The sequence below is a fragment of the Zea mays genome, chromosome 3, assembly GCF_902167145.1.
Source record: "Zea mays cultivar B73 chromosome 3, Zm-B73-REFERENCE-NAM-5.0, whole genome shotgun sequence".
Classification (NCBI taxonomy): domain Eukaryota; kingdom Viridiplantae; phylum Streptophyta; class Magnoliopsida; order Poales; family Poaceae; genus Zea; species Zea mays.
In genome coordinates, this window is record NC_050098.1 from 72389282 (window position 1) to 72461370 (window position 72089).

The following is a 72089-nucleotide window of genomic DNA, read 5'->3' on the forward strand; positions in this document are numbered from 1 at the left end:
ACAACGGTGTGCGGGTCGCCGTCGGAGATGGTCGGAGTTGGTCGATCCACGTGCGCAGGCGGGGATGCTCGTCGGCGGCGAGGAGTTCGGCCTGCTCACGGCGAGATAGTTCAATTGGACGGGTCAGAGAGGTTCATGGGATGCCAGAGAAGATATGAGCGCAAGGGATTGGACGGAGACTCACTGGATAGCTCGGTCCACGCGCGGCGGCGGAAGACCGAAGTCCGGTGAGGTCGATCTCGGGCCTCCGGTGAAGTCTGGCCGGGTCCGAGGGCTTGGCAAGCTTCACGGGCTACTGGCGGAGCTAGCCGAAGCACTGGCTCGACCAGAGGGTGGCTGGAGTGGGCTAGCCACGATGGCCGAAGCTCTAGCGGCAATGGCGGGCGGAATTGAGCTCGCCGGAGCTAAGGAGAGGGGGCTGGCCGGTGAGGGTGAGTGCGGGGCGAAGTGAGGTGCGCCCGGGGAGGCTTTATAGGCGCGGGCGGGCACGGCCGAGGGCGTGGGCGCGCGGCGGACTTGACCGGACGCCGGGGTGAGCGCGCGCGCGGGTTGGGCGAGCTCTGGCGTGCCGACCAGGGTCGAACACGTGTGCCCGTGCGTTCTGCCCAAGTTCTGGCGCGTGTGGTCGCTCATCCGAGCCTGCTCTCGCCTTGGTCAGTGCACGAAACCTCTTCTCCTCCCTACAAGCTACCAATCTTGTGTGGGGGTCATAGGATTTTGCCTACTGGTTGCAGAGATATGGAGCCAGGAAATCCGGTCTGTCTCCCTGCCCAAACCCGTGGCAAATACAAGGTTTTGTCGTGTCTAGGGCTCGCATCCTAATGCCATCTTCTGGCACACGACAGAGGGGTTAGTTAGACACAATTTTGTCAACGGGACCATTAGGATTCAAGTTAGGGATCAAGGTGAACATCCCTGATCTTTGGCTCAAGGTCTGAATTTCTGAATTCTGAAATTCAGAATTCCCATTAAGTCCCCACATGAGAAGCTTGATTTGGGGTTTTATTTGAGTTATTTTGGCTAATCTTTCTCAACATTTCTTGTTGCTCATTAAATATACTTCAATTTTTATAATTGGCTCAAGTCATAACTTTAAACTTTTCATCCCCTTTTTCTTATTTTCTTGAATTTTGCTCATGGGGCTCACTTAGGGTTTTTAATTAGGGTTGCACATTCTACCCTTTTCAAGGACTCAATTGTTTTGATCATGATACTTTTAAGTATATACTTGGTGAATTCTTTATTACTTAAGTTATTTTGATGCTCATGCTTACTTTGGTTCACATAAAATAATGGTTCTTGGTTTGGCATTTGAGATAAACCCCAGGTGACACTGGGGTGTCACATCGGCGTTCCGACTCCGGGGACTGACGGTGCTAGCCCACTCGGGGGCTGGCTCGACGACTCCTGGCCTAGCCTCAAACCTGGGCTGAAGCCTAGGCGGGCAGCCATGTCGTCATCTTCATCATCATCTTCATCACCGTCATCGTCGTTAGGCGTTTCCGGCGACGGCTCCCTCGGGAGCCCCTCCCTATCCTGGCGACGATGGAGCTTTTCCAAGGCGTCTCGAGCCCGCATCCGCTCGCGGGCCCGGGCCTTCTCCGCGTCCTTCTTCTTCTTCTTCTCCTCCGCGGCAACCCGCCGCGCTGCTCGGTCCACCGCATCCTCCGGGACCCGTGGCAGGGAAGGCTTGTGCCACCCTACCTCCTGGAGACAGATGGAAATCCCGACCGTAAGAATCAAGGGCAACCCGGCGCAAGGAGAAGGAGGGAGAGGACACTCACCAGGGTCATGCACCCTTGGTCGGGGCGCATTAAGGGCTGGGAGAAGGCGCTGGTGTCTGGTTTTCCCAACGCGACGGCCACCCGCCCGTGGAGAACGTCGAAGGGAAGAGGATCCGAGGACATCCGCGAGCCCTCCAAGTCAGCCTCCGGCGTCATCTCCCAAAGTGGGAACCATCGCTCCGCCAAGGGAAGCACCCTCCGGCAGTGGATGGCAGTAATCACTCCCGCGGCGGTGAGTCCCCCTTTCCGCAACGCCTCCAAGGCCTTGAGAAGGGGCTCGAGGTTCTTCTGTCTTTCGTGCGGGGTCCCGTGACGCCAAGCATCGGCGGCGACGGTGACCACTCGCTGGGAAAACGACGGAAGCAGCTCGCTGTCATTCCGGAGGTAGAACCACCGGCGCTGCCACCCTTTATTCAAGGACACGAGGATGGCTGGAATGTACAGCAACGCTCGCGACTGCCTCAGCTGGAGGATGCAGCCGCCGGCCCGCACTGCCGCGCGAACCTTTCTCTCCCCCGTCGGCGAAGCAAAAAGCTCCGCGGAAAAGAGATGAGTCCACAAGTCCCAGTGGGGGGCTATCCCCAAATACCCTTCGCACACCGCTACGAAGATGGCGGCTTGCGAGATGGAGTTGGGGCTGAGGTTGTGCAACTCCACCCCATAGTGGTGCAGGATCGCCCGCATAAAGCGGCTCGCCGGCACACCGAATCCCCGCTCATGAAAGGAGTCAAAGCTCACGACGTACCCCGGCGACGGGGACGGAGCGGCTCCGCTCGCAGGGGGAATCCACTCCGGCCGCCTCTCATCAGAGAGAGGGCGAAGTAAACCCTCAGCAACAAGATCCTCCAGATCACCCGCCGTGACCGTGGAGAAAGGCCATGGATCGCGTGGCGGGATGATGGTCACCCGGTTGGCCATCACCGAGCAAAAGGGATGGCGATGGAAAGGAATTGGGAAGCGGTTTCCTTTTCTCTGGCTAAACCTCTTGGGTTGCAAAAACTTAAGGGGGAGGCAAGAAGCGGAGCAAAGAACCATCGCCAGACCCTCCTCCGAGTATATAAAGGCCAAGACGAGACCGGTTCAACGTTTCATCCGGACCCGCCGCGGGATTCAAAAAACCCAAAGCAAAACGGCCGTTCCTCGAACGGCTCGCACACGCACAACGGCCGCCCCGCGAACCGCACGCCCCGTCGCATTAACTCCACGGCGGGAAAGGCGGCGCCTCTAGCAGGGGAAGCGAGAAACGTTTCGCCTTCGCCATAATGACCACGTCAAACAAAAAAAGGTACGCCACGTCATTCGATTTCGTATCCTTTTCCTTTTTCCTCTTTCTCTCTCTTACAACAGGGACCGGGAAAGGGGGGATACCCCGAGAAGGATCCTTCTCCGTGAAGGAACCAGGCTCCGAGCCTCCCTACTGATCAGAGGTTCGAAGGCTGGCCCCTCGGAGGGGTTCAACAGCCGCCTCAGAGCACGTGGGCTCCACACTCACTACTGGTCAGAGGTTCGAAGGCCGGCCCCTCGGAAGGGTTCAATGACCGCCTCAGGCTACTCGGGCTCCGCGCCCACTACTGATCAGGGGTTCGAAGGCTAGCCCTCGAAAGGTTCACAGCCGCCTCAAACACAGAGCGAGGGATGACCATGGGTACGTTCGATACATAACCAAGGCTCGGGCTGCGCTCCCGAGGTACCCTAGGACATTTCCGAGACCAGCGGGAATGATCTTGTAACGGAATCCCATCAGAGGCAGGCATCGAGCCCTCGGACCCCGTCGACAGGGGACCGGGTCCGGCAGATCACCCACAGGTACTTTTGGGCGCGCCTCTGGGCCTCTAGCCGACCCCTAGCGAATGGGGCACGGACGTCCGCTCGGATTACCCACCAGCAGCTCACCGGAGACACCATGTTCGGCGCCCTCCGAGGGCAACATGGCGCTTCCCCCCCCCCCCTCCTCCTTGCGGAAAGGCGACGCAGGGGCGTATGTAAAAAAGTCGAGTCTGTCCCTGACCGTCCTCTCGCCCTGTGCAGAGGCTCGGGGGCTGCTCTCGCAAACCCGGCTCCGGCCAAACCGTTGACAGCGTCAACATACCAGCCCGAGAACTTGGGACCCGACCGTGCACCCGGGCTACAGCCAGTTCGCATGAGGGAACGACCAGACCAGCCAAAGCATTGCGTGAGGCATTAAGACCTCAGAGGAGTCAAACCACTCCTTCGAGGCCTCGGGGGCTACACCCAGCGGGTGCGCTCGCGCGCACCCACCGGAACAAAACGCAACCGAGAAAGGCTGGTCCCCTTGCAAAAAAGTGCGACAAAAGCCTCCAAGCGAGTGTTAACACTCCCTTCGAGGCTCGGGGGCTACTGTCGGGACCATAATTAGGGGTACCCTCAAGACTCCTAATTCTCAGCTGGTAACCCCCATCAGCACAAAGCTGCAAAGGCCTGATGGGTGCGATTAAGCCAGGGATCGGTCCATTCGAGGGACTCGAACACGCCTCGCCCGAGCCTAGCCTCGGACAAGGGCGGCCGACCCCGGAGGATCTCCGTCTCGCCCGAGGCCCCCCTCCAGCGACGAACATATTTCCGGCTCACCCGAGGCCCTGTCTTCGCTAAGAAGCAACCCTGACTAAATCGCCGCGCCAACCGACCAAATCGCAGGAGCATTTAATGCAAAGGTGGCCTGTCACCTTTATCCTGACGCGCGCCCTTCAGTCGACAGAGCCGAAGTGACCGCCGTCACTTCGCCGCTCCACTAACTGACCTGACAGAAAGACAGCACCGCCTGCGCCGCCCCGACTGCAGCGCCACTTGACAGAGTGAGGCTGACAGGCAGTCAGGCCCGGCCTCAGGCACCATAGGAAGCTCCGCTCCGCCCAACCCAGGGCTCGGACTCGGGCTAAGCCCCAGAAGACGGCGAACTCTGCTCCGCCCGACCCAGGGCTCGGACTCGGGCTATGCCCCGGAAGACGGCAAACTTCGCTCCGCCCGACCCAGGGCTCGGACTAGGGCTCAGCCCCGGAAGACGGCGAACTCCGCTCCGCCCGACCCAGGGCTCGGACTAGGGCTCAGCCCCAGAAGACGGCGAACTCCGCTCCGCCCGACCCAGGGCTTGGACTCGGGCTAAGCCCCGGAAGACGGCGAACTCCGCTCCGCCCGACCCAGGGCTCGGACTAGGGCTCAGCCCCGGAAGACGACGAACTCCGCTTCGCCCGACCCCAGGGCTCGGACTCAGTCCTGGCCTCAGCCGACGATCTCTGCCTCGCCCGACCCAGGGGCTCGGACTCGACCACGGCCACGGAAGACAGACTCGACCTCGACTTCGGAGGAGCCTCCACATCGCCCAACCTAGGGCGCGGACCGACCACGTCGACAGGAGGCGCCATCATCACCCTACCCCAAGCTGACTCAGGCTACGGGGAACAAGACCGACGTCCCATCTGGCTCGCTCCACCAGATAGGCAATGATGGCGCCCCGCACGCTCCCTGACGACGGTGGCTCTCGGCCCCTTACGGAAGCAAGAGGACGTCAGCAAGGACTCGACAGCCCCGACAGCTGTCCCTCCACCAGGCTCCGGCGCTCCTCCGACGGCCACGACACCACACGATGGCATGTACTTAGGGCGCTAGCTCTCCTCCGCTAGACACGTTAGCACTCTGCTACACCCCCAGTGTACACCTGGATCCTCTCCTTACGCCTATAAAAGGAAGGACCAGGGCCCTCTTATAGAGGGTTGGCCGCGCGGGGACGAGGACGAGACAGGCGCTCGCGTGAGGCCGCTCGCTCCCTCTCCCGCGTGGACGCTTGTAACCCCCTACTGCAAGCGCACCCGACCTGGGCGCGGGACGAACACGAAGGCCGCGGGATTTCCACCTCTCTCACGACCGTCTCCGGCCACCTTTCTCCCCCCTTCGCGCTCGGCCTCGCGCCGACCCATCTGGGCTGGGGCACGCAGCGACATTTCACTCGTCGGCCCAGGGACCCCCCGGTCTCGAAACACCGACAATATCCAAAAAGAAACCCTAGAGAAACACTAAACTTAATACTGTTTTATTATGCATAACCCTTACACATGTTCATGTCATACTTATGCATATATCTCATGCATTGCATTCGATAGATTGTAATCTCGCTGACGGGGAGTACATCCTCGTGCCGGAGCAAGGAGTTGCTCATGAGGTAGCCTAGGATCGAGCACCAGAGCCTGGCATCGAGGATCTGCCTCCCCAGCCTTGGAAGGCAAGCCCCGGTTTTATGCACAACCGTTTATTATGCTATTTTACTACACTTAATGTTTGTAGGTTTGTAATGTGCACTTAAGTGTAGGAGTTGATTGAAACCCTAGTTGCATGAACTCAGGAATCCTTTTGAGATGGATACTAGTATGCTAGGTCGAGTAGCTGCTTTACTAATTAGGGATCTCGGTAGAAGTCGAGTGATTTTTCTAGCACTCGTGTGAGGTCAAGAATTGGTTGTATCCACTTTTGATAATAGAATGATGATAGTCTGTGGACACGGATCCATGGGGGTGCGTTGTCTATGAGACGAAATTGGAATAAGGATTAACATGCGGATACCTGTGTAAGCGTTTGAATGTACTAAACACATGCCAAGAAATATGGTAAATCGGTAAGCCTAGTACCTGAGTGAACCTGCCCGTAGACTTTACCCTTCACGCGACCTGAGATGTGGTCTCCCATTCCGGTAATGGTGGGTACAAGTGCGGTCACTGCACAAAGGCAGTCGGGGTCAGTGAGGCATTGTACGCCAAGGCGGTGAGCCCTGATCTGTTGCCAGGGAATCGATGGGGACGATTGATGTGTGTGGGGACGGAGTGCCTCGCCACGTCGTGTGTTTAGGTTTACCTTGCCAGGATAAAAAACTCGATTCGAATCGTCTGCTTCTCGCAGCTACTGAGACTGCTTGATCCATTGTACTGCATTGAGTAACAAGTGGAAATGTGATGACTTGGCAAAAGTTGTTGATTGCTAAATGTTTGATACCATGTATGATTAGATAGGTATACATTTAGTCTTAAGAGAGTCACACTAAAACTTGAAAAAGCTAAAACTGGATTTTTAGACTCAGCTAGTGCTTTTGGCAAGCAAACCCCTCAGCCAAACAGCTGCATGTCTAGAGGTAGAGGAGTAGACTCCTCACAACGGGTAAGTCTAGTTGAGTATTAGTATACTCAGCCTTGCTTGTGGCATAATTTTTATAGGTTCTCTGGAAGACATGGTTGCTGGAGTGACTTGGTCGTCCATCTTGCCATCGGGTTGGACAGTCGAGTGGGACCCTACCTCGGTTGAGGAGGAGCATGAGGAGTGATGGGACAGGCTTCCCCATCCTTCCATTTACTTATCGTTAGTTTTATTCTGCTGCATTCCGAACAATGATCACTACTTTTGCTAGAACTCCGATGATGTTGTAATAAATTTAATACTCCTTAATGTTGGTTTTATGTTTTATTGTATTTGCTCTGTGCCTCACCATCGAGTGAGTACGTGGTACTTGATCCTGTTAGTGGCCTCGTCGGACTAGATCCGAGGGACTGACGTGTTATTCCTATTTAAGTGTGGTCTAGCCTCTAAGGTGGGACTTAGGCACTTAAGTTGGAATAATTCGGGCGGTTCCGCCACAGAAAATTACTAAGGAGATCACGAAGGGTTTGTCCGAAGATTCTGATGACAGTGATAGTTATGATGTGGAGAGTGGAGATGAAGATTATGAGGATCGGCCCTGGCGGCCAAGCCATACCATCTTCAGGAAATCGAGCATCAAACAAAGTCATATTGACGCCATGAGGGGGAGATATGTCCGCGATATGTTTATTGTGAGGGTTGGAGGAGACAGCACTGCCCCTACTCCTTAGGAAAACGAAGCTGTTATTTACCGAAGCTTCTTGAAAGCATGTCTCCGGTTCCCACTGAGCAAATTTGTGGTTGAGGTGTTAAAGATTTTTCAGATTTTTCTTCATCAGATTACCCCCGAAGCTATAATTAGGATGGAGATGTTTGTCTGGGCTGTAAGAAGCCAGGGGCTGGAGCCGAGCGCGAAGTGCTTCTGCAGTATGCACGAGCTATTATACGAGACAAAGGCTATTGGCAAAGAACAATACCCCAACAACTTCGACTGCTATGGGTTCATTTCCTGCTCTAATGGAAGTTACTCGGTGGCAACATACCGGAAAAGATGGCCCAGGGCCTGGATAGAGGAGTGGTTTTATGTTAAAAATGATCTGATTAAAAGGGAAGACATCAAGGAAATTATCCAGCGCCCCATCTGGTCTCGCTTCGGCCTCCGAAGGCCGAAGGTGGATATTGATAGCGATGTTGAAGCATGCCAGAAGGCCTTTAGTACTGTTTGCACCTTCATTGGCACGAGGGATTTAATTCAAGAGCACATATCCTTCAGGGTGTGGCCACTTGTGGAGAGCTGGGATATGCCGAAGGAAACTACTGCCGAATCCCATGAAGGTGGCATGGATCAATTGAAATATACCTTCAGGTCTAGAGAGAAGTTTGACGAACCAAATGATGACTGGTTGAAATGTATTGAAGATACCAGTGACGAGCTGCTTGGGACATATTCCAAGGCCGAAAATGATGCCTTGTCCGCAGCCTTCGGGGGCCGGGGGAAGAAAAGATTGAACAAGGTATTTGATGCAATCGGCTTCGTGTACCCTAACTATCACTACCCGCTGCGAAGGCAAGGGAAGAAGAGAAAAAATGTCGCTTCGGCCACCACTACTATGCTGAAATGCAAGAAAATGAAGGTTCTGACCCACCAGCCGCGATATATTGAACCGACCATAGTGCCTGAATTTGGCGAAGGGACCTCTTCAACTGCCGAAGCAAAACAAACTCCTTCCATCGTGCAGAGCGCTGAAGAGTATATTGTAATGCCAAAGGTGCCTACAGTCGGGCCAACCGAAGCTAAGGATGATACGGTCGAAGAGCCAAAGATGGAAAAAACAGTAAAAATGCTAGAAATCCTGAGCCCACCGGGAGAGGCAAATTTGTTGAAGATGCAAAAAGCTCATGCCGCAATCCCAAGAGGAGGAGGATGGCCAGCGTGCTAGACGCTGTTATGGAGACTACAAAGGCCTTGACCCCTGCTCCTATTAAGAAAGTTGCCAAAGTTGCCAAGGGCCTGGCCGAAGCTGAAGTCGAGCCTACATTGCCCATTGAAACGAAGGCTGTCGCGGCTGAGGTCAAGGCTGATCAGCAAACTTCAGATACCGGCATGACAGCATGGCAAGGTATGGCAGAAAAAGCAAAATCTCCTACCCCTAAAGCTCCAGTCAAAGATGTTGATTACATTTATCGACATGCTTCGGGGAAAAAATTATCCGAAGAACAAATCCTGGAAGCCAGACACTATGCCCAAAAATTAAAATATCTGAAGGGAGCCTTACTGTTTAACGGCACTAACGAAGATGATTTCTTGTACTATCTCCTAGACAACAAAGAAATATTCGTTTGCCAGGAGATAGCTAAAAGCATGGGATTTCCGAAGCTTGAAGAAGGCCTTTCGTCCATGTCGAAGGATGATCTTGTTGATAGCCTTGCGTATAACAGTATAAAGGTATAAAAGTTAACTTTTAAAGTTGGAAATGAAGAATTTCATCGCTATACTTAATTATTTCTTTTTCTTGCAGGGCTTAATTCTTAGTAATGCCTTGAGGGCACAAAAGAGCGCCGAAGACGAAGGTTGCACAACAGCTCTCAGCAACCTTCGCTCAGAGGTAGTTGAGCTAAGAAATGAAGGTTTGGAAAAAGACAAGATTTTGATTTCATTGGTGAATACAATAAAAGAAGACGAAGCTAAGTGTAATGCTCAGGCCGAAGCTCATAAAGCTGAGGTTGAAGATCTTCGTAAAAAAACTTGCTGAAGCTAATGAGAACTGCGCGCTCGCATAGGCTAACCAAGAGATTAGTGAATATTAAAAAATAAGCTAGAGAAAAATGTTGAAGAACTTTGCGAATCCAATGAAAGGTGTTTTGAGAAATCCTTGGATTGCGTGAAGAAATTAAAAACTAGCTTCTCCAAAGTGGGCGCCTACTCTTCTGAAGAAAATTTTATGCGAGGCGACCCTGAGGGCGTTATTGAATGGATAAGTGGGGAAGCCGAAGCTTTCGAGGAAATCTTGAATGATCGCGGGGTATTTGTGCTTTCTCCGGTGCTCTGGGAATCACAGCTATCTTGGAGAAGGCCGGATGTGATCACATTAAGGCTATAGCTCAGGCCAAAGCTGCCTTCTCCATAGACGACACAAAGGATCCTTCAGCCGAAGCAACTTTAATGGGCGGGAAATTTTATTCCGATGTCTGGGTTAACGATGGTCGAGAGCTGGCCAACGAAATTATAAAAAAGAATGAAAAAGACACCCACGACGCCCTGGAAGAAGCAAAGTGAGCTGAAGAGGCTGTTGAGCGCGAAAGGCGCATATGTATTGTTTTTTATTTTTTTGGCTTCAGTACTTGTTTTGTGGCTTCGAACTAATAGCTTACCTACTACAGCTGAACTATCCCCGCCACCGGAGCCGTACAATCCCCTAGCTGACCCAGAGATGAAGGAAGCACTGGATATTATAAGCATGGCGAACTCCATTATCTACGAAGTCATCGATAAACTATTGAATGAAGTCGCAGAAAAAGTCCTTAGAGAAGAATAGATTTTATTGTATTAATATTTTGAAATGCTTGATGTATGGAACAATTTGAAGGAAGATTAGGCTTCTATTGAAACAAAACTATGTAACATTAGATGTATGTAATATTGAATCGAATATGTAAGCTGTTGTAATTTATTTCTTTGCGATGCATGAAACATACACACATACCGATGTTTGAGCCTTCGGCAAAAAACACCTTCCCTTCTTTTCATGCTTTGTAAAGAAGGAAGCCCCTTCTAGGGCAGATCTGATAGAATTGTCACCGGAAGCTTGCTTCGTGCCTTAGCACATTTTCGTTCAACAAAGTATTTCCAAAGATTTGCTTCGTATTCGTTCTTTATGTTGATGCGATATGATGTATGATGTGATGCTATGCTAAATGATGTGATGATATGATGCAATATGATGATGCTTTAACACCCACACATACGCCCCCACTAGTACATGGAAGACTCTGCATCCCCTTAGGAACGTCTTTTGAGTCTAAGCTCTACATCCCCTTAGGAACGACTTTTGAGCTTCTTCACCTTCTATTTTGGTGGTATAAGTTCTGCATCCCCTTAGGAATGACTTTTGAACTTCTTTGCCTTATATTTTGGTGGTATTTGGCTCTACATTCCCTTTGGAACGACGTTTGAGCTGAAAACTTACACTGCGCTCCCTTAGGAATGACTTTTTGTAGCTTCGTCAATTTTGGCTCTGCATTCCCTTAGGAATGACTTTTGAGCTTCGAAATTTACTTCGTTCCCTTAAGAGTCATCTTTCGAGCTTCGTAAATCTATGAAGAAGATATATTTCATTGTGGTATAAGCAGAATTATTACAAGAAATTGAAATTACGTTCTTCATTACTTATTTTTCGCACAGAAAATAAAATGGCATAAAATATAAAGGTACATCAAAAGTAGCATATTTCTCAATATATATGCTTCGACTCTGGTACAGTGATGTTGACTGTACGAGCTTCGGACTCCTCCCTGAAGTCGCGGTGCTGTTGGGCGTGCTAGTGCCCTTCTTGGCTGCTGGCTTCGGGTATGAGTAGGTGGCATTGGTGGTGGTAGTGGGAGCTGAGGCCAAGAAGCTTGTGAATGACTTGCCGAAGCAACAGAAGCTGCAGGTTGATTCTGGTATATAGGGAGAATAGCACGAAGATGTGTGTAAAACCTGCTTCAGCTGATTCTACCGCGCTTCTGCTTCGGTAATCTCTTTTTGCTTCTCGATGGTGACCTGGCATGTTCTTGTAGTGTGACCCTTTTCCTCACCACAGAATAAGCAGCAGAGTTTCTTGGGTTGATCCCCATATCTTCCTCCGAAGCCCCTGCCAACTCTGCCCCTTGGAGCTGGTGGCCTGAAAGAGCTCTGCTGCTGCCCTGAAGGCTGTGAGCTTTGTTGTGGCCTTTGAAACTGGCTTCCTCTGTCATCACCCTGACTGGAGTTGTGAATTGATCTGACATGCCTAGGGTGGATTCGTCCTCTGAAGCCCCTAGTCATCTCAGAAAACTTATAAGCTTCTTCCCTCCTTTGGCAGAAATCATTGTCGGCCCAGATGTACTCATTCATTTTCTGAAGCAGCTTCTCTAGAGTCTAAGGGGGTTTTCTAGTGAAGTATTGAGCCGTAGGTCCTGGCCGAAGACCCTTGATCATGGCCTCAATGACGATTTCATTAGGCACTATGGGCGCTTGTGCTCTCAGACGCAAGAACCTTCGGACATACGCCTGGAGGTATTCTTCGTGGTCTTGCGTGCACTGGAATAAAGCTTGAGCAGTAACCGGCTTCGTCTAAAACCCTTAGAAACTGGTGATCAGCATGTCCTTCAGCTTTTGCCATGATGTGATTGTTCCTGGCCGAAGAGAGGAGTACCAGGTTTGCACAACATTCTTGACTGCCATGACGAAGGATTTCGCCATGACTGTTGTATTACCCCCATAGGAAGATATGGTTGCTTCATAGCTCATCAGAAACTACTTCGGATCTGAGTGCCCATCATACATGGGGAGCTGGGGTGGCTTGTATGATGGGGGCCATGGGGTAGCCTGCAGTTCTGCTGATAGAGGAGAAGCATCATGAAAAGCAAAATTCCCATGATGAAAATCATCATACCATTCATCGTCTTCGTAGAAATTGTCCTGATGAAGCTCTCTACGTTGAGGTCTTCGGTCCTGGTCATCTTGAGCGAGATGACGCATTTCCTCAGCAGCCTCATCAATCTTCTTCTGTAATTCGGAGAGACGAAGCATCTTCTCCTTCTTCCTCTAGACCTGCTGATGGATGGCTTTGAGGTCCCTTATTCCTTGGTCTAGCTCCTCCTTCTAAGGTGTTGGACTTGTAGCCTTCCTTTTTTGAGTTCGAGCTTCGCGCAGTGTTTCCTGGTTGACGTCCAGTGGCTGCAGTGCAGCCCCTTGCCCTGAAGCTTTCTTCGGTGGCATGACGAAGGTCACAGCTTGCCAAAGGTGGTCGAATGAGTTCACCAAAGGTGGGCACCAATGTTGGAGACTTGTTCTCAAATGCTATGAGTTAAGAACAAGGCAACACAAAATGTTAATGGTTAAAGACCTTCGTCCTTCGAAGCATTATCTCCCTTAGGATATAATGGTCCTTAGACGAAGGTTATGAAGAACGTACCTTCATCATCTCAGTATATAATAATGAAAGTAGAAGCATATGAAACATGAGAAATAACATGAATAGTCATATGATATTATTAATATATCTTTATTATATCATCACGGATAAACATGAACAATATCGAATTACATTTATACCTTCGACTTGACAGAAGGCGAAAATTCAGATGTGACGTGCGAGTGAATACAAGTCAGCGTATCCAATACGGTGTCACTGTTCATCTATTTATAGGCACAGGACGCAGCCTGTGTAGAATTACATTCATGCCCTTGACATTTACTATTGACTTAGGGATAATCTATCGAGGACTAGACAACCTTTTCCCCTTTAAGTCGGTTTCATTTTCCACCGCTAAACCGAAGCTTTTTCACGGGTAGCATCGGCACTGGTTCATCCTTCTCCCGAACCGCGCTCTTCATATCATGTACAACTTCATCCCATGTCCGAAGGTTCCTATACATATATTATACTTGGGAAACATGTTAGTCGTGTTTTTGAGGACCTTCGGAAGACGAAGGCCCCCAACAGACAAGATAAACCAAAGCTAGTCAATCCTTAGGTATAAACTGTGTAAATGCGGGGAGTGAATTATAAAATGAGTAGGACATAGATGGGTCAAGGGACACTTACCTTCACCAACCGACTGCTGCTCAGGGTCTTCACCTGCAACTCCTTCGGACTCCACCAACTGACCGTTATCTATATGAGTTCAAACATACATTGCACAAATTTAATACAAAATAACAGTACACCATGCAATAAAATATGATAAATAAACAGACGCTCAGTGTAGGGCTCACACCTACGACCAAGCGAGAAAGAGAGAGTAACGGTCGAGGCTACGGTCGAGGAGCGATCACGTTACGCGATTATAAATCAAAGTACTCGTCTAAACAGAATAGTATTAATTTGGCCATCGCGCTATACATAGGATAAATTCATGCTATATGTTTAATTATTATCAACCATTTAAGGTAAATTTAAAAGGGTTGTCGCGCGGCGAACGCACGACATCACATATGAACCTAAACAGAGAATAGAACAAATCGTCGTGTGACGGGGCACGCAACGAGACACTTGAATTAATTATGAAAATAACGTCAAGCGTCGTGCGACGAAGCGAACGACTGCGCACGTCACATAAACTGAATTTAAAACAAAACGTTGCGCGACTAGATGTGTGACGCCACACATTAAATAATCTGAACTTAAGATGAATCATCGCGCGACGCAACACACTAATAAATGAGAATTTAAAATAAATTGTCGCGCGACGAAGCGCACAACGCAACACGTCAACTAAACTAAATTTAAAATTAATTAAACCGAAATTTGATCACCACGCGCGTTGGGGCTGCGCGCGCGGGAACGTGCCGGGCGAGTCGCGAGGGCAGCGCTGCCGAGGGCCAGGGGCCGCGCGTAGGGGGCCGGGACGGCCGCGTCGGGGGGCTAGGAACGGTCGTGCGCAGGGGCGCCGGGGGGGGCCACGCGCCCGGGTGCCGGAGGCCGGGGCTGCCGCGCCGTGGGGCGGAGGGAGCCGCGCCGCCGAGGGCCGAGGGCGCCGCGCCAAGGGGCCGGGGGAGGCCACGCCGCTGGGGCGCTGAGGGTAGGGGGGCGTGCCACGGGACAAGGAGGCCACACCGCCAGGACGCGTGTGCGCGGTGGGGAAAGCGGGGACGCGTGTAGGGAAGGGAAGGGGAGGAATAGGAAGAGAGAGGGAGTGGGGAGGGGAGGGGATCTCACCTCTGGGATCCAAATCCGGCGATAACCATCACCAAATCACCTATGGCACAACGGGGAAGAGAGAGAGGTGGAGGAGAGGGAGAGGAGGTTACTGCGCGAGAAAAATCAAATGAGAGAGATAGAGAGGAGGGGGCGCGCATGGGGGAGGAGGTGGGGCGCCAGGGGTGCGCGGGCCAAGGCTGGGCCGAGCTGGGCTGGGCCAGACCGGGCTGGGTCGCGTCGTGGGTCGAAATCCCACGACATGCACAACCACTGATCGGAATTCCAATCGCGGATCGAAATCCGAAACGAGACGAGGCGAACACGCGATTAAACACAACATCGGACAAAAGAAATATGCTTCGGCATGATACAACAACCATGACAACTTAGGTTTTTGTTTACACACGATACGGACACCAGTCGCTATACTGCTTTGAAACTGGGAAGAAGGAGCGAAACATGAAGAGAAAAGAGAGTAACGCCTGAATTTGGTGAGTATTAAAGAAGAAAAAATTTTACCCCCAAATTCATGGCGTTACAGTCAATGCCAGGAAGGGAGGATTATCAGGCAACATCAAACAGAAATGAATCCTTCAGATCGTCCACCGACTGGAACCGATCTAGTGGTTGCCACCCAAATGCTGGTACTACAACAAATGACAAACATAGTGAACGAAATGCAAAATCAGATAAGGCAAGAACGCCAGGAAATGTGTCAGGACCGGTTGGAGATGCGACAAGCAATGAGGCAAGCACGATTGGAAAAACAATAACAACAACACCCACTACCTCCACCACCCCTGCCAGCTCCACCAAGCTATATATATATATTACTATTTGTAAGACCTAAATGTTACTTTAGTCAGTAGTTGATATGATACTATTTTAGGAGGAATAATAAGGTCTAATTGACCCTATGTGTCGCTAATAAATTATGCATCATGCCGAGATTTTGTTTGTGCATATGTTCTGAGATAACATGTTTATACACCCTTTTCTTACAAATCTCGAGGACGAGATTTCTGTTAAGGGGGTAGGATTTGTAAGGCCCAAAATTTGTATACGATAATAATAATAATAATAATAATAATAATAATAATAATAATAATAATAATAATAATAAAATAAATATATGAAGAAATAAAATAGTAAATTCAGATATCTCAAATTATACTTGAGTGTTGAAAATTGAGGATTGAATTTTGAAAACCAAGAATTATTTTAGAAAAGAAGTAGTAGAAAAGTTTTCTATTCAACTAAATGATTATGCATATCATTAAATGATGCACCATAAGCATTTATTTACATGAATATTTAATTTTGAAGTAACTTTTGACTCTTGTCCCACAATCAAATACTATTCTCGTAAAAAAAGGAACAATATGAGTGTGTTTCATATTTCAAACATTTATCAAACAAATAAATTAATAGAATAAATAGATATCTACTGTATCATGATTGATTTTTAGTGGGTATTAAATTTGAATTCTTAAACTTTACCTTAGAATGGAATCGAAGTTTTGTAAATTCAAAAAAAAAGAATAATATGGGAATAAAATAATGAGATGAGAATTGGGATTTAACCTAAAGGTACAATTTTGGAATTAAGAAAAGAGAAGAAAATACTATACAAATAAGATAAAATAAATATAGAAATTAAATAAATTCAGTTCATATTGGTAACTGAATTTAGGCATTTTAACCTAAAGTATGGGTTTAAATTTGAAACCTAAATTTGAAAAAGGAGAAAAGAAATAGAAAAGAAAGAGAATAAATAGAAAAGAAGGAGAAACACTATACAAGATAAAACAAAATGTATGGATAAATAAAATACTACCATACTAGTAGGTTTATTTTGTACATTTAATTTGATTACAAGTTCAAAACACTATTTGAATTCAAATTTGGGATTTAAAAATAAAGAGAAAAGAAATCAGAAAAAGGAAATGAAAAAGAAAAAAAAGGAAGAAAGCCTACCTGGGCCTCAGTCGCCAATTTGGCTCAAAACTTCACTCACCGTGCGCGGCCCACTCCGCCAGCGTTCTTGCGCGCGTCGCTGGCACTAACAACCATGGCCCAGTGGCCGGTCACACACAGATGCACACGCATACCGTGTTTCCATGGCATGTGGGCCCTACCCGTCGGACACCCACCACGCGCGCTACCGCCTTCTGCTACGCGGGGCCCTTTCATTAGTTGCCTATGTGTCCACGCGTGGCCGATTCCTCGCGCTCGCAGTCACTGTGAGGCGGGTCCCGCACGTCAGCTCTATCCTTTCCCCTTTCTTCGTCGCGCTACTCGGACGAGCTCGGTCCTGGCGCACATCGTGGGATCCGTTGGGGCACCCACAACCGACCTCGGGCGGCTATATGAAGGGTGGAGCCGGGTCCTTAACTCCCCTTTTCCCTCGTCAACGCGCCTAACCACCGTCGTCCACACCTTCGGGAGAAAGAGAGGGCCGAGCGCCGCCGCGGGTGAACTTCACCGTGCTTGCGACCGGAGCCGGGCAGTTGCGCACTGGGGCTTCTCGGGACTTGTTGGGTGGTGATTATAGTCATGCCGCTCGAAATTGCTCGTCTGCGCCCCGGGAATTGCTCACCGTCGCGATCGCTCCGTCGCGGATCCGCCTCGCGTTGCGAGCAGAGTGTTCGCCGCCTCTAATCCCGGTAAGAAACCCATCCAAACTGTTCGCCTTCTCCTCCTCGTTGTGTAGCACCAATCAATTCTAGATTTGGGACGCTTGGAAGTTGAATCATGCTCGCGCCGGCGAGCCTCCGCCGTGACACCGTACAACGCCGCCGTGTTCGGGTCGTGTGGGTAGCTGATGCTCTTGCCGTCGATCTGTAGTTGGACGACACAGATTAAGCTGGGATATCGGTTCGGCCAGGGTGAATTCGGTGCGTCCGAGCGCGATCATAGGAACCCAGGGAAATCGCGGGTATGTTTCATCGTGGGCCGTCCATCGTCGATCTGACGGTCATAGATTGCATACCGGTTCGCGAAGTCTTAGATCTAATCTGGTGCATCGGCCGTTGATCCAACGGCTGTAATCGTACGATATCCCTTCGGCCGTGCACATTTGTATAAGAGACCCTAGAAAACCTAGGAATCAACCCGCCGTCCCTCGCGACTGTACTCTGAGTCTTGAAATTGTTAAGCAGAGGCCCCTGCGTTTCTATCTAATATACGCGCAGTCCAGTGACCATTTAAATTGGATAAATGAATTAGAAAATGAATTTTTAATATAAAAACAATTCATAGAACTTGTTTAATTTATATAAAATGCATACTTAGTCCAAATTAATCCATTCTAGTTTCTATAATTTTGTAATATTATTGTTTACCACCTAGTGTCTCTGTTTTGACATGAAAACAGTAATAAAATTTATTTCTTAGTTAATCTTGTATCAAATACATAAAACCTTGGGAAAGCCATAACCTAAAATCCATAACTCCAAAATTAATTATTCCTGTTCCTCGGATCATATTTTAATGTGTAGATTATTATTATGTATTTTGTTTACATGCTTGGTGTGATGTTAATTTTCTTTATATACTATGCTTGTTTGTATTGTGGCGAGTATAAGAGCCAGTGGCTGAGGATCCCAGTGTTCAGCAGGTAGAAGTTGCTGAGCAGGAGCTCATTGAAGGCAAGTTGTGCCCTTGACCACTTTTTACCCAATAATGTTCTTTAATATCACTTATTCATGCATAGGTTTCATTTTGATGGGGCCCAATAGGTCACTCTAGTCTGATTATCTTTTACCTTGTTTACCCCTGAATGGTTTGGGTAGTTTGCTATTGCTTTATTGGTTTTGGGTTAATATTTCATTATATCCATGTTCCAATTATTTTGTTATGTTATTTATGTTCATGTCAAGATTATTAATTTTAATTGGAACATGGAGCTTAACTTGAGAAACATGTGCCACCACAAGGGTGGAATGGGACGCCCTTGGCTGATTAATTAGGAAAGCTAGTGGAAGACTACCCTACCCGAAAGGGGCAAGGGCAGTAGGGGAGTAGGCATGTAGGGAGGTTCTCATGATGATTTTGCTACGATGGCGGTCAGACGAGGGATTCCTATAATTGATCTTCCCAGAAACTGTACCGGGTTTTTGAAAGCTAGTGGAACTTTGTAAAGGCCTCATAGTGTTACACTGCCTCGCTTCCTTGGTAGAGGTGTATGGGGTCCGTACAACCCCGTGGAAGATGGGTAACATGACTTGTGGGTATAGGGTACAACCTCTGCAGAGTGTAAAACTGGTATACTAGCCGAGCTCACGGTCATGAGCAGCTCAGGACTCTCGTATGATTGAACTATGGAACTAAATTCAATTTGTCATTTGCATTGCATGGGATTATTATTAATTTTGTTCTATTATTCTTATTATGGTTTGGTATTGACTTACATTTAGTAACTGCTAATAAAATTTGACCAACTTAATAAAAGCAATGCTCAGCTTTAACCTCTATCATTGATCAGCCTTACACTTCACATGAACTCCCACCTTTGGTGAGTTCATGCACATTATTCCTCATAACTTGTTGAGTGATGAACATGTGTGAGCTCACCCTTGCTGTTTCACACCCCCACAGGAGAAGAACATGTGGTGTCTCCTAGTTGACTTTATGGCGCCAAGGATGGACTTTAGTTCCTGTTATATTTATCTTTTATTTTGTAAGACTTCCGCTATGTAGTAAGTACTCTGATTATATTGTGACATTTATCTCTATACACTCTGTTATTATATGTGTTGTCTTCTTTGGCGCATAATTGAGATGCACCCGGCTTTGTCCATTAAATCCGGGTGTGAGTGTGACACGGCGCCACACCCCAGCTGCCTGCTGCATCCCTAGCGCATCCAGCTGGTCTCGGTGTCCGTGCAAAGCACGGGGTCGTTACGCGAGGGAGATGTTTGCTGACACGATGGACTCGTAGGTCAGTGCGATGGGTCTGTGGGGCGAGGGTCTGTCTGCACGGAACCACTGGTCATCGGACCAAGCAGGCGCGGTTGGAGGCTGGCATCCGTGCCTACATGCCATACACCGCACATGGACCATCACACGTTCTATCCGCGCTGGGAACCGCACAAATGGGCCGGCCAGGGATAATTCAGCCCACCGCGAGTTTGTATTTTTGTTTTCTTTTCTTTTATTATTTATGTCTTACCTTTCTTTCTAAATTTCAACTATTCAAGCCAAACTCAAATTTTTGTTTTGAATTTTAGATTCTCAATGTCAAACAAAATTCCAATGTAAATAATATTTCTACTGCTTGCAATAACATTACTTGTTTATTATTTTTATCATTATTTCCCATTCTTTTACTCCTGTCCTTTTTCAGAGCTTAAAATTTGAATTTTGAGTTAGATTTGTATCAACCATAAGTTTGAGTTTGATGCACAGACAATGAAATTCCAGCATGATGCATGGTTTATTTTAGGTGTCACTAGTTAATTGTTCATTTTACATATGGTTATTCCCATGTTCTAATGAGTAGAGAGCAAGGCATGCATTGAGATCACTATTTTCTTATTATTTACAAATTGGGTATTACAAATCCTACCCCCCTTAAAACAAATCTCGTCCTCGAGATTAGGATGGACTAGGAAAGAGGTGGGGAAAATCTACTCATAGCTCTTCTTCTCTTTCCCATGTAGCCTCATTTTCACCATGGTGACTCCATTGCACTGTGCACATTTTAATCACTTTGCTCCTTGTGACACGAGTCAAGGTATCAAGAATCTGGATAGGATATTCTGTATAAGTCAGATCATCTTGAACACTAAGGTCCTCCATAGGTAGCTTCTTGGGTACCCTGAGACACTTCTTCAGTTGAGACACATGGAATACATCGTGTACATCCGCAAGATGATCGGGTAGTTCCAGTTGATAGGCAACTTCTCCCACTCGCTTTAGGATCAAGAAGGGTCCAATAAAGCGAGGAGACAACTTCCCTTTAACTTTGAATCTTCTCATACCCCGGATCGATGACACCTTCAGATACACGTGATCACCCTCCTTAAACTCTAGTAGCCTTCTCGGGTATCCGCATACCTCTTCTGCCTTGATTGTGCAGTTCTCAAATTCTCCCTTATTTGTCGGACTTGTTCCTCTACCTCTTGTATAATTTCAGGCCCAAAGAACTGTCTTTCACCAGTTTGATCCCAATATAATGGAGTCCTGCACTTTCTGCCATACAAAGCCTCAAACGGGGACATCTTCAAACTGGCATGGTAACTATTATTGTAAGATAACTCCGCATAGGGCAAACTCTTATCCCAACTGCCACCATGTTTAAGAGCGCACACTCTTAACATATCTTCTAGTACTTGGTTGGTCCTTTTGGTCTGCCCATCAGTTTGAGGATGGTAGGCCGAACTAAAATTCAATCTTGTATCCAAGCACTCGTGCAACTTCTGCCGAAACCGAGAAGTAAACTGTGACCCCCGGTCTGACACGATCTTCTTAGGTACACCATGTATACATACTATCCATGCCATGTACAATTCTGCTAGCCTAGCTCCTGATTATGTGGTCTTCACTAGAATAAAGTGGGCTACTTTAGTTAGCCTATCCACAATCACCCATATAGAGTCATACTCAGTAGATGTGCGGGGTAGACCCTCAATGAAGTCCATGTCAATCTCTTCTCATTTCCACTCAGGTATCTTAAGCGGGTGCAGTAAACCAGCAGGTCTTTGATGTTCCGCTTTCACCCTCTAGCAAACATCACATAGTGCTACATGTGAAGCAACATCCTTCTTTAGTCCATACCACCAATACTTCTACTTCAAGTCCTGGTACATCTTAGTACTACTAGGGTGGATGGAGTAAACTGAGTCATGTTCCTCCTTCAATATGGTTTCACGAAGACTAATGATCTCAGGAACACAAATCTGGTTCTTGAACCATATTGTGCCATGTTCATCCTCTGTGAAGTCTGGGCCTCTACCTTCTGTTATCAGATCTTTGATCTCCTAAATTTTAGCATCACCGATCTGACCCTTTCGTATCTCTTGCTCTAAGGTAGGTTCCACTTCTATGATAATTCCTTCAGTATGAGCAACTATCCCCAGATTGAGTCTCTCAAAATCTTCTGCTAACTCATCGGGTAACTGGGTGATAATAGCTGCATGGACATGTTCTTTCTGACTCAAGGCATCCGCAACCAGATTCTCCTTGCCCGGATGATAGTGAGTTTCCAAGTCATAGTCCTTAATGAGCTCCAACCAATGGCATTGCATAAGGTTGAGATCCTTCTGAGTGAAGATATAGTTTAAGCTCTTGTGATCGATGTAGATTCGGCACTTGGTTCCCATAATATAGTGTCTCCAAATCTTGAGTGCATGCACTACAGCTGCCAGTTCTAAGTCATGAGTGGGGTAGTTCAACTCATGTTTCCGCAACTGGCGAGACGCGTAGGCGATGACGTGTCCTTCTTGCATAAGCACACATCCCAAGCCCTGGCGAGTTGCATCACAATATACATCAAAATTCTTTTGTAGACCTGGCATAACCAACACTAGAGCAGCCATCAATTTAAACCTCAGTTGATTGAAACTCTCTTAGCATTCCCAAGTCCACTTAAACTCCTTTCCCTTCTCTAACAATGAGGTCATAGGCTTAGCAATCTTGGCGAACCTTTCAATGAATCGCCGGTAATAACCTGCAAGTCCCAAGAAACTCCAGACCTCTGAGACTATACTTGGTATCTTCCAACCAACTATCGCTGTCACTTTAGCCGAATCCACAGAAATTCCTCCTTTGGAGATGATATGCCCGAGGAAATGTACTTCATCAAGCCAAAACTCACACTTGGTAAATTTGGCATAAAGTTGATTATCCCTTAACTTCTGTAGCACCATCCGCAGATGTTCATCATGATCACTATCATTCTTGGAATAAATAAGAATGTCGTCGATGAATACCACGACGAATTTATCAAGATACTCCATGAACACCTTGTTCATCAAATTCATGAAGTAGGCTGGTGCATTAGTTAAGCCAAACGACATGACTATGAATTCATATAGACCATATCAGGTAGAGAAAGTCGTCTTGGGAATATCAGATGGCCTAATCTTCATTTGATGGTAGCCCGACCTGAGGTCAATCTTGGAGAACATCCTAGCACCTCTCATCTGATCAAATAAGTCATCAATATGAGGTAACGAGTACTTGTTCTTAATGGTGACATCATTAAGTGATCTATAGTCCACACACATCCGTTGTGAACCATCCTTCTTCTGTACAAACAGTACTAGTGCTCCCTAAGGTGAGGAACTCAGACGAATGTACCCTACCTCTTGCAACCCGGTTAACTGCTTTTTTAAGTTCTTTTAACTCTTCCACTAACATCATATATGGCCTTTCTGAAATGGGAGGAGTACCAGGTAAGAGATCAATGATGAATTCGACTTCCCTATCTGGTGGCATTCTGGGTAACTCTTCAGGAAAGACATCAGGAAAGTCTCTAACAACTCAAATGTTTCTACCCACGAATTTTCCATGTACAAGAAATATGACAGGTCTGGTAGAGGCGGTTACGGTAATTTCTACTTCAAATCTTTCTCCCTTGGAATTGGTGAGTTCTACAATTCCCTTTTCACAGTGTATAACTGCCTTTGCTTTCCTCAACCAGGACATCCCGAGAATCAGATCTATACTGCTTTCTTCTAATACTATGGGTGTAGACCAGAATTCCCTTCCCATGATTGTCAGTGTTAATTTTTGGGTCATATAGTTTGCTTCAACAGGTCCTTTAGGTGTAATTACTACCATAGGTGTTTTCATATTTTGTAGTGGTAATTCATTTGTGGTTGCAAATCGAGCAGACATAAACGAATGCGTAGCTCCAGAATCAAATAATAATACTGCTGGAATTGCATTAATGTAAAACAAACCGATAGCGATGTCCACACCGTCAGCAGTGGCCTCAGCACTGACTTGATTAACCCTAGCAATGTTGAATCCCTTGCCAGGAGTCTGTTGCTTGTTCTGAGCTGGTGCACTGGAATTCCCCACCGGACAAGCTTTAGCATAATGCCCAATCTGACTGCACTTGAAGCATGTAGGGCCTGTCTTTTGTCCTGTAGGCCTCGCCGGGGTGCCAGTGGGGGCAGCCTGACGAGTGTGGGGTGTCTGCAGAGTCCCCTATGGAGCGTACTAAGTTGGACGTGGTCCTCCACCTGGATGAGCTGGTGTACCCTGTGGCGGCACATAGCAAGGACGAATATTGCTGCTACCCTGCCCCTGGGCAATGGCCTTCCTCTTCAAATCTCCCAATTGAACACGCTTGTGTTCAATAGTTAGAGCTTTATCAAGGAGCCTCTGAAATGATGGAAATGTATGAGCAACCAGTGCATACTGTAGTGGCCCATTGAGTCCTTCTTTGAAGTGCTCTTGCTTCCTTTCATCATCAGCCACCTCATCAGGAGCATATCTGAATGAATTTGTCACGATACTCGCTGACAGACATGTTGCCTTGCTTCAATGACAGAAATTCCTTCTTTTTAATCTTCATCAGTCCAGCAGGAATGTGGTAATTTCTGAACTGAGTTGTGAATTCCACCCAAGCAATAGCGTTGGCAACATAATAATCCCACCAGTCAGTAGCAGGACCAGTCAAATGACTAGAAGCATAGAGAACCTTCTCCCGGTTGGAGCATTGGGCAATGTTTAGCATCTTCCCTACTGACTTTAGCCAATCATCAGCATGTAGTGGATCTGGTGAGCTGGCGAAGGTAGGAAGCTTGTGTCTCATAAATTCCTGGTGCTTGTCCCGGGGTGGAAGTGGTGGTGGCGGTGGTGGCAATGGGACTTGCTGCTGTTGTCCCCTCCTCTCCTGACACATCTCCTCTCTCTCTCTCTCTCTCTTGGCGTTCTTGTTGCATCTGCACGTGCATATCCGCCATAGTATCATCCATTTGTTGCATTATCCGCATCTAGGCTACAACTGCTGGATTAGCATCGGCTGGGGGAGGATTTAGTGGATTCATCTCGGCTTTCTGCTATTGTTGTCTAAGTACCCTCTGATTGTGTCGATTCGGGGGTAGATCAATTCCTCCTCCCTTCCTGGTAGTTACCATCTGAGTTAGAAACACATGGTAAGGAAGAAAGAATTGTAGGCAAGGCAAGTAATTACGAGACATGTTACTTTGTGGGTTTTATTAGCTAAGTGTGTCACCTACTAAAGCTAATACATTACCTTATGGTGGTACATGCTAAAATGCCCTGCTATAATGATTCAATCAATCAAAGAAGCAAATCAAACATTTACCATAAGAACAAACATCCAATAATTTGAAGTAGAGAAAATAATTTTAATTTTGTCTTGGGTCTCCTATCTCTTTAGAGGGTCATGGATGTAGGAGTGCGAAATCCTCCTTGTCTTAGAATAGAAAAGGTAAGAATAATCATAGTAGAATAGTAGAAGGTGAGACAGGATCAAGAAAAGTATAGAAAGAATCAGAGTAAGGTAAGTAGGTAAGGGTTTTGTCCATTTCTATCTAGGTTTCGTCCTACAGTAAACATTTGCCTCTGATACCACTTCTGTCACACCCGGATTTAAGGGATAAAGCCGGGTGCGTCTCATATGTGCGCCAAGGAAGAACAACACATATAATAACAGAGTGCATTGATATAAATGTCATAAATATCATAAATGTACTTATTACATAGCGGAAGTCTTACAAAATAAATGTTAAATATAAATTGAACTAAATATTATTTCCCTTGCGCCACAAAGCTGACTAGGAGACACCACCTAGATCGAAGTCGAACTCCTCATTGTGCGGCTCCTCTTTGACCACCTGCTCTTCACCTGTGGGGGGGTTTATAATCACAAGTGTGAGCTCACAAAAGATCATAGCTCAACAAGTTGTGGGGAATAATGTGCATGAACTCACCAAAGGTGGGAGTTCATGTGAAGTGTAAGGCTGATCAACAAAATAAAGGTTGAAGCTGAGCATTGCTTTTATAAGTTGGTCAAAATTTTATTAGCAGTTACTAAGTGTAAGTAAATACCAAACCATAGTAATAGTAAATAAAAGTAATAATAAATAATCCCAATGCGATGCAAATGACAAATTGAATTTAATTCCATAAATTAATCATGTGAGGGTCCGATGTGGCGGAACCGCCCGAATTATTCCAGCTTAAGTGCCCAAGTCGCACCCTTAAGGGCAGCAACACACTTAAACAGGAATAACCCGTCAGTCCCTCGGATCTAGTCCGATAAAGCCACTTACCAGGATTGAATACCACTAGCTCACACGAAGGTGAGGCACAGAGAAATACAATAAAACATAATACCACAAATTTAATAAGTATCATTAGTGATTACATTATCGGAGTTTCAGAAAGTAATAACCATAAATTTTAATGCAGCGGAAATAACTAACGGAGAAAACCGAGTAACATGGCGAAGCCTGGCCACGCTACTCCTCCTGGTCCTCTCCTGCGGAAGCAGTATCCCACTCGACCATCTATCCCGGTGGCAGGGATGGAGGCCAAGTCACACCAGCAACCAATCATCCTATGGAGTACCTGCAAAAATTATGCCACAAGCAAGGCTGAGTATACTAATACTCAGCTAGACTTACCCGGTGTGAGGAGTCTACTCCTCTACCTCTAGACATGCAGTTGTTTGGCTGAGGGGTTTGGTTTGCCAAAAGCACTAGCTGAGTCTAAAATCCAGTTTTAGCTTTTCATGTTTTAGTATGATCTTTTTAAACTAGATGAGTACCTAGCTATTCATACATGGTATCAAACATTATATCAACCAACATCTTTTGTCAGTCACCTCATTTCCACTTATTACTCAATGTAGCAGCATGGATCAAGCAGTCTCATTAGATGCGAGAAGCAGACGATTCGAATCGAGTTTTTAAACCTTGCAAGGTAAACCTGAACACATGACGTGGCGAGGCACTCCGTCCCCACACACATCAACCATCCCCATCGATTCCCCGTCAGCAGATCAGGGCTCACCGCCTTGGCGTACAATGCCTCACTGACCCCGACTGTCGTCGTGCAGTGACCGCACTTGTACCCACCATAACCGGAATGGGAGACTACGTCTCCGGTCGCGTGAGGGGATATGTCGGCTGCCAGGTTCACTTAGGTACTAGGCTTACCGATTTACCATATTTCTCGGCATATGTTTAGTACGTTCAAACGCTTGACACACGGTACCACACCTTAATCCTTATTCCAATTTTCATCTCGTAGACAACGCATCCCCATGGATTGTTGTCAACAGACCACCATCATTATGATATAAAAATGGATACAATCAATTCCTGACCTCGCGCGAGTGCTAGAAAAATCACTCGACTTCTACCGAGATCCCTAATTAGTAAAGCAGCTACTCGACCTAGCATACTAGTATCCATCTCAAAAAGGAATCCTGAGTTCATGCAACTAGGGTTTCAGTCAACTCCTACACTTAAGTGCACAGTACAAGCCTACAAACATTAAGTGTAGTAAAATAGCATATATAAACGGTTATGCATAAAACCGGGGCTTGCCTTTAATTTGACACTTAGATAGTGTTTGCTGGGGGAGGTACTCGCTTGGCGAGCATCCACTGGTTAAGTCCATTCTTTATGTCGTCCACCAACTGCATCTTGTGGTTGGCACCACATCACGTGCACGATCGTCATCTCTCGGTCCTAAATGAGATGCAAGATGCATATGTATGAATATAATGAAAGTAGCACAAAAGTATCACAAGATATACAAGGACACAGTGGCGAACTAAACAATAGAATGGAAGACACCGTAACAACCACACGTTCGCTTTAGTTATCTACACATTATCGACGTTCAACCTTAACACCATTAAAAAGACGACAACATTTTATTTATTTACGCAACACAACTACGACATCACAAGTACGCGCATTTTGTTTGTTTGGATACAGCTTTTCATTAGTTCTCCTATTGATCGCACACAAGCATCACCGATAACACAAATTCAATAGAGGACATAAGTGTCAATATCTTTGGAACTCCTATATCGCAATCACTAGAGAAAGGAATATATAAAACAAGACACACATTGTTGAGTTTGTGATCCAAATTCTGAAGAAGGCGGCCAAGTTGGCGAGCGAAGCGGAGGCCCATCGCCGGGAGGCTTGGGCCGGAGCGCAGCATCAGTTTCAGCCAGAGGGGTTCATTATTCCTGGAAAAGAAGACTATGTGTGCAGGTTGAAGAAGTCCTTATATGGTTTGAAACAATCTCCCAGACAGTGGTATAAGAGGTTTGATTCATTTATGCTTTCTAAGGGCTTTCAGAGGTCTCAATATGATAGTTGTGTTTATCTAAAATTTGTTAATGGACCACCTACATATTTGCTGCTATATGTTGATGATATGTTGATTGCTGTCAAGAGCATGAAGGAAATCACTGCTTTAAAGGCACAACTTAGTAGCGAATTTGATATGAAGGATCTGGGTGCTGCAAAGAAAATCCTTGGCATAGAGATAGTCAGGGATAGGAAGTCTGGACTGCTGTACTTGAGCCAGAAGAATTATATTGAGAAGGTCCTTCGTCGTTTCAACATGCAAAATACTAAACCTGTGAGTACTCCGTTGGCTCCTCATTTTAAACTGTCTACTAAACAGTGTGCTGAAACTGATGCTGAGCTTGAATATATGTCAAAAGTTCCATACTCTAGTGTTGTTGGGTCACTCATGTATGCTATGGTTTGTTCTCATCCTGATTTGTCTCATGCTATGAGCGTTGTTGCTAGATACATGTCTAATCCTGGTAAAGAGCATTGGAAAGTTGTTCAGTGGATTTTCAGATATCTACGTGGTTCTTCTAGTGCTTGTTTATGTTTTGGTAAATCTGGAGATGGTCTGATTGGCTATGTTGATTCAGATTATGGTGGTGATTTAGACAGGAGGAGATCTCTTTCAGGTTATGTCTTTACTATTGGAGATTGTGCTGTGAGTTGGAAAGCTCGTTTACAGGATACTGTTGCTTTGTCTACCACAGAAGCTGAGTATATGGCAATTGCAGAAGTTACTAAGGAAGCCTTATGGTTGAAAGGTATATATTCAGAGCTATGTGGAATTAAGTCTTGCATTACCATCTATTGTGATAGCCAGAGTGCCATTCATCTCACCAAAGATCAGATGATTACTGAGAAATCCAAACATATTGATATTCATTATCACTTCATTCGTGATATCATTGAAAAAGGATTGGTGAAGGTATGCAAGATCAGTACTGATAATAATCCAGCTGATATGATGACGAAGCATGTTTCTGTTGCTAAGTTTGAGCTATGCTCAAATTTAGTGGGTATTATAAATTAGCCCTTAGTGGCTGTTGGCGGCGGCAAGATGATGATGCATTTGTTTAAGGTGGAGGTTGCTATTATGATGCTACAAGGATTTTGTCTCAATGTGGAGTTTGTTGAGTTTGTGATCCAAATTTTGAAGAAGGCGGCCAAGTTGGCGAGCGAAGCGGCCTAGGGACGCCTGGGGGGTGCGGGGGGCGGAGACCCCCGCGGTACGGATCGTTTTAGGGTTTCACCTCTATAAATATCTTTGTAAGCCGCAGGAGATAACCATCTCAATTGTAAATCTCCTGCGATCTGTAACCACCCGAAAATAGTGAGAAGTTGCTGGCCGGCGCCCGTGGTTTTTTCCCCTTCGCTTTAGAGGGGTTTTCCACGTTAAATCCGTGTCTTCTCTGTGATTGATCCTATTTGTGTCGCATTCATTTATAACACACATGTCATCTCTAGCTTAACCATGGCAAGTCTGCATTACTTAAGAGCAAACCAAACATTTTTAGCGAGAAGCATGAACTAAACAATCAAAAGCGCACTAGCAGAATTTTTGGACAGCCATACAGCAGTCACTTGTTTCAGTCATAACTCACAAGATATTTAACCAAAAATAGTAAACTAGGACTTTCTAGAAAGCTTGAAAAGTGCTTTACAACTTTGGTATTGTCATCACAGCATGATTAAACACTTAGCAAGGTCAAAAGGTGTTAACACAACAGCGCTGTCCAGATTTGGACAGATTCAGACTTGTGACTTTAAAAATTCATAACTGAAGATTCAGACATCCAAACAAAGTGATCTTAGACTTTCTGGAAATCTAATTAAATGTTCTACAAATTATTTATAAACATCACTGGCTGGTTTAACATGTATCAAGGGTAAAATACACTATGATGGTTGTGTTGTCCAGAACTAGATAGATTCAGTCTTTACACTTTAAACATCCATAACTTAATCTTCAGGCCACCAAAAATAGTGATCCAAGACTTTTTGGAAAGCTTGGCAAAAGCACTACATAACTTTTATAATCACCAAGGAGTGATTCTAGGTTTAATCAAATCAAACATTACAGTTTTCGAAATCTGTTCTGACAGAGGACAGAACACAGCAAGCAGTTTGTAAAATTCATAACTCTCAAACTATCAGGCCTGTGGTTATGAAATTTTAACACAGGCAAGATCAGAAAAGCATCTACAACTTTTTTATAACGACCATGAACAGATTGCAACCTTAAATTGAGCAAACAATGCAGTTTCTCAAATCTGTACAGAATTTGGACAGATTCAGTTACTGAATTTGTGAACAGCATAACTCCTAAACTGTCAGACTTATGGCTGTCAAATTTTAACACCAGCAAGATAATAAAGTTATATACCACTTTCCTATAGCACATATCTACAGAAAACACAATTTGGTTCATCAAACATACAGCACAACTAAAACAGTGCGTGCAGTCCAAAACAGCAATCAATAAATTTCAGCTCACATATAATTCAAGAATCGCCGCGTTCGAGAGACTTGAATTACTCTAACGCTTTACTATTTGTTCGAGTTAAGACAATCTAATTAGAACCAACAATTCGACTTGCAAATTTTATTCAAATCATTAGTGCACTAAAATTACTACAACCAATTAACAACGCATTCTTCACGACAATCACTCAACAATTTGCGTTTTAAATTAGACATCACATGAGCACTACTACTTTTCATCTGCGACCATAAACATATGCATTTAGACTACAATAAGCAAATCATCATGACTACGAGCTTAACCAAGTCATCTATTAATTCGGCTAACTAGCGCAACAACATAGGCCGCTATACATCCTACACGTCGGCTTGCCTCTTATTATCGCAATCCGAGACAACACATATATAACAAACAATTAACGAAATCGACTCCTATTTAACATGAGTTGACTAATCACGGTAGAAGACCTAGCGAACCATTTTAGACATCGTAACTCAAGAACATGGGTTGGAGCCGATTGATCAATGGTTCTCAACCATTGCTCAACTTGAATTAGTTCACACACAAGTCACCTAAATAGCACATTTTTGGGGTCTATCGTGGAGGCATTTACACATGGCGTAAAACTCCATAAGACTACATTTGCTACTGACACCAACAATACCTACCGACCTATTATTCACCATACGAACGCAGTTACACACCGCCTACTAGTTTTTAACATAATCCTCATATAGCTCGTAATTCAAACTACTCACTAACAATAAATCACGCACGACAACTACCACATCGACCGGTTAATTTATTTGGACACCACTCGTCTAGCGTACCACTAGTATCCCGCATTTTGACTTGACTTATAAACATAGAGGAAGTGATACAACGACCAAACATTTATGTCGAGCACAATTATTTATGACCACATTTATCGACTAGACAAGTGGAACATTAACCGATTATTCGCACACCTCGTCTTTAAACACAAATCACATGTCTCATAATTTATATCTTCGACCCACTCTATCCTACACCACAATGAATACATAAAATATATTTAACATAGACTAACTCATTAGCTGACTATGGAAATTACTAAGTATGTTTTACACTTTATTTAATTTACCACAACTAACACACTACTTTATGACAAAGTGCTTTAGCAAACAATTAATACATCCACGACCAATCCCTACGACGTACAAAAGAACTACCGCAGCCACATATACACTTATTGGCATTCCAATCGCAAACACATCTACGTGTACCACTTTCTCCTCCATGAGTTTTAATTCGCATACAACACATTCACCTACATGTATATATATATATATATGACAATGACAAATGTGCAAGTAAGTCAATCACATGGATTCAACCTGAACGAGTCGGGATTTAGCCGCATGGACTGTCCACATGGCTCGACATTTCGTCGAACTGCAAGGCACGAAGCGCGACTTTGACGGTGGCTGCGATAATACACGAGTTTAGGGACTTGGCATATCGTCGACACTATGGACACACAAAAAAACAGCAAGGGTAGCGGGATGTCTCACCGAGGGTCGACGACGTCGCGAGCGGGTCTGCGCCAAAAACAGCAAACACCCGGCGAGCGTCGACGGGGCTGCAACAACACATCTCCTTCGCAGGCATTAAGTCAAACACCCTGCGCACGGTGAAAAGGAGCAAGGGGAGGGGCTGCAGCAGCGAAGGGGTGAGCTCGGCCATGGAGATGTGGTTGAGGCGAGCAGTGGCTAGGGCGTCCCGCAGCGAGCTCGCGCGGCCAAAGCTGAGTAGCGAGAACACCTGGACGCGGTGGGGGCTTGCTGTTTTGGTGGGAAAGATAGGAGGAGCAGGGCCATGTGTCGCGGCCATGCGCAGGGAAATAGCAGGTTCGGCAGAGGTCGCGCAGAGCGCTCATGAGGAGCACGCCCGTCGGAAGGAAGGATCCCGGCGCCATGGGGAAGAAGGCCGTGGAGAGGGAGGAGGGCAGGGCGTCGGCAAGGGGCTTCAACAGAGGAGCGCCATGGGAGGATCTCGCGCAGCGTCCACTGCAGGGGGGTGGAGGCTCGCGCCGTGGAAGGAAAACAACGCTGGTTGTGCTCCCTGCTGGGCGCCATGGAAAGGGGAGCAGAGGTGCTGCACGTGGGGAGGAGGGCTTCCTGCTGCCGTGCCTGAAGGGGGGCGCCAAGGGGAGAGAAGGGGGCGCCATGGGAAGGGGCTCGGCGGCCATGGAGCTTCAGCGCTGGCTGCTGTGTGAGGGAGAAGAAGGCAGGGAAAAGGAAGTGGCGGCTGGGAAAAATGGAGGGGTGGGAGTGCAAAAATGCCAAATGCAAGTGAAGGGCACTTCTATTTATATACATGGGCTAGGGTTAGGGTTTCTTAGTGGGCCTAATGGGCTAGGTTGGGCTGGCCCAAAACGCGTACTTGGGTCGCGCTAAATTATTTTTCCGAATAAAAATGCTCCCGCGGAATTCGTTTCTACAGAGAACAGAGCGAATAAAGTTTCGGCGAACGGACGATTGAGCGATTAATTCGACCGAGAGTTTGATTTGAATTCGCTCGGAAATAATTCCCTACGCGTGATTCGAAAATAAATCATCCTGAGATTTGATCGGCTTTGGATTTTTAGTCGGAGAAGGCGAATCATGGTAATTTAAAATCGCTGTCGATACGGGGTTTTGAGTTCGGTTCGGACATGAGATATTTAGCCGAGTCGGATAAAATTGATTTGATGACGACATATTGAGCATTCCGTTTGAGAGTACGAAGTCGGATTAATTTTTGGACATAGATCGAACATCGAGAAATCAGAGTCGGACATAGCTCGACTAGCAACTGTCGGGCGTTTGATTAAATGCGCTTTCGACGAGATTTTATAATTCGAGATTGATCAGCGAGTTCGTATTTGTGCCAAGAAATAAAAGTTTTAATAGGCTCCAAATTTGGTTGTTTCTCGCGATCGAATAACTCCGAATTCGGTGAACTTCCATGAGAAAGCCCGATAAATAGAGATAGACACGATCGAGAAATAGAAATTTTCACTGAACATCCGAGATTAGGATAAATCTCCCGACATAACACGAAACTGACACCTGGGGTGTTACATCCGAGTTGCTCATGACCGTGAGCACGGCTAGTATACCAGTTTTACACTCTGCAGAGGTTGCACATCTTTACCCACAAGTCATGTTACCCATCTGCCAAGGGGTCATGAATCTCATACACCTCTACCAAGGAAGCGAGGCAGGGTAACACTACGAGGCCTTTACAAAGTTCCACTAGCTTCAGAAAACCCGCTACAGTTTCTAGGAAGCTCTAATGCAGGGATCCCTCGCCTGACCGCCATCGCAGCAAAATCAACCCAAGGACCTCCCTACACTGACCACTCCTCTACTGCCCCTGCCCCTTTCGGTAAGGTAGTCCTCCACTAGCTTTCCTAGTTAGTTAGCCAAGGGCGTCCCATACCATCCTTGTGGTAGCACTGTTTTCCCGGGTGGTCGCTCCATGTTCCAATTAACATAATGATCTTATCATGAACAGTAAATAATAAACTAATAATAAAAGTATGATCATGAATAATGTGAATCTCCATACCCAAACCACATAAAGCAATAGCAAGTACTACCCAAAAAGTTCAATGGTGATCAAGGTATAAAGGTAAACAATCTAGGGTAACCTAAAGGGTCCCATCAAAATTAACATATGCAGATCATTATGATTAATAAGGACATGACTGGGTAAAAAAAGTGATCAAGGGCACAACTTGCCTTCAACGAGCTCCTGCTCAGCAGTCTCCACCTGCTGAACCCCTGGATCCTCAGTGGCTGGCTCGTCTACTCGCATCAATACAAACAAACATGGTATAGCAAAAATTAACATCACACCAAACAAAGAACAAAATGCACGATAATATTCTACGCTGCGTAACGAGATCGTAGGAACATGAATAACTAAATTCGGAGTTACGGTTATTTAGTTATGAATTTTTGAAGTTATTTAGCACTTAGAATATATTAATTCAAATGAACTATTTTAATTCAAGTTTCATGGTTAAACAGAGGTACAAAGTGGTAGACAATATTAAAACAAAATTAATGTCTCTGGAATGAATCAATTTGGAGCTAAAATGAATTTAATATGATTTATCCAAGTTTCTGGAATTATTTTTGTATTAAAAACCAATTTCTATAATTATTTCTCTGTTTTCTCTATTTCCTGGTTTGCGCGTCAATTCCCTAGAAGTGCAAGGGCCTTAGCACAAATGTAACTAAGACTCAGAATGCATCCGCACTGGACGACGGGTTCATTTCGCAGATTTCCAGGGACTCTTTAGAAAGACTCCATGGCCGAATGGGGTATCCTAAGATATCGGCCGCACGATCAAGCATGGACGGCACGGATTAGGTTTGGGGCTGCCCGAATCGGTACCAAATAGTGGCTACCCGATCGCCCATCTACGGCCATGAGCCCACCAACCCAAGCTTGAATCCTACGCCCAGGAAGTCTAATCAACGGTCCGGATTGAATTCCCCATTGAGCGGATGCACCAGATGAATCCCAGCCGTCGGTCTCCCGATCAACGGCCTACGCGTCGTCTTCTTCGTTCCGACAGTCCGCCATGGCGCCGACCACGCGCAGCCCGTGGTCGCGCACCCCAATCCTGGCGCGAATCACCTCAAACCACCATCGGTAATGGTAGCCCTAACCCATAGCAACGAGATGAGACACTCACTAAGGTTGATGCCGACCCGTCGAGGCGCAGGCGAGGAGTGAATTCACGGCGGCGCTCCAATCCACCCTTCGAAGTCGCAGCGTAGACGAGCACCAGTGGTTGATGGACATGCTCCAATCACTAAGGGCTTGTTCGGTTAGCTTCCAATCCATGTGGATTGAGTGGGATTGGATGAGTTTAAATCCCAAGCAAGTCAATCTTCTTCTTAATTTTTTCCAATCCCATCCAATCCATGGGTAACGGGATTAACCGAACAAGGCCTAAAGGGGCGGCGTACACGGCGCTTTTGTACCCGGCGCCACACCCCAACTGCCTGCCGCATCCCTAACGCATCCAGCTGGTCTCGGCGTCCGTGCAAAGCGTGCGGTCGTTACGCGAGGGAGATGTTTGCTGACACGATGGATCCGCAGGTCAGCGCGATGGGTCTGTGGGGCGAGGGTCTGTCTACACGGGACCACTAGTCATCGGACCAAGCAGGAGCAGTTGGAGGCTGGCGTCCGGGCCCACATGCCATACACCGCACACGCACCTTCACACGTTCTAGCCACGCTAGGAACCGCACAAATGGGCCGGCCAGGGACAATTCAGCCCACCGCAAGTTTGTATTTTTGTTTTCTTTTCTTTTATTATTTTTGTCTTACCTTTCTTTCTAAATTTCAACCATTCAAGCCAAACTCAAATTTCTGTTTTGAATTTCAGATTCTCAATGTCAAACAAAATTCCAATGTAAATAATATTTCTACTGCTTGCAATAACATTACTTGTTTATTATTTTTATCATTATTTCCCACTCTTTTACTCCTATCCTTTTTCAGAGCTTAAAATTTGAATTCTGAGTTAGATTTGTATAAACCATAAGTTTGAGTTTGATGCACAGACAATGAAATTCCAGCATGATGCATGGTTTATTTTAGGTGTCACTAGTTAATTGTTCACTTTACATATGGTTATTCCCATGTTCTAATGAGTAGAGAGCAAGGCATGCATTGAGATCACTATTTTCTTATTATTTACAAATTGGGTATTACATTATATATCCACTAAAACACTTTTTGCATAACCTGCTTTTATACCTAAGCTTTACCATATATATAAGCTACGTTTATATCACAATCGTGAACACAATTACATCGCCACAAGCGAGGAGGCAAATCCTCAAACATCTAATACACCACAATGCACATGCTACAACCTAGATAATTATTGCGACCAATACATCTATTCAATCCGTCGATCAAATCAATTAGAAAAAATAGTAAATTAGAAAAAGATTACCAACTTGACTAGAACTCCGCGCAAACGGCGATGATTCTTGTTCATTCTTTTCATCGAGCAGTTGACAAGCGCCGCGCTAGAGCTATCTACTCTGCACAGTCATTGGATTTCTCTCCTTGCAAAATCACATGTACACATAAAATTAAACACAAGACACTAAGTTTGGGTAAGAAAATGAGTAGAGCATGAATAACAAGACCTTATCAATGGTGAGCGCATAACAAGGACTGCGTATAGGGGCTGACAGGGTCTCGAAAGCAGCTACTGCCGAGATGAGGATGAAAATGATGATGGCGAGGCGGAGGCCAACAATGAGAACCATGGAGGGAAACGACGACGCTGCTGCATACGGAACAAAGGCGAACGACAACGACTCGAGGTGATGACGAGACGAATGGCCTAGAAGGTGGCATGAGTAGGATGTGGATGAAGAGAGCGCCACCTCGAGGCTGTCGTGGAGGAGCAACAGCATGTAATGGAGGAGCAGTAGCAGGGGATCACCTTTGGCCGTGGACAATGGCGCAAGGCGAAGGCCGGAGACGGCAAGGAATCAAAATCAAGTGAGGCAGGATGTGGAGGAGCGCACATAGGATTCCTAGCCACATTAGGGCGTCCACAGCCTGTGACGTCGATGATCAGGGGGCAGTAACGAGGAGCACAGACACACCAACTTCTTCTACGGAAGGCCAGTGTCCTTGGCGTCTCTTGTCGATCGAGACGAAGCGAGGCGGAGAACAATGGCACGAGGAGGATCGATGGCTAATGATTGAAACTGGATCAACTTCCAGGGCACGATGGAGGGCGCATACGGTGAGGCTGGCGACCACAGACTGGCTGAAAGCGTGCTGGGACTGCAGGGCATCGAAGCCAACATCATGAAGGAGCTCCAAGAATGGAGAGAAGACACGACATGGCAAAGACTAATGGCGTGGGTGAGGAGAGTTGGGACCGAGACAGAGCTAGAGGAGCCTAGCAAGTAGTGCCCCATGGTGGCGCAGCACGCAGCATAGGGAAGAGGTCCTGGCGTCTGTAACACCCCTGGTGTTTATCGTCTGCTCGAACACGAGTGCGGACTTTAACACGTGATAGCGGTGAATAACAGTCTCTTTGTCTTAATCTGTTTCGTTTGTCGCGAGTTCGACATCATTTTTATTTATCTGGGTTCTTCCGAAATTTTCGCGATGTTCGGAATATAGTTGTTCCGAAAATCGGTGCGTCCGGTGATTATTTAAAATACATCGCTCGCGTGAATATGAATTTGGAAGCTCGATCCACCGTTACGATCCATTTCCCAAATAAATGTATTATAACTCAACGACTAAAATACTCAGTGCAAAATAATTAGGATCGCGCGTTATCTGAGAGAAATTTTACGCGAGGTGGATAATCATGAGTATTTAGTGGTAAATCGTTCAAAGCAGATAAAGATAATTAGAGCCGAACTCAAATAATTGCTAATCGGTTTGACTTCAATGAAATCAGTTGTAAATTAAAATATCAAAGTCGAAATTGTCTTAATCACGACTGATTGCATCTCGCCCTGATCCAAACGTTCGGATATAAAAATAACTGGTTAAAGATTCATAAGACTCCGAGAATTGTTTCACGTTATCTTCCTCTCTCATGTGCTAGCATTGATTTTTGTTCTGCGTTTGTTCCTATCCCCTACAGTCGCTGGATATTTTCCCTTAGGTCCCGTTTGTTTCATTGGAATTGAATTCCATTTTAATAATTATAATTTAGACAAACTAATTAAGTTCATATATTTATATATGTAATATATTTGTATATTATCCTAAATCATTTGAGATAGTTATATACTATATTTATGATATAGCGAAGCAAGTAGAAGAGTGTGCTATAAGTTGTATATTGGAAAAATAGCATGTAAATATATAGAATCAATTTACATCTCTCAATCAATGAATTTGAGATATGCTTATATGATAACTTTGGAAAGAGGTGGAATGTCACATAAGATTCCAATTTCTCAAAATGAAAGTAAAGGAACGGGACCTCAGCAATTGAGCCGATCTGTCGTCCTCATCCTCTCTCGCATAAAAAAAAAATCTGGCCGCCGATGTGCTTGGACTCGCCAGCCGCTGCTGCTAAGGATTGTTTTTACGCGCGCTCTTATCCTCTCCACGCCGCTCTGCACCTGGGATCTTTCCACCGCTCCAGCCTGTCGATCCCATCTCCCTGGGATTTTTACCCGTTGCGCTTGCCGTCTTGATTTTCCCCACGCACGCTCTGGTTTCTGATTTATATCAGCTCGTCTTCCACCTCCGTCTGTCGTACCCGTGTGGTTGAGCTCGGCTTCGAGCTCCCATCCCCCATGCGCCGTCCGTCACCTCGTCCTCGGCGCGCGCCTCTGCTTCCTGGTAGCCGCGCCCAGCTTCCTCTCTTCCGCGCGCCCCCTGCTTCTCCTTGGCCGGGGCTTCATCCTCTCCCTGCTCGCCATGGCTGGTCGAGCTTTTTTCCAGCCACGAAGCTCCCATGGCCGCCGAGCTCAGCCTTTGCTCCTCCCTGCGTCGCGCGCCTGGCTTGCTCTCCAGCTCCCGTGCACGCCCGGATCCTCTTCCTCCCAGGGGCTCGGCCGCATCTCCATCTCCCAGCAAGCGCCCTACCGAAGCCCTCCCATGGCGTTGTTCCTCCCTGGTGCCGAGTCTCTCTCTGCCAATCGCCCATGGCGCCCAGCCGCTTGGCCTTCCTGGTACTCGCTCTCCCTCAGTGCCCTGTCCCTTGTACGACGCCCTTCCTGCTCCAGTTTGTATTTTTTTATAGCTGGCCGTTGTTCACCTCGCCGTCATCGACCTCCCCTCGCCCTCATCCTCTGCAGGGCCAGCCCTGAGGGTGTGCAGGGTATGCCACCGCTCAGGGCCCCCAATATCCGTAGGACCCCGTATACCTAGATAATGTCCAAATACATATATGTTACAGGTAAATCTCTATTCTCGTTTTTTGTTATGTCTCTGATTTTTTGGCAATTATCTCTTCGAGGTCGTGCAACATTTTGCTAATGACGAATACTAAATATTAATTGATGCGGGAAGGTCGGAAGGTGTTGTACATATGTGCTTGTGGCGTTGCTCAATTCTAGCCTACCGGAGGGTCCACCCTGATAACCTACGTTGTTTAATCCAAGTTTAGTTTGCTGAAATTTGTTTCCAGAAAATTTGCTCTAATGTATTTAAATTTGGTTTACTGTGCATTTTAAGGTTTAGGCTAGTTTGACAAATTAAAAGTAAAAAACTCGCTCTCAAAGCAAATATAGAGTTATATTACATAATATGTATAATTTTATAACTCATAAAATATTGTAACAGTCTCCAGTCATATCATTTTAAAAAAAAATGTGTAAATCATCAACTTCTTTTATTTTTCAGATATCATTTAAAGTTGAAAAATAGCAGAATCAAACTTTCGTATAGGACCTCTATGTAGATTTTCGCTTAGGGCCCCCAAAATGTCAGGACCGGCCCTGATCCTCTGGCTGCCGCCCCTCCCTATTCTTGGTGGTCGAGTCTTCTCCCATGGATGCTGGCCGTCGCTGCCCTCCCTGGTGCTCGACAAAATGGGTGACCTACCTCATTCTCGACCTTGCTGTGGTGGTCGGTCACGCCATGGTCGTGGATGCTCTACATTCTCGCTATCGCGTCTTTAATTGCCGTTGGAAAGGAAGGTTTCAGGTTTCGGAGCTGATGAAGTAAGCGAAGCTCGAACGACGCTCTCTAGGTGTCCGTCGGATTTCCGATGCCAGACGTCGTCCTCTCTGTTCCGTGTCTCCCTGCATCTTCATCGATGTAGCATCGGTCGTCAACCTCGCCGTGGCAGCTCTCAAACTAGGAGTGTTGGTGCAAAACCGTCGTCACCCCGTCATTGCAGGTCGCTGCGCTATCGTTTGCTTATGTTTCATCATCTGCGCCATGGCACTTGCTATTGTCCCTAGTTTAATTCTATGTGTGGTTAATGGTCGAAGTCTAGATTGCAAATGCCAATTTTAATGAAGGGTATGTGTAGGCATATATGTGATGAGCTGTCGAATTAATGATATGTAAGATAGGTCTAGTGTTTCTATCGGCTAGTTGTCATATTCGACTAGAATTATGTGAGCCAATTATATGGATACAATGATGACTTGCTTTAGAAATTGTCGTGTCGATGTTCAGCATCAGTGAAATGTCATAGATGGGTCGTCGGTCATTTAGATTAATAACCTTGTTTAGGTAATCAAGTAAAATCTGATTGTGCTTGAGCTGAATTTTTGCTACACGCATCCTCATTATTGTGGTAATAGTTGAGTGAAGCAAATCATGTTTTCTGTGAATGTGTGATATATAAAAGTTGTAGATAATTTCTTTATCTTGCTGGTGTAAAATAATCATGGCCATAGGTCTAGTAGTTTAAAAGATATGATTTTCTTAAGTCCAGTTTCAGAATCTGTCCAAAATTCTGTACAGGTTTCGAAAATTGGATTGTTTGGCTAAACTAAACTGAGAATCAGCCCTTAGTAATTATAGAAGAATTGTAGTACTTTTCTTAAGCTTTCCAACAAATTTTGGATCACCCTTTTTGGTGATCTATAAGTTAAGTTACAGCTGTTTGAAGTGGGATCTCTGAATCTGTCCAAATTTGGACAGCAGAGCCTTTCTCATGTCTTTTGACTTTGATATGTATTGAATTAACATGTGATGTTTATAAATGAATTGTAAACAATTCTATTAGCTTTCTAAAAATTTCTAGGATCACCTGATTTGGATGCCTGAAACTCTAGTTATGGATTTTTTAAGTAAGTAGTCGAATTCTGTCCAAATCTGGATAAAAATTACGTTTAGTACAGTTTGACCTTTCTAAAGGTCGAATCTTATTATGATGATAATACAAAAGTTATAGAGGACTTTATAAGCTTTACATAAAGTCCTAGTTTACTATTTTTGGATGCATATCTTGTGAGTTATGAGCTAAACAAATAGTTGCTGTTCTGCTGTCCAAATTCAGCAAATATGAAATGATTGCTTGGAATTTCTTTTGTGTGGGTAACTAGATTTGGTTAGTTCTTGTCTTGATTAATAAAGTCTTGTAGTTGCATATGGTTATTTCTTTTCTTTCTCAATGCTCTACTTGTTAGAATATTTAGTGTGCTACTTTGTTTAATTGGTATGCTATACGAGGTAGCTTAGAGATAGTTGTTTAGAAAGTAATAAATTGTATCTATCTATATTTTAGTCCTAAATGTCTAGTATTGATGAGTCTAAATTTTGCTAGATTTTCAGTGTTATGATCTAGCTAAAGAAAGTATAGGAATTATGTATGGTTTATTATTCTGATGTTTGAATTAGGTCTGATTAAAACTGGAAGATCCTGATTGTTGTGTTAGAACGTCATAGGTATCTATTGTTTCCCTATAAGAGTTTTAATGCATGCTTTAAGTGTTTAATCCTCGTCCATATAGTATTATGTTGTAGTATGTTATTCCTCTGTATGTTCATTCATGTGCATTATGCATATCATTTAGGTACGTTAAGTGATCACGTGATGCGGAAGATCAGAGCCAAGTCATTCCCAAGATGATGCAGAGAGTGGGCATCTCCGCAAGACGATGTCGTCAGTCGGACCAACCTAAAGATGGATAATCTGAACGAGTGCCAAGACAAAGTGTGACGGAACCTCCCAAGTCATTAGGCCCGCCTACAGTTGTCCTTGTCCAACGGACCTCGGACAACCCTGTAAATGCACATAATCACTTGACAAGTTCGATATCTGTATCCTTTACCTTTCCCAAGAGTGTTTCACCCGTCACGCAGATATTACAACACATCGGAGGAACGAATAAGCGGAAGCAAATTACAATAACTTATCTTACATTCATTAAAATATAGAAAGAGTGTTATGATTACATCACCAGGATATAAGAGTGCATAAGTATTATTATTACAACCATGGGAGGCAAAAACCCCTCCCACATAAAAGTATATTGTTTTTCAAAAGGAAAGACCACGTCCTTCTGCAACCACGTTACTGTTGAGGTTCGTCCTTGGGCACCACATCCTTGGGCACCACCTTAGTGCAAAAACAGCAGAAGTCTGTTGTTTCATCACCTACAACAACATGGGTTTGAAAACCCTGAGTACGAAGTGTACTTTTGCAAGTCTTACCCGTCAAAATAAAAGACTCTCAAGGATATGCTGGCTTAAGGGAGTCAAGGTAAGGCTTAATCAAGAATCAAGACTCTGTTTTGCAAAATGCTTACTAATAGTGGATCCTTAAAAATCCAGTTTTATTAGCAAATTAAGTTATTACCTGTCACTAGAGTTCTTTCTACACTAGTTCAAGCACATGGCCTATACTAGCCATCCTTTTATCGGCCCTTCTTGTTCACTGGAATGCTACGTGTAAGTCAGTGACCTAGTCTTCATGTCCGAGAAGTAACGGCGATCTGAATCGATTAATACTCAGCTGAGGATCTCCAATCACACGACATATGTAGCACTTAACCCTTGCATATGTCAACTCGCCACCGGGTTTCTTAAGACCAGACCGGGTTCACGCCAACCGAGAGCACAGATACACCATTGTCCAGCCTCTTGCCATGGAGGGTACACGCTACTCTCGCCATCTCTCCACTCCCATTGCGTGTTGGCCTTTCTGGTATTAGTCTGCCCGAGGTAAAGCTTACCCATGACGAGGCATGTGACCAATTAAAGGGTCCTCGGTCATCAGGCCTACATCGACAAGGTCCTTAACCGACTCAGATAGAGACACTACACCGGGACTCTCTTCTCATGCAAGTCACCCGCCCGGTCTCAGCTTTATCATTTAAAACCCAAAGTTTGGTACCTGGCAGAGGTACATCCTTTCCGATGTTGAACCCATCATGGCCATGATGGATCCACCATCAAGTTTTATTTTTGAAAACATCCCATCCATTGTGAAGCATCACCTTTTTAAAACAAAACATTTGCTTTTCTAAAGCAGGACTAAGCATAAGAAAATCCTTTTAAGAAAAACAGGTAATCAAGGAATGATAAATAGTTCTAAGGGAGGCAATGCATCAATTGGTTTAACACCCAACTCCTATCACCTAATGCATCATTCAAGTGATAAAGAGTTTGAAATATCAAGGAGGTGGCAAATGCACCGGGGCTTGCCTTGAGTTGTAGGAGAGTCGGGCTCTGTTCCATAGATGTCAAAGTAAAAACAGTTCCCGGCAGGTGGATTCCCAGGTGGTGGTGTAGTTCCTTCTTCTTCAACCACTATTTTGTGACACCCCAGGTGTCAATTTCGCGTTATGTCGGGAGATTTATCCTAATCTCGGATCCTCAGTAAAAATTTCTATTTCTCGATCGTGTCTATCTCTGATTATCCAGATTATTCATTCACGTTTCACCAAATTCGGAGTTATTCAGTCTCACTGAAGGCCGAATTCGGAGCCTATTAAAACTTTTATTTCTCGGCACGAATGCGAACTCGATAATCAATCTCGATTTATAAATCTCGTCTAAAGCTCATTTAATCAAACGCTCGACAATTGCTAGTCGAGCTGTGTCTAAATCCGATTCCTCGACCTTCGGTCTATGTCTGACTATTTTATCCGAGTCCGTATTCTCAAACGAAATACTCAGTATGTCGCCCTCTAATAAATTCTTATCCGACTCGGCTTAATACCTCTATGTCCGATCCGATTTCAAAAATCAACCTCGGTGATGATTTTTAGATGTCGCAATTTATCTCTTTCAATCATAAATCTGAAAGCTAGTCATATCTTAAGATGATTTATTCTCGAATCATGCGTAGGGAATTATTTTCGAGTGAAATCAAATCAGACTCTCGGCCAAATTAATCGCTCAATCGTCCATTCGTCTGAACTCTATTTCGCTCTGTTCTCCGTTGAGACGAATTCCGCAGGAGCATTTTGTTGCGGAAAATAATTTGGCGCAGCCCGATTACGTGTTTTGGGCCAAGCCCATTCAAGCCCAATAGGCCCACTAAGAAACCCTAACCCTAGCACATGCCTATAAATAGGATCCCTCTCCCCTTGCACTTGGTTATTTTGCACTCCCACCCCTCTAAATTTTTCAGCCGCCACTCTCTTCCTCCTCCTCCCACGCACAGCAGCAGGGCACCCTTTCTTCCTCCCTGCTCCACGGCAGCAAGCATGGGGCTTGGCTCCTCTCTCCCATGGCACCTCCTCTTCTCTAGGGCACCGCATCTCCCAGCCAGCGCCTGTTCATCTTCCTTCCCACTGCTCCTTCCCTGGTGCAGGCACAGGGAGCAGTCCCCATGGCCGACGCCTCTGCTTGGCCAGCAGCCATGGACGCCCAGGCCCCGACGCCCCTGCGTGCGTTCCTCCATGGCGCCTGCTACTTCTCCCCCATGGGCTGCTTATCTAGCTAGTCCCTCTCCTTCCCCACAACAGCAGCAGCTCCCATGGATGGCGCCCTAATTTCCAGCTCCCTCCCATGGCGCCCCTGCTCCTCTTCGCTCTACTGCGCAGCGCCCTCCCCCTGCTCACTGTGCGGCGCAGGAGCTTCTCCGTGAACACACACCTCTTCTCCCTTCTTCTCCCTGGGATGCGCAACCCATCCTCCTCTCTTCCCCCACAAAACAGCGAGCCCCATTCCTCGCTGTTTTCTGTGGTGCTCGCCGGCTGTTCGACAAAATGCGCAGCAAGCCGCACGCTGCAGCAGCACCGTTCTTCGCCTTGCGTCGTCGTCGAGCTTCGCCACTCTCCTCCCCATGACCAGCAGCCCTCGCCCACTCTACCCTCCCCCAAAACAGCAAGCCCCCAGCAGCCCTGAATTCCCTCCGTGTCGCTTGCATCGACTCGATCTGCGCAGTCCCGATGCATGTTGTCAAACTCCGCGGCCGTCAATGCTTCGCCTTGCGCTTGCGTACTCGACGGATCGCAGCAGTGAGCCATGTCCTTCACTTCATTTCGGTCTCCCGTGCGCGGCGACGCGTTCATCTTCACGCCACGTGTGCAGCAACCATGACTGAGGTTTGATATGGTGAGCCGATGGGTTATTTTGTTGTTGGATCGGATATATATATATATATATATATATATATATATATATATATATATATATATATATATATATATATATATATATATATATATACGATAATTCTTTTGTACGTCGTAGGGATTGGTCGTTGATGTATTAATTGTTATTAAAATGCTCCGTCGTAAACTAGTGTGTTAGTTACGGCAAAAAAATTAATAAAGCGTAAAGCATGCTTGGTAATCTTCGCAGCCGGCTAATGAGTTAGTCTATGTTAAATATAGTTTTTGTATTCATCGTGGTGTAAGATAGAGTGGGTCGAAAATATAAATTATGTGACATGTGATTCGTGTTTTAAAGACGAGATGTGCGAATGATCGGTTAGTGTTTCACTTGTCTAGTCGATAAACGTTGTCATAAATAATTGTGCTAAAATTGGTCATGAGAATGCAGTGGGGACACGTATGCGTGTGTGTGCCGTGGTGTATTATAGTGGTGGCGGCGTAAGATATTTGATTGAGGTGTGCGGGTATATACCGTAATGTGGTTATATTCGCGGCGAGGAAAGATGTATGCATTGGGTAACACGACACTTAGGTCGTTGTTGTATAATCAAATAAAGGATGTATTATTGGGCTTGAGTCAAAATGTGGGGTACTAGTGGTACGCTAGGCAGGCGGTGTCCAAATAAATTAACCGGTTGATGTGGTAGTTGTCGTGCGTGATTTATTGTTAGTGAGTAGTGGGATTACGAGTTATGTAAGGATTATGTTAGAAACTAGTATGCGGCGTGTAACTGTGTTCGTGTGGTGAATAGTAGGTCAGTAGGAATTGTTGGTGTCAGTAGAAAATGTAGTCTTATGGAGTTTTACGCCATGTGTAAATGCCTCCATGATAGACCCCTAAAAATGTGCTATTTAGGTGACTTATGTGTTAACTAATTCAAGTTGAGCAATGGTTGAAAAACACTGATCAATCTGCTCCAACCCATGTTTTTGAGTTGCGATGTCAAAAATAGTTTGCTAAGTTTTATACTATGTTGGCTAACTTCTGTTAAGAAAGAGTCGATTGCGATAAGTGATTACTATATACATATTGTGTCTCGGAGTGCTATAATAATGGATTAGCAAACTTGTTAGATGGTTTTGGGTTAAGTTCGTGGTCACGATGAATTGCTTGTTGTAGTCTAAATGCGTATGGGCATGGTCGCGAGTAAAAATTAATAGTGCTCATGTGGTATCTAAGATAAAATGCGAACTAGTGGGTGAAAAGCGCTTCAATATACATATATGTCGTGTTTGATGATTGTGGTGAATGCGTTGATTAATTGTGTATGGTAGTTCTCACGCACGAAATAACTTGTATAAAAATTAGTAAGTCTACTTGTTAGTTCTCCTTTGATAAATTTAACTCTAAGAAATGGTAAAGTGCTAGAATAATTCAAGTCTCTAGAACGCGGCAATTCTTGAATTATATAGAAGCTGGAATTTATTGATTGCTGTTTTGGGCTGCACGCATTGTTTTCGTTGTGCTATTTGTTTAATACACCAAATCATGTTTTCTGTAGAAAAGCCATATAGAAAAGTTGTAGATAACTTTATTATCTTACTTGTATTAAAACTTGACAGCCATAAGTCTAATCGTTTAGAAGTTATGCTTTTTACAAATTCAGTAACTGAATCTGTCCAAATTCTGTATAGATTTCAGAAACTGCATTGTTTGCTTAAGTTAATTTTACAATCTATTCATGGTCGTTATAAGAAAGTTGTAGATGCTTTTCTTATTTTACTTGTGTTAAAATTTCATAACCATAGGCCTGACAGTTTAGGAGTTATGAATTTTGCAAACTGGTTGCTGTGTTCTGTCCACTGTCAGAACATATTTCGAAAACTGTAATGTTTGATTTGATTAAACCTGGAATCACTTATTGGTGATTATAAAAGTTATGTATTGTTTTTGCCAAGCTTTCCAAAAAGTCTTGGATCACTCTTTTTGGTGGTCTGAAAATTTAGTTATGGATGTTTAAAGTCTGAAGACTGAATCTGTCCAATTCTGGACAGCAAAGCCTTCTAGTGTCTTTTATCCTTAATTGCATATTGAATTACCATGAGATGTTTATAAATGATATGTAGACAATTTCATTATCTTTCCAGAAAGTGTAGGATCAATTTGTTTGGATGTCTGAATCTTTAGTTGTGAATTTTTGAAGTTGCAAGTCTGAATCTGCCCAAATCTGGACAGTGCTGTTGTATTAGCACGTTTTGGCCTTGCTAAGTGCTGAATCATGTTGTAATGACAATACCAAAGTTGTAGAGCACTTTTTAAGCTTTCAGAAAGTTCTAGTTTGCTATTTTTGGATTAATATTTGAAGAGTTATGGTTAAAACGAGTGACTGCTGTGCTGCTGTCCTAAAATTCTGCAAGTGCTTAATTGATTGTTGAGTTGACCCTTTTGGCTAAAAAAGCTTAGTTAGCACTTAACGGACATAGACTTGTAATGGCTAAGCTTGAGATAACATGTATGTCATGTTTTATATGTTCTTTCCCTAGTTGATTGTGATATAGGAATTCCATAGACATTGATACATATGCCCTCTGTTAAACTTGTGCTAGGATGCTTTTGTGTGATAAATAGAAGAACTAGTGAAAAGCCGTAGCAGGTTAAATAAATGCTCGTACTTATGGGGTCGTATTTGTGTTGCGTAAATATACAAAATGTTTGTCATCTTTTAGTGGTGTTAATGTTGTGCGCTCAATGATATGTAGTAGCTAACACTAGTGTGTGTGGTTGCTTATGATGTCTCGCTACTTAGTGTTTAATTCGCTAACATGTACTTAAAGTATCTTGTGCTATTTCATTATATTCATACATATGCATCTTGCATCTCATTTAGGACCGAGAGAGGATGATCGTGCAAGTGATGTGGTGTCACCCACAAGATGCAGTCGGTGGACGACCCAAGGAAGGATGGACATAACCAGTGGATGCTCGCCAAGCGAGTACACCCCCCAACAAACACTATCTAAGTGTTAAATTAAAGGCACCGGTTTTATGCATAACCGTTATATATGTTATTTTACTACACTTAATGTTTGTAGGCTTGTACTGTGCACTTAAGTGTAGGAGTTGCCTGAAACCCTAGTTGCATGAAATCAGGATTCCTTTTGAGATGGATACTAGTATGCTAGGTCGAGTAGCTGCTTTACTAATTAGGGATCTCGATAGAAGTCGAGTGATTTTTCCAGCACTCACGTGAGGTCAGGAATTGATTGTATCCATTTTATATCGGAATGATGATGGTCTGTTGACGACGGTCCATGGGGATGCGTTGTCTCAGAGACAGAAATTGGAATAAGGATTAAGGTGTGGTACCGTGTGTCAAGCGTTTGAACGTACTAAACATATGCCGAGAAATATGGTAAATCGGTAAGCCTAGTACCTGAGTGAACCTGCCCGCAGACTTTGCCCCTCACGCGACCTAAGACGTGGTCTCCCATTCCGGTTATGGTGGGTACAAGTGCGATCACTGCACGACGGCAGTCGGGGTCAGTGAGGCATTGTACGCCAAGGTGGTGAGCCCTGATCTGTTGACGGGGAATCGATGGGGACGGTTGATGTGTGTGGGGACGGAGTGCCTCGCCAAGTCGTGTGTTTAGGTTTACCTTGCAAGGTTTAAAAACTCGATTCGAATCGTCTGCTTCTCGCAGCTAATGAGACTGCTTGATCCATGCTGCTACATTGAGTAATAAGTGGAAATGAGGTGACTGGCAAAAGATGTTGGTTGATAAAAATGTTTGATACCATGTATGATTAGCTAGGTACACATCTAGTTAAAAAGGATCATACTAAAACTTGAAAAGCTAAAACATGATTTTAGACTCAGCTAGTGCTTTTGGCAAACCAAACCCCTCAGCCAAACAGCTACATGTCTAGAGGTAGAGGAGTAGACTCCTCACACCGGGTAAGTCTAGCTGAGTATTAGTATACTCAGCCTTGCTTGTGGCATAATTTTTGCAGGTACTCCTTAGGATGATTGGTTGCTGGTGTGACTTGGCCTCCATCGCTTCCACCGGGATAGACGGTCGAGTGGGTTACTGCTTCCGCAGGAGAGGGCCAGGAGGAGTAGCGTGGCCAGGCTTCACCATGTTACTCGGTTTTCTCCGTTAGTTATTTTTGCTGCATTAAAATTTATGGCTATTATTTCTAAAACTCCGATAATGTAATCACTAATGATACTTCCTTAATTTATGGTATTATGCTTTATTGTATTTCTCTGTGCCTCACCTTCGGGTGAGCTAGTGGTATTCGATCCTGGATAAGTGGCTTTATCGGACTAGATCCGAGGGACTGACGAATTATTCCAGTTTAAGTGTGTTGCTGCCTTTAAGGGTGCGACTTGGGCACTTAAGCTGGAATAATTCGGGCGGTTCCGCTACATATTTCTTCTTCGTTCTCTATACATAACCATATATAACCATGAATGCGCATGTGATGCTTTTGAAATGCAATGACAATAAGGGTTTATCAAGTTATGTCTTGAATACAATTTTCCTTCACAGTGCACTAGGGAGACTATGGTTTTCTAGGTCAATACCTTAGTAGGGTTGCACAGTTTTACCCTAAGGAGCTAGGGTTTTGGGTTTAGGAATCAAACAATGTCCAAAGCAAGTCAAACTTCACTCATAGGATCTAAATATAATATTAGGCTTATCTAAAAAGTTTGGTGATTTTTGGAGTCACCAAGTATTTTCTAAAATTCCAAAGGTATAGGTTTAAGCTCTTTTAAATACTACATAATTTCTTGTTTAAACTAAAAATCCTAGAACTATTTTTATTAAATACTATAGAAATTTAGGAGTCCAACAAAATTGGTCTCATATTTTTAGCATTTTTCTAGAATTTTATACGGATTTCCTAAGTCTGGTAGAAAAAGAAAAAGGAAAAGCATCAACAGTACTGGGCCGACACCGGCCCAACCAGCCCAGTCCTATACAGAAAACGGGCACGCCCGCGACCGCGCGGTTGGTTTTGCAGAAAAGCCCCTACCGGTTCAAAAATCAGGAGAGAAGTCCTCGGCACTATTCACGCGTCTCTCTGACATTTACACTAAGGTCCTCTGTTTTCTGTTTCTTCTCCAAAACGAACCCTGGCAATGACGCGCTCGCCGGCGGCCACCTTGTTGCTCGGACTGGCCATGACCAGCGTTGGCTGCCCAAATTAACTAATGGGCAAGCATTACCGACCCGAGGCGAACCTAGAACAAGCCTTAATTGAACTAATACGGCCCTAGATTTACCTGACCACGGTGACGGCGAATACCGAATACAAATCAAAGTGTTCCAGTTGATTGAGTGTGGTCAAGCACAAAGGGTTGAGCCATTGAGTATCACAAGCATGTGTGGGTGCTAAAACATGACCAAGGAGAGCGAGAGCAGACCTAGAGACGGCTGGCCACGGAGCGCCGAGAATTCGTGCTCGACAGTGTCTGAGAAGGGGAAAACGCCGTCGCGACGATCTCTAGTGGAATTAGGGGGTCACGTTGCGGCTATACGGTCGCAAAGAACTACCGATTCACCGTGCACAACTAATTTGGGGAGAGGAGGAGAGGATCCCACGAATTTTAGCATCAACCGAGCTCACTGGTGAATTTGTGAGTACCTCGCAGTGGTTCATGGCGCTATTTATAGGCACGGCGGTCCGGCTAACGATCAGCGGCCACGAAACACATCGTTAACACATGGCGACCACGTAACAAAGGAACACAGTGAGGTACAATGGTGGAGTAAGTGACACGGTGACAAAAGAACCGAGCCACGATGGCCACCGATGAAATATCTCCAGTCAGGCTCCGGTCAAGTTCGCGGAACCGTGACATGGCTCATAGTTATCTCACTGTGGTCGATCCTTCCTCCAATTCACTCGAGCACATCCAAATCCACAGTGCCTCAGATCTTTTATTCGTTCTTCAGATATTTCCTGCTCTCTGATCTTCATCATTTCACTAAACCGACCTCCCTTCACCCACTCTTTCTCCTAATTCTTGTTAAGAACAGGGTAGTCTCCATTAATAAGAAGTGTTCACCAAACAACAATCTTCAACTTTACTATAGGATATATGGATCAAATCTACATAAATTCTCAGATTTGGGGCTCTCAAATCGACTGCATTTCACTGAGGCCATCCTATTATGAATCCAGTTTTTAGTGTTATTCAATTCGCATAACTTGTGTATGACAGCACTAGTTCTCTGATTTTTGTGCAACAACCTAGCAAGTCGACTGTACCAAAGTTACTCCACTACAAACTAGATTTAACTTTGTTACAAAGGTTTTAGTTAAACACTCATTAAATAGAGCTCCACATGGTCCCAAAGTCGGCCCTACTCAACTGATCTTTAGAAAAACTACAGAACCTTAGTCTGACAGCTCCACTTTGAGGGGGGTTTTCATTAAACTCCTCTAGGTTTTAGGGTTGAGTCTTTTAATCAAACTTATTCTCCTATCATAGCTCTATCATCTTGATGTACAGATCCAGGACAAAATCCTCATGGATTAAAAGATATAAGGCTCCAAAGATGCTCCAAGTTCACTGAATTTTAGACTTAACCCTAGGATGCTTATAGAGTACTTTTTGCAAATAAGTCCAATTCCCACAATTTTGACTTGCAAATCCTTAAATGGGAGAAACTCATAGTTTATAGTGTTGCATTACTTTGGTATTAGCACTTGGGTCCAAAAGTGCACAAAATTTACACTTAGCCCCCTAGGGTTCCAATTTAGGGTTTTCCAGGGGTGTTTTTAGGGTTTTTAGCACTTTAGGGTTTTAGGGTCACTAAAGTCTATAAAAGATGATATCTTATGATCATTCCTAATGATTTTTGAGGTTTTAACTTGTTTGGGCTTCATTTTCACTCATAAGCCCCATTTAGGGTTAAGTACTCTACCCCACACATCAGTACAACTTGGTTGAATTCTTTCCTAGTGAATGCACTCTAGGTGTAACAAACACATGATATGCCCATGCACATGATGTTATGCTCAAGTTTTAGTGACAGTAACACCAGGGGTGTTACACAAAGGATGGTCGCTAAGTGGACATCATCTAACAAACACCAACGTAGTGTTATCCAGGCAAGCCCCGGTGCATGCAACCCCTTCCTTGTATTTTTAAATGATTTTTACACACTTTAAGTCTAGCGAAATGTGCATTAGGTTTATAGGAGTTGCTTGGAAACCCTTTGATCCATTGGCTACCTTGAAATCCATTCCTTTTATAGATACTTCTGGTGAAGTATCAAATATGATTTACAAAAAATGCTTAGCCCTGCCTAGATGTAAATCTTGCGGATAGAGTTTGTCCTTTGCACTAATGCCTAGCTCAGGTTTATCCTGAGGAAGGATGGCTTCTACCAGCAAGAATATTTTCATTGGGAGCATGGTGGGATCTTATTGCAAAGTTCCCTTTGATGCTCTTCTCATCCTAAGGAACACAAACAGTCCTAAGGGTGGAAGTACTTAAATCGAGACTTGGGCTAGGAACAGGTGATGTTCTACCCAGGTTGATTAAGGATTATAGAGAATGTAGGCCTGCTTACCGAGGACCTTTTAAATGGTCACATGCCTCGTCATGGGTAAGCTTTGCCTTGGGCAGACTAATAACAGAAAGGCCAACACGCGATGGGAGTGGAGAGATGGCGAGAGTAGCGTGTACCCTCCGTGGCAAGAGGCTAGACGGTGGTGTATATGTGCTCTCGGTTGGTGTGAACCTGGTCTGGTCTTAAGAAACCCGGTGGCGAGTTGACATATGCAAGGGTTAAGTGCTACATATGTCGTGTGATTGGAGATCCCCAGCTAGGTATTAATCGATTCAGAATCGTCATTACTTCTCGGATATGAAGACTTGGTCACTGACTTGCAATCTAAGTCATGGATGGAATCATAATGAGGAAAAATCATGATGTATTGATTAAAGTGATGATGAAATTAGACTAGATGCAAACAAGATCTATTAATACTTAATCTAGCATTAAAATGTTGAAAGTAAGGATGCACTCATAGTAAGCTTTTCTGCAAACAGAGTCCTTGATTCTTGATAAGCCTTACTGTTGGGGGCCTTCCTCTTCCAAAGGTCCTCAAAAACATGATTTAACAATGTTTCTGGAGTGTAATACATGAACAGGTACCTTTGGACTCGATTCAGAATCACAATCTGAGAAGCACGAGGAATACGAAGGTTGACGCAGAGCCGAAGCTATGCGCAAGGGAGCTTCGGCATGGTAGCAGAAAAGGGAATCGACTTAAAAGGGAAAAGGCTATTTAGACCTTGATGGATCGCTATAGAGTCATTAGCAAATGTAAAGGGCATGGGTGTAATTTTACATGGGCTGTGTCCCGTGCCTATAAATAGATGAACAGTGCTCCTGTACTGTTCACGCTGACTTGACATTTGCTTTTGCGTCACACTTGTACCTTTACTGTCTATCAAGCCGAAGGTATCAAATGTAATTCAATATTGTTTTTATTTTCTCATGATAATATAATGAAGATGAGTCGATAATGCTATATAACTGTTTATGTTATCTTTTGTATTTTACACACTTCCTTTTATTACCTTCATACCTTCGATGTTCGAAGGTATGTCCTTCATGACCTTCGTCTAAAGATCATTATATCCTAAGGGAAATAATGTTTTGAAGGACGAAGAGCATTAATATTTAACATTTTATGTTGCCTTGTTCTTGATTCATAGTATTTGAGAACAAGTCCCCAACATTGGCGCCCACCTCTGGTGAATCCCTTTCGACCACCTTCGGCAAGCATTGACCTTCGTCATGCCACCGAAGAAAGTTTCAGCGCCAAGGGCTGCCGCTCTGCAGCCACTGGACCCAAACCAGGAGACCCTTTCTCTTCGAGAGGCCCGAAGCCAGAAGAGGAAGGCCACTAGTCCAATACTCCAGGAGGACGAGTTGGACCAAGAAATCAGAAACATGGAGATGCTTCATCAACAAGTACAAAGAAAGAAGGAGAATGTTGGGGACCTTCGGCGTCCGAAGGTCCTCAAAAACAGGATTTAACAGTATTCCTGCAGTACAATGTGTAAACAGGTATCCTCGGACTAAAGTCGGCATTGCAGTGGACCGGAATAATACGAAGGTTGACTCAGAGCCGAAGGTGCGAGCAGGAAGGCTTCGGCGCGACAGCAAAGAGTGGAACCGACTTGAAGATGAAAAGGCTATTCAGACCTCAATAGACTACTATAGAATTATTATCAAATGTAAAGGGCATGAATGTAATTTTGTAAGGGCTGTGTCCCGTGTCTATAAATAGGTGAACAGTATCCCTGTACTGTTCACGCTGACTTGGCATTCGCTTTTTGCGTCACGCTTGTACTGTCATTTCTTTCCAATTGAAGGTACACTTGTAGTTCAATAATATCTTTGTTTATGCTCAATAATAATAAATGATTGTTCATGTTTTCTTTTACATTCTTTATATTTCATCCTTCGTCATTGTTTGATGAATTTATGAAGGTATGACCTTCATCACCTTCATCCGTAAGTCATTATATCCTAAGGGAAATAATGCTTCGGAGGACGAAGGATATTAACGATTAACATTTTCTATGTTGCCTTGTTCTTAACTCTTAGCATTTGAGAATAAGTCCCCAACATTGGCGCCCACCTCCGGTGAACTCACTTCCATTTCTTGAGCTTTTCAATACCTTCGGCAAGCATCACCTTCGTCATGCCGCCGAAGAAGGCTTCAGCACCAGGGGCTGGCACGCTGCAGCCGCTGGACCCCAATCAAGACGTCCTTTCTCTTAGAGAGGCACGAAGCCAGAAGAGGAAGGCTACCAGTCCAACACCTCCGGAGGATGATCTAGATCAGGAGATTCAAAATCTGGAAATCCTTCAGCAGCAGGTTCAACGCAAGAAGGAGAAGATGGCCAGGCTAGCTGAACTGCAGAGGCAGATAGACGAAGCCTCTGAAGAAGTTCGTCATCTTGCTCAGGATGAGCAACACCGAAGGCCTCAGCATCAAGACCTTCATCAGGAGGGCTTTCCCAATGAAGATGACTGGTATGACAATTTCCATCATGGGAATTTTGTTTTTGATGATGCTTCTCCCCTGTCCGCTGAGCTGCAGGCTACACCTTGGCCTCCGTCCTACAAGCCGCCTCAGCTCCCCGTATTTGATGGCCACTCAGATCCGAAGCAGTTCTTGATGAGCTACGAAGCAACAGTGTCTTCGTATGGTGGCAATGCTTCAGTCATGGCCAAATCTTTCGTTATGGCTGTCAGAAGTGTTGCTCAAACCTGGTATTCCTCCCTTCGACCAGGAACGATCACTTCATGGCAGAAGCTGAAGGATTTGTTGTTAACCAGCTTTCAAGGATTTCAGACGAAGCCGGTCACTGCTCAGGCTCTGTTCCAGTGCACTCAGGATCACGAAGAATACCTTCAGGCATATGTCCGAAGGTTCTTGCGTTTAAGAGCACAGGCACCAACGGTGCCCAATGAAATTGTCATCGAGGCCATGATCAAGGGGCTTCGGCCAGGTCCGTCAGCTCAGTACTTCGCCAGGAAGCCTCCTCAAACTTTGGAGAAGCTTCTCCAGAAAATGGATGAATACATTCGGGCCGACAATGATTTTCGCCAAAGAAGGGAGGAGGCTTTCAGGTTTTCTGAAATGACCAGGGGCTTCGGAGGGAGGTTCTACCCGAGGCATGTGAGATCAATTCACAATTCTACACAAAATGATGACAGAGGAAGCCAACAGCAAAGGCCACAATCCTCCTCACAGGCTTCTGGACAACAGCAAAGCTCCTTCCGACCTCCAGCTCCAAGAGGCAGAGGCGCCAGGGGCTTCGGAGGAAGATTTGGCGACCAACCGAGAAGAATCTTTTGCTTATTCTGTGGTGAGAACAAAGGCCATACTACCAGGATGTGCCACGTTACTATTCAGAAGCAAAAGGAAATAGCTGAAGCAGCAGCACAACAGGCTCAGCCGAAGCAGGTCATGCATACAGCTTCGTATCATTCGCCCTACATCCCAGAATATGTGGGTAATCATCCTGCAGTTTCTGTTGCTTCGGCGAGTCAGCCTCAAGCTTCCTGGCAACAGCCTCCGCCTCCACCTCCGTTGCAACAAGGCCAGCAGCCAGAAGGGAGCCAGTATACTCCACACCAGAGGGACTTCAGAGAGCAGTCCGAAGCTCGTACAGTCAATAGCACTGTGCCAGAGTCAAAGCACATCTATTGACAAATATCCTACCTTAATAGCAATCCTTTTCATTCAGTTTTATTTTCTGTAATAAAGGACATTGTTTAGGTTTCGTGTAATTAGTTTCGTTAATTCCTACAAAAAATATGTTGTTTTCTCACAGGCTTAAATTGATCGAAATTCAAAGACTTGTGATAATAAGAAGGACCTTCGAACTATTAAAAATTCTTCGAAGCAACAAAAAGTCGTTCTAACGAACGCAGAGTAAGTTTGACGAAGTCACAAAAAGCCGCTCCGAAGGGAGCGCAGTGTAAGTTTTCTGCTCCAAAGTCGTTCCTAAGGGAATGCAGAGCTTACAGCGAAAAGTCAACGCTGATACCGCCTAAGTAAAAGGCGAAGAAGCTCCAAAGACGTTCCTAAGGGAATGCAGAGCTTACAGCGAAAAGTCAACGCTGATACCGCCTAAGTAAAAGGCGAAGAAGCTCCAAAGACGTTCCTAAGGGAATGCAGAGCTTACAGCGAAAAGTCAACGCTGATTCCGCTGAAGTAAAAGGCGAAGAAGCTCCTAAGGGAGGCTTATAGCGAAAAGTCAACGCTGATTCACAAAAAGATTATGTGTTTTATCGTGCAGATATGCGTGTACCTTCGGAATATCACCTTACATAGCATAACATCATCACATCATCTTTGCATAACATAAGCATCATACATCATACTGCATGTGGCATAAGAAAGAAATATGATATCAATCTTCGGGAAAACGCTTTGAAAAAGGGGGCAAATCATGCCAAGTCACAAGGAGCAACAATATTGATTTCTGAAGTGTAGCCTTGAAGTATGTTTCTACGAAGCTTCAACACTCTTTCAGGATACTTCGGATATTGTTGTGATAAATGGTAATTCTTCTTCACGAAGCATGAAAAGAAGGGAAGGTGTTTTTTCGCCAAAGACTCAAAAACGGTACGTGTGTAAAGTTTCATGCATCGTAAAGAATTGAGTAACGAAAATAGATATATTACATTCGGGGTTACAAAATGTTACACTATATTACATTTCAGAAGTTTTTTACAAAAATGTTTAATCCTCTCTCAAAACGACTTCTGCAGCCTCATTCAGGAGCCGATTGACGACTTCGTCCATAATATCTTCGGCCATCTTTTTAATTTCGTCGTCCCCCTTCGGCTGAGGGTCCGAAGGCGCTTTAGTCGGATCTGAAGCAGGACACGGCTACATTGCTATTACAAATCGCAAACAGATCTTAAAAGTCTAAAGATTACAACACGATAAAAACTATTATTTAGTACCTAATTGACCTTCGGCTTCTGCGCTCTTGTCAGCAGCCTCAGCTACTTCTCTAGCATCGTGAATGCCCTTTTCACTTCTTCGAATAATTTCTCCGGCCATTTCTCGGCCACCATTATCCCAGATATCGGTAAAAAACTTTCCACCAATTATGCTAGCTTCGGCCGAAGGATCTCTTGTATCTTCAAAGGACAAGGCAGCTTCGGACTGTGCTAGAATTTTTACATGTTCACAGCCCTTCTTCTCTAAGATGGTGGCAATCCCTCTGGCGCCAGAGAAGGCACATATATCTCCTCGGCTATTTAAAATTTCTTCGAAGGCTTCAGCTTCATGGTCAATCCATTCAATAACACCTTCGGGATTGCCTCTCGAAAAGTTTTCCTCACTTGAGAATGCGCCGACCTTGGCGAAGCTAGCCTTTAATTTCTTAACGCAATCTATAGATTTGTTGTAGCATCTCTTTTTAGACGAACGAAGCTCTTCAACAGTCACTTCTAGGTGATCTGCCCATTGATCGCTCAGTTCACGCTTTGTCTCTTCAAGTACGCGTTCTTCCTTGGCTCTGGCCAGTTGTTTCCGAAGGTCTTCAATTTCACGCTTCTGAGCTTCAGCTTGGCTTTTAAAAGTAGCTTCGTCTTCCTTTATTTTATTTATCAATGAGTATAATATTTTATCTTTTTCAAGACCTTCGTTCCTCAGTTCAATTACTTCGGAACGAAGGTTGCTCAGGGCTATAGTACATCCTTCGTCCTCAGCATCTTTCTGTGCCCTGAGGGCATTGCTGAGTATCAGGCCCTGCAAACAGGAATATGTCTGTGTCAATAGTTTTAAACAAACGAAAATTTTTTGAACTCAACAAAAAATACAAGAATTCCATTTGTCGCACCTTTAAACTGTTGTAAGCTAGACTGTCAGCCAGATCGTTCTTTGACAGCACCGAAAGTCCGTCTTCTAAAGTTGGGAATCCGAAGCTTCTGCTCATCTCCCGACAGACAGAAATTTCCTTGCTGTCGGGGAGACAATACAAGAAATCTTCTTCTCCACTGCCATTAAATATCAACGCCCCCTTTGGATATTTCAACTTTTGGGCATAATGCTGGGCCTCTTGTTCTTCTTTTTCTGATAATTTTTTCCCCGAAGCATGACGAAAAATATAATCACGAATTTTGTGGGATGCTTCGGGGGTAACAACACCAGTTTCTTCAACAAAAGTTGGCTTTGTTATTTTTTCTGCCTCACTTTCCAAGGTTTTTGCCTTTGCGGGCTCTGAGGGCCCAGCTTCGGCTTCAATTTCTTGCTCTGGAGCTGTAGAACCAGAAATTTCAGCTGTTGTTTCAGAAGTAACAGCAGCCTTCTTCGGAGGTGTGCTCGAAGATATGATCGTTTCCAGTACATCTAGCACATTAGCCATTCCCTTTCTCTTCAGAGTTACGGCTGGCACTTTTTCATTTTTTGCTGTCCCAATAATTGCTGTAGGACTCAAAACTTCTGATGTTTTGGAGCCCTCGGTTGCTTCCTTTACCTCTTCCATTTTTTCTGTGAATGGCGCTTCGGCCTTCTCTTTCGTTTCTGGTAACAATATCTTTGATTGCTCCAATTTTGTCTTCGTTGGCATTTCGGCCGTTTCGGCGACTTCTGGCAGCAGAGTTGGCTCGGCTGGTTTTTCAGCTTCGGTGGCCGAAGAAGTTTCTCCGGTAAATTCAGGCACTGAAGCTGGTTCAATATAGCGCGGCCAATGCGTAAGAACCTTTATCTTCTTCCTTTTCGGTTCTGGCTCGCTAAGAGCAGCTGCAGTTTCTTCTTTTGCAGAGCTTGTGTTTTTTCTCTTCTGCCTTCGGGTGGGATAGCAATAGTCAGGGTAGACGAACCCGATGGCATCAAAAACCCGATTCAGCCTCTTCTTTTTTCGTCCTCCGAAGGCTGCTGACATTGCAGTATCTTCGGCCTTCGAGTAGGTCCCAAGCAGCTCATCACTTAAATTATCAATGCTTTTCAACCACTCATCATCTGGCTCAATAAATTTATCTCCAAATTTAAAAGTGTACTTAAATCTGATAAGTCCACCTTCGTCGGCCTCTTTAATGGTTTCTTGTGGCATTTCCCATTTCTCCGCAAGCGGCCACACCCTGAAGGCGATATGCTCTTGTACTAAGTCCCTTGTTCCTATAAAAGAACAGACAATGCCGAAGGCTCTCTGGCATTCTTCGGCAGCTTCATTCATTTCAACCTTCGGCCTATGAAGGCCGAAGCTTTGCCAAATAGGGCGCATAATTATACCCTTGATGTCTTCTCGTGCTTTCAGATCATTTTTTACATAGAACCATTCTGTCATCCAGCCGCTGGGCCATCTTTTCCGAAAAGTTGGCACGGGGCAGCTTGACCCGGACCGAGAAACAAAATTGTAGCAGCCAAAGTTATTGTGATACTGTTCCTTACCCCAAGGTATTGTCTCGTATAATAATTCGTGCATATTGCAGAAGCTTTTTGCATCAGGCTTCAGACCTTGGCTTCGCACGGCCCACACGAAGATATTCAGCCTTATGATTGCCTCGGGGGTAAGTTGGTGAAGATAGACTTCAAAGATCTTCAGCACCTCCACGACGAAGCTACTCAAGGGCAATCGCAGCCCAGCCTTAAAAAAGCTTCGGAACACTACGACTTCATTCTCTTCGGGGTGTGGACAAGTCTTCTCCCCTTCGTCGGCCCTCACAACGGACAGATCCCGGAAATACCTTCCTCTCATGTTAACAAGATGATTCTCTTTGATAGTTGATTTACCATAAACTGAATGGCTTGGTCGCCAGGGGCGATCTTCGGAGTCTTCGCCACCACTGTCCACATCATAACTTTCACTGTCACCAGTATCTTCAGACAGCCCTTCCAGAATCTCCTTGGTGATTTTTTCTGTGTTGGTCTTCGACATCGCTATAAGAAACCCTAAGTTCTTCTCTTCATCTAGACTCAGCTTCATCTCAGCAGCAGCTTTCTTAGCAGCTTCAGACATCTTCGGAAACACTAAAAAACTGTTTCCAAAGCCGAAGCTTCAAAGCTAAAAGCTTAACAAATCACAGTGCACAAGAGCTAAAAATTGAATGAGCGAGAGTGGTTGGCCAGAAAGCGTGCAAAATGAGTTTGCGGTATGGTCGTATTTATACGCTTGGTGCGTTGAAAGCTGAAAGACCCCACTTGTCATTGAATGTTGCTATTCTAGCAAAGGGAAGGTGTTTTTTCGGACCTTCAGCGTAAAGCCTTCGTCCATATCGCAATCTAAATTTATTATTTCGAACAAATTAATATTGCGAGGGGCTACTGTTGGGGACCTTCGGCGTCCGAAGGTCCTCAAAAACAGGATTTAACAGTATTCCTGCAGTACAATGTGTAAACAGGTATCCTCGGACTAAAGTCGGCATTGCAGTGGACCGGAATAATACGAAGGTTGACTCAGAGCCGAAGGTGCGAGCAGGAAGGCTTCGGCGCGACAGCAAAGAGTGGAACCGACTTGAAGATGAAAAGGCTATTCAGACCTCAATAGACTACTATAGAATTATTATCAAATGTAAAGGGCATGAATGTAATTTTGTAAGGGCTGTGTCCCGTGTCTATAAATAGGTGAACAGTATCCCTGTACTGTTCACGCTGACTTGGCATTCGCTTTTTGCGTCACGCTTGTACTGTCATTTCTTTCCAATTGAAGGTACACTTGTAGTTCAATAATATCTTTGTTTATGCTCAATAATAATAAATGATTGTTCATGTTTTCTTTTACATTCTTTATATTTCATCCTTCGTCATTGTTTGATGAATTTATGAAGGTATGACCTTCATCACCTTCGTCCGTAAGTCATTATATCCTAAGGGAAATAATGCTTCGGAGGACGAAGGATATTAACGATTAACATTTTCTATGTTGCCTTGTTCTTAACTCTTAGCATTTGAGAACAAGTCCCCAACAGAGAAGATAGCTCGACTAGCCGATCTTCAAAGGCAGATTGACGAAGCCACTGAAGAAGTACGCCATCTTGCTCAAGATGAACAAGAACGAAGGCCCCAACACAGGGAGCTTCACCAAGAAGGCCTGTTCGACGATGATGGATGGTATGATGATTTCAATCATGGTACCTTTACTTTTGACGATGCTTCTCCCTTGGCTGCAGAACTGCAGGCTATCCCATGGCCCCCATCATATAAGCCACCTCAGCTTCCAATGTATGATGGGCACTCAGACCCGAAGCAGTTTTTGATGAGTTATGAAGCAACCATATCTTCATATGGAGGCAACGCAGCTGTTATGGCCAAATCCTTCGTCATGGCAGTTAAGAATGTGGCCCAAACGTGGTATTCTTCTCTTCAGCCAGGAACTATTACTTCATGACAGAAGCTCAAGGATATGCTGGTGACAAGTTTCTAGGGCTTTCAGACGAAGCCAGTCTCAGCTCAGGCTCTCTTTCAATGCACGCAAGATTATGAGGAGTATCTCCAAGCATACGTTCGAAGGTTCTTGCGCCTGAGAGCACAAGCGCCTACACTGCCTAATGAAATTGTCATTGAGGCCATGATTAAGGGGCTTCGTCCAGGACCTACTGCCCAGTATTTTGCTAGAAAGCCTCCACAGACTTTGGAGAAGTTGCTTCAAAAGATGGATGAATACATTCGGGCTGACAATGACTTTCGTCAAAGAAGGGAGGAAGCCTACAGGTTCTCTGAGATGACTAGGGGCTTCGGAGGAAGAATCCACCCAAGGCATGTCAGGTCAATCCATTCCACTCAGAGTGATGACAGAGGAAGTCAACAACAGAGGCCACAATATTCCTCGCAAGCTTCGGGGCAGCAACAAAGCTCTTTCCGACCACCAGCTCCAAGAGGCAGAGGCGCCAGGGGCTTCGGAGGAAGGTTTGGGGATCAGCCTAGGAAAATTTATTGCCTATTCTGTGGTGAGGATAAGGGCCATACTACAAGGATGTGCCATGTCACCATTCAGAAACAGAAGGAAATAGCAGAAGCCGCAGCTCAACAGAACCAACCGAAGCAGGTCATGCACACTGCTTCGTATCACTCACCCTACATACCAGAGTATGTGGGTAACCATCCTGCAGCTTCTGTTGCTTCGGCTAGCCAGCCACAGGCATCTTGGCAACAGCCTCCACCTCCGCCACCACTACAACCTGTATATTCACGAAGCCAGCAGCCAAAAGGGAGCCAACAGACCCACCAGCAGTGAGACTTCAGGGAGGAGTCCGAAGCTCGTACAGTCAACAGTACTGTGCCAGAATCGAAGCATATCTATTGAGAGATATCCTACCCCTAAAAACAGTTTTTACATTCATTGCCATTTCCTTTTTTAATAAGGAATAGTTATTGAAAACCTAGTTTTCTTGTCATTTTCCATTTCTTGTAATAGCTTCGTTTTTGCCATAGTGAAATATATCTTATCCACAGACTCACGAAGTCCAAAAAGTCGCTGAAGCACAAAAGTCGTTCCTAAGGGAACGCGGGGCTAAAAATCACATTACAAGTATCATCGAAGCTACAAAAAGTCATTTTAAGGAACGCAGCGTAAGTTTGCTGAAGCTACAAAAAGTCGTTCTAAGGAACGCAACGTAAGTTTGCCGAAGCTACAAAAAGTCGTTCCTAAGGGAGCGCAGTGTAAGTTTTCTGCTCAAAAGTCGTTCCAAAGGGAATGCAGAGCCAAATACCGTCGAAATATAAGGCGAAGCGTGAAAAGTCAACGCGAATACCGCCAAAATAGAAGGCGAAGAAGTTCAAAAGACGTTCTTAAGGGAATGCAGAACTTACAGCGAAAAGTCAGCGCTGATACACCGAAAAATAAGCGGTGAAGCCAAAAAATAAACGGCAAAAAGATTGTGTATTTCACTATGGGGATGTGAGTGTGTGTCTTCGGCACAAATATCATTTTGCATAGCATAACATCATCACATCATTTCGCATAACATAACATCATACATCATATTGCATCAATGGCACAAGAAGGGGATACAATGTTGACCTTCGGAGAATGCTTCGAAAAAGTGAAATTGTGCTAAGGCACAAAATAAGTTTTGAAGAAATACAGCTTCATCAGCTCTGACGTGGAGGAAAAAATCTATTGTTGACGAACCATTAATGTTTTTACCATGATTGGAGGATTTTTTACGAAGCATAAAAGCTCTTCTTTACGAAGCATGAAAAGAAGGGGAGGTGTTTTTTCGCCGAAGGCTCAAAAACGGTATGGACATAAAAGTTTCATGCATCGCAAAGAAATGAATTACAAAGCCATTTATATATTACATTCAAAACCCATGAGCACCAAATATTACAAGCATAGTCCAGCAAATGTTACATTCATATTCTAGCAATGTTTTTACAATAGCTATTCTTCTTCTTTCAAAACTTTATCTGCAGCTTCGGTCAGCAGTTGGGTAACGACTTCGTCCATAACAGTTTCGGTCATGCTAATAGTTTCCGTTGATTCCTTTGCCTCTGGGTCGGCCAGTGACTCGAAGGGCTCTAGTGGAGGAGATAGTTTAGCTGCGATAGAAAACGTAAATCAGTTCGAAGTCATAAAAATAAACAAAAAAGTTAAAACCATTAAGTAATACCTATTCGTCTCTCAAGCTCCACAGCCTTTTCAGCTGCTTTTATTGACTCTCGAGTGTCACGAATATCTTTTTCGTTTTTCTTTATTATTTCATGGGCTATTCCTCGGCCGCCATTTTCCCATATGTCAGTGAAATTTTTTCCACCTATTAAGCTTGCTTCAGCCGAGAGGTCCTTCGTATCATCAATGCAGAGGGCAGCTTCGGCCTGAGCTAAGGTTTTAACATGCTCACAACCTGACTTCTCCAAAATAGCTGCAATTCCCCTCGCACCAGAGAAGGCACAGACGTCCCCACGGTCACTCAAAATTTTCTCAAAAGCTTCGGCTTCGCTGCTGATCCATTCAATTGGGCCTTCGGGGTCGCCCCGTACGAAGTTATCTTCGCTTGAATATGCGCCAACGTTGGCGAAGCTAGTTTTTATCTTCTTCACGCATTCCACAGATTTTTCAAAACATCTTTCTTTCGATGAGCGAAGCTCTGCGACTGTTTTCTCCCAATAATTTTTCCAGTAATCACTGGCATCTCGGTCAGCTTCGGCAATAGCGCATTTCAATTTGACTTCGGCCAATTGTTTTTGGAGGTTTTCAATCTCGTTCCTTTGGATTTTAGATTGGGTCTTATAGTTAGCTTCATCCCCCTTTACTTTGTCTACCAATGTAAGTAGAATTTTGTCTTTTTCCAAAGCTTCGTTCCTCAACTTAATAACCTCTTTTCGAAGGTTGTTGAGAGCGATAGTCCAACTCTCGTCTTCGGCATTCTTTTGCGCCCTTAAGGCGTTGCTAAGTATTAAACCCTATATGAAAAGAATGAACGAGTTCATATAAGAACAAAAGAATAATTCAAAATTCATAAGCCTCCAAATATACAATTTTTGTACCTTCAGACTATTATATGCAAGGCTATCCGCAAGATTGTCCTTTGTCATGGCGCAGAGGCCAGCTTCAAGCTTCGGGAACCCCATACTTCTGGCCATCTCCCGGCAGACAGATAATTCTTTGTTCTCTGGGAGGCAATACAAGAAGTCATCTTCATCTGTGCCATTGAACACTAGGGCCCCTTTTGGGTACTTCAGTTCTCGGGCATAGTGTTTAGCTTCAAAAATCTCTTCTTCAGATAATCTCTTTCCCGAAGTGTGTCATATAATATTACCAAGAGCTTCGGAAGGCGCTTCGGGAGTAGGAGTGGCAGCTTTTTCAGGCAGAATCTATTCTATAGCTTCTTCTTCCGCTGCCTTTTCTCCAGTTTCCAAGGATTTCTCTTTGGCGGGCTCTGAAGGCCCAGCTTCGGCGTCAGCCTGGCTCATTGTAGCTTCGGCTTCAGTCAGCTTTGTCTCGGTTTCAATCTGCGCTTTCGAAGCCTTGGCAGTTTTCCCTCGAGTAGAGCTTGAAGCTTATATTGTCTCCAGCACATCTAGTACACTAGCCATCCTTTTTCTCTTGGGGGTCATTGTTAGACCTTTTTGTGCCTTCAGCACCTCCACTCCTGCCGAAGGGCTTAGGACTTCTAATGTTTTTGCCCCTTCGATTCTCGATTTTTCAATTTTGTTAATCTTTGGCATTGCAGTCGGCTCTTCAATGCTCTGCGTAAGAGCAGGTCCTTTGGCTTCAATAGCTGAAGAAGTCTCACTGCCAAATTCGGGCACTATGGTCGGTTCAATGTAGCGCGGTCGGTGGGTAAGGACCTTCAGCTTTTTCCTCTTCGGCACAGGCTCGCTTGGAGCAGCCGAAGCAGCGACGTTTCTAGTAGTTGTACTCTTTCTCTTCTGCCCCCGTAGCGGGTAGCGGTAGTCAAGGTACAAAAATCCAATAGCATCAAAAACTCTATTTAGCCTCTTCTTTTTTCGGCTCCCGAAGGCCGCAGATAGTGCGTTATCTTCAGACTTGGAGTATGCTCCAAGTAGTTCATCACTAGTGTTTTCAACACACTTCAACCAGTCATCGTCTGGTTCGATAAATTGGCCTCCAAACCTGAAGGTATATTTTAATCGAACCAAGCCACCTTCGCTAGGGTTAGTGATGGTTTACTTTGGCATTTCCCAGTTGTCTATCAGTGGCCATATCCTGTAGGCTACATGTTCCTGAACTAAATCCCTTGTCTCGATGAAAGAGCAAACTGTGCCGAAGGCACTTCGGCATCCTTCGGCTGCTTCATCAATTTCTACCTTCGGTTTCCGAAGGCCGAAGCGGGACCAAATGGGGCGCATGATGATCTTTGTAATGTCTTCTCTCGCCTTTAAATCATTCTTCACATAGAACCATTCTTTCATCCAGTCTTTGGGCCATCTCTTCCGAAAAGTTGGCACTGGGCAGCTTGAGACAGAACGAGCAACGAAGCTATAGCAACCAAAATTGTTATGATATTGTTCTTTACCCTAGGGCTTCGTCTCATACGAAAGTTCGTGCATGCTGCAAAAACATTTTGCACTTGGCTCCAAACCTTGACTCCTCACGGCCCAGACGAAGATCTCCATTCTGATAATTGCTTCGGGAGTAATCTGGTGAAGGAAAATCTCATATATCTTTAAAACTTCAACCACAAATCTGCTTAGGGGGAACCGAAGTCCAGCCTTGAAGAAGCTTCGGTAGATTACGACTTCATTTTCTTCGGGAACAGGAACAGTCCTGTCTCCGTTGTCAGCCCTCACAACAGACATATCTCGAAAAAACCTCCCACTCATATTATCAAGATGACTCTGTTGAATAGTCGATTTCCCGAAAACTGCATGACTTGGTCGCCAGGGCCGATCTTCGGAGTCTTCGCCCCCACTTTCCGCATCATAACTGTCGATGTCATCAGTATCTTCAGATAAGCCTTCTAGAATCTCCTTAGTAATCTTTTCTGTATTTGTCTTTGCTATTGATTCAAGAAATCCAGCAGTCTTCTCTTCAAGGAGCTTCTCCTCTTTGCTCAGCTTCGTCTCAGCAACAGCTTTTTTGTCTTGAGACATCTTCTCTTCAGAAATGGTGAAAATGTGTCCTTAAAGCCGAAGTTTAGAAAGTCTAAAAAACCAAGCAAGCGTTGGTAGACAAGAGCTAAAAATTTGAGCAAGCAAAGCAGGAGGCAGATAGCGTACCAAATGTGCTCGGGGTGAGTTCCTATTTATACGCCCAGTGCGCTCCAAATTGGAGGGCCCCATCTGCCATTGATTGTTGCTATTCTAGCAAAGGGAAGGTGTTTTTTCGGACCTTCGGCTTAGGGCCTTCGTCCATATCGCAATCTGAATTTGTTACTCTAACAAATTAATATTGCGAGGGGCTACTGTTGGGGGGCCTTCGTCTTCCGAAGGTCCTCAAAAATATGATTTAACAATGTTTCTGGAGTGTAATACATGAACAGGTACCTTCGGACTCGATTCAGAATCACAGTCTGAGAAGCATGAGGAATACGAAGGTTGACGCAGAGTTGAAGCTATGCGCAAGGGAGCTTCGGCATGGTAGCAGAAAAGGGAACCGAATTAAAAGGGAAAAGGCTATTTAGACCTCGATGGATCGCTATAGAGTCATTAGCAAATGTAAAGGGCATGGGTGTAATTTTACATGGGCTGTGTCCTGTGCCTATAAATAGATGAACAGTGCTCCTGTACTGTTCACGTTGACTTGGCATTTGCTTTTGCGTCACGCTTGTACCTTTACTGTCTATCAAGCCAATTCACCTTCCCACCTGCGGCACTATATAAACAGACGGGTAGGTGTGAAGTTACCACGACATTCATTGCTATTGCACTGTTTTGCTGCCAAATTTTTAGTCATAGCCGAAGCTTAATCGTCGTGCTCAGACGAAACTTCGCTTGTAATTCTGCTTCGGCACAAGAGTAAGAGCTTCGGAGAAAACAAAAAAGTCAACACCAAAAATTTCAAGTAAGTCATAATCAAATGGCCAGAGTTCGCTCTACTGCTCGGGTCGATCGTGAGGGAGATGAGACCGAAGCTACTGAGACTGTTCCTATTTCGGAAGCAATGAAGCGCTCTGGGTTGGTAACACCGGAGGACATCCCTGCTGCCGAAGACATCCCTGCTGCCGAAGCAGAACGGGCTGCTGTTGAAGAAACTGATTCCGAAGATGATTACAGCAGCGCAGTGCCGAGCAAGCCTAGCCACCTGGACTTCGGAAAGTCCACCATCTCCGAAGCTGATTTTCCTAAGATGGTGAAGCTGGGCTATCTTAGTGAAGCAAAGAAGGAATTGATTCGTTTTGGTGGAGAAGAAACTATCCCGAAGCCGGGAAAAAATGAAGTGGTGGTTTTCAAAAGTCTTTTTAAAGCTGGTTTAAGATTCCCTCTGAACAAGATGATTGCTGGTGTGTTGAAGAAATTTGGGATCTACCTTCATCAGCTGACGCCTAACGCTATCGTTAGGCTAAGTGTTTATATCTGGGCCCTCCGAAGCTAGAGGGTGGAACCATTCGCCGAAGGTTTCTGCCGAGTACACGAACTGCACTACCAAACCAAGGCTAGGGGAGATGGTTTGCATGAAAATTTTGGCTGCTACAACTTTGCTTACCGCAAAACTACAAAGTTCCCAGTGATTAGTTACCGAAGCAAATGGCCAGCAGGATGGAAATCTAAATGGTTTTATGTCAAAATTGACGAAGATGAAGATAGATTGGTCCAGAGTCCGTTAGAACTGACCTTCGGAGAAACAAGACCCCCGTGCAACATTGTACGGGGGAGCCCGAGCCAGATTGCCTTGGCTGAATTTCGAGTAATTGCAGATCATATTGGTACTAGGGACTTAGTGCAGGAATTCTTGGCCTTCAGAGTATTTCCTACTTTGAAGTAGTGGGAAATGCCGAAACTAGAGGGGGAGAAGAAGAAAGGGGAGCTTATTCGGTTGCCTTACCACTACAAGTTCAAAAGACATTTCAAAGTACCCTGCCAAGAATGGCTGGATACAATCGAAGTAATGTGCAACGAAATTCTTGGAAATTATTCTAAAAAAGAAGATCAATTGATGACAACGGCCTTCGGCAGCTGTCCGAAACGAAGGCTAAACCGAGTGATGGATGCTATAGGCTTTGAATATCCTGACTATGAGCGACTGGACAAGGGTGCCGAAGGGCAAAAAAGAAAAAGAGTGGTTAGTGCTTTGAATGAAGACGACGAAGATCAATCAAAGGAGAAGAAACAAGAATATGAGGCGAAAGCAGTTGCTTCGAAGAAAAGAAAGGCCTCGACCCCAAAGCAAAAATCAGTTGATGAGGAAGAGAAGACTTCCGCAACATCTTCTGCTGCTGAAATAGAGGAAATCCTAAAGGTAATGACTGAAACTTTGCCTGTCAAACTAAGTCCATTGGGGCTTCATCTGACAAAGCTTTTTCATAAGGAAAAGGAGCCCACAAAAACAAAGGCACCTAGGCCAAAGAGGCAAAGGATTGTTACTATGACAGAAGTGATTGAAGCAACACCACCAAGGGCTTCAGCTCCGAAGGTGCCGGCTATTGAAAGCACAACAGCTACTGAAGCCGCACCTTCGGAGGCCATATATGCCGAAGCTACTAGAGCCGAAGATATCAATTTGGAAAGTGTGGCTCTTGATATAGATAAAATTCTGCTAGACATGGCCGTAGAAGAAGCTGCTGGATCCACCGAAGAGGCTTCGGCCCCAGAGGCCGAGAAAAAGAGAGAAATTGCCGAAGAAACACTGGAAGATGAAATTTTCAATTTTCAAAACTTGGTTGGTCAAGAATTAACAAAAGCCAAAAAAAGAAGAATTAAAAGAGTATGCTGTTTCTTGCGGCTATCGGCCAGGGGCACTTCTCTTCGGAGGTGTTGATGATGAGAAGCTAGGCTGCATCCGAGATCAGACCGGAGCAAAGGTTATCGGTACTCTATCAAAGAGTATCGGTTTCCCGAAGCTCGAAGCCGATATTAGCCGCTACCGACGATAGCACATCGTCGGTAGTTTGTTTTATTCCAATTTCAAGGTAAACAATCTCCCTCTAACTTTTTATTTTCATAAAAAATGTTTTCTAACGAAGGTTGTTCGTGTACAGAGTATGCTATTGAGCAAAGCTTTGAGGATGCAACAGGATTTAGAAGATAAAAAGCACGAGGTTATAATTGAAAACTTAGAAAACAAAATAAAAGATCAAACAACTGCTTTTGAGAAAAAAGAGTTCAAACTCCAAACAACTGAAGGTTTACTAGCAGAAGCCGAAGCTAAAATAATAGAACTGAATACGAAGCTTCTCTATCAGTCAGAATGTTTCGAACAAGAAAAGCTGAAGCTTAATGAAAAACTTGAGGCTGAAATCCAGAATGGTTTAGTTTTGAAAAAATCATTGATAGACCTTCAGAACAAATGTTTGAAATTCAGCAATCAATGTGTTCAACGACTGAAGGTGTTTTATTCAGTCGGGGCCAGTAGTGAAAAATTTATTCCTTCGGCTGAAGATCTACCAGGAGCCTTCGAACACATCGAAGGTGAGATTGATGACCTCGATGATGTTATTGCTGGACACGACGACTTTTGTGCCCTGGTAGCTTCTCGGGGCACCGCTGCTGCGTTCCTGAAATCTGGTTGTGAGCACGGAAAAATTATCAACAGACCCAATTTCAGCCTATCACCAGCAATTCTAGATGATATTCCTAACCTCGCCCGAAGCATTGCGAATAAGTTTATAAAGGTGATATGGACAAAGGGTGGGCGAGAGAAAGCTGGTGACGAAGCCCAGAGCCACCTTAAGCTGGTGACAATATTATACCTTATGATTACCTTTTCCTTTGAATTTTGAATTTAGCTTATAATACTTACATACAAGTTGACCAAGCCGAAGCTGAAGCTGCAGAATAAAAGGAAGAAGCTCCAGAGATGCTGTCGAAGCTCGAATAGTCTGTAAAAATAGCTCAAAAAACTCCTGTGATAACTTGTATAAAGTATGATGTAATTGAATTTCACTTTGTAATATAAACTTACTTTTCCGTCCATGTATGAAATGCTTTGGTGTGGACGAAATTAATACTTTTGAGCCATAGGCGAAAAACACCTTCCCTTCTTTGCGTACACAGCGAAGCATAAAATTGCCTCTTTTTCTCTTTTTTTCGAAGCCTTCTCTTTCGAAGCCGAAGCAAGTTTATATGTTATGATGATGATGATCCTATGTATGTCTAAGTGAATGTTTATGAATGCAAATGTATGATGTAATGTATCGTGCAAATGAATGTTCGAAGACACATATGAAACCATAATAACAAATCTTTGCCGTTTATTTTTCGGCTTCACCACTTATTTTTTTGGTGTATCAGCGTTGACTTTTCGCTGTAAGCCTCCCTTAGGAGCTTCTTCGCCTTTTATTTCGGCGGAATCAGCGTTGACTTTTTGCTGTAAGCCTCCCTCAGGAGCTTCTTCGCCTTTTATTTCGGCGGA

The 72089-nt window shown here is 44.8% G+C and overlaps 2 protein-coding genes across 3 annotated transcripts; one reads left to right on the forward strand and one right to left on the reverse strand.

Annotated features, from left to right (window-relative positions):
* Window positions 1-31808: 31808 nt before the first annotated feature.
* On the reverse strand, window positions 31809-32913 carry LOC118476671 (uncharacterized). Its single transcript, XM_035966231.1, has 2 exons — window positions 32146-32913; window positions 31809-32058 (listed from the first exon to the last, which is right to left on the reverse strand). Exons 1-2 carry the CDS (start codon window positions 32462-32464, stop codon window positions 31985-31987), a joined length of 393 nt encoding a protein of 130 aa, XP_035822124.1. The 5' UTR covers window positions 32465-32913; the 3' UTR covers window positions 31809-31984.
* A 5588-nt stretch (window positions 32914-38501) lies between these two features.
* On the forward strand, window positions 38502-42467 carry LOC100383178 (uncharacterized). Of its 2 annotated transcripts, XR_002267890.3 has the most exons (2): window positions 38502-40484; window positions 42115-42467. XR_002267890.3 is itself a non-coding variant. In NM_001175843.1 (1 exon segment), a coding segment is annotated over 1 exon segment (516 nt). In that variant the 5' UTR covers window positions 38900-38934; the 3' UTR covers window positions 39451-40746.
* Window positions 42468-72089: the final 29622 nt, after the last annotated feature.

Bases quoted from the DNA above. Each gene is read 5' to 3' on its own strand.
- LOC118476671 (XM_035966231.1), bottom strand. From the start codon at position 32,464: ATGGCCGCGACACATGGCCCTGCTCCTCCTATCTTTCCCACCAAAACA. The intron at 32,059-32,145 runs GTGAGACATCCC...GTATTATCGCAG, and splicing joins CGCGACGTCGTCGACCCTCG to CCACCGTCAAAGTCGCGCTT.